Source organism: Ranitomeya imitator, chromosome 1, assembly GCF_032444005.1.
Source record: "Ranitomeya imitator isolate aRanImi1 chromosome 1, aRanImi1.pri, whole genome shotgun sequence".
Lineage (NCBI taxonomy): Eukaryota > Metazoa > Chordata > Amphibia > Anura > Dendrobatidae > Ranitomeya > Ranitomeya imitator.
The window spans coordinates 1,198,360,849-1,198,432,937 of NC_091282.1; the positions used below are offsets into that span (position 1 = coordinate 1,198,360,849).

General features: G+C 46.4%; 1 protein-coding gene across 1 annotated transcript; it reads left to right on the plus strand.

Annotated features, from left to right (window-relative positions):
- The first annotated feature begins 2,769 nt into the window (after positions 1–2,769).
- On the plus strand, positions 2,770–15,513 carry NELFA (negative elongation factor complex member A). The gene is made up of 11 exons (XM_069744885.1): positions 2,770–3,257; positions 9,448–9,619; positions 9,700–9,861; positions 9,943–10,032; positions 10,245–10,375; positions 10,477–10,546; positions 11,384–11,472; positions 12,549–12,660; positions 13,266–13,528; positions 13,708–13,807; positions 14,645–15,513. The coding sequence occupies exons 1-11, from the start codon at positions 3,048–3,050 to the stop codon at positions 14,827–14,829; spliced, it is 1,584 nt and encodes a 527-aa protein (XP_069600986.1). The 5' UTR covers positions 2,770–3,047; the 3' UTR covers positions 14,830–15,513.
- Positions 15,514–72,089: the final 56,576 nt, after the last annotated feature.

Consider the following 72,089-nt stretch of genomic DNA (forward strand, 5'->3'; position numbering starts at 1 on the left):
AATAACTTTCCATGGCTCCTGGGGTCAGGTTACCAATAACATGCCAAGGCAGCGGGGGTCAGGTTACCAATAACTTGCCATGGCAGCGGGGTAAGGTTACCAATAACTTGCCATGGCAGCGGGGGTCAGGTTACCAATAACTTGCCATGGCTGCCGGGGTCAGGTTACCAATAACTTACCATGGCAGGGGGGTCAGGTTACCAATAACTTTCCATGGCAGGGGGGTCAGGTTACCAATAACTTTCCATGGCTCCTGGGGTTAGGTTACCAATAATTTACCATGGCAGGGGGGTCAGGTTACCAATAACTTTCCATGGCTTCTGGGGTCAGGTTACCAATAACCATGGCTGCTCGGGTCAGGTTACCAATAACTTGCCATGGCTTCTGGGGTCAGGTTACCAATAACCATGGCTGCTCGGGTCAGGTTACCAATAACTTGCCATGGCTTCTGGGGTCAGGTTACCAATAACCATGGCTGCTCAGGTCAGGTTACCAATAACTTGTCATAGCAGCGGGGGTCAGATTACCAATAACCATGGCTGCTAGGGTCAGGTTACCAATAATTTACCATGGCTCCTGGGGTCAGGTTACCAATAACTTTCCGTGGCTCCTGGGGTCAGGTTACCAATAACTTACCATGGCTGCTCAGGTCAGGTTACCAATAACTTACCATGGCAGGGGGGTCAGGTTACTAATAACTTTCCGTGGCTCCTGGGGTCAGGTTACCAATAACTTACCATGGCTGCTCAGGTCAGGTTACCAATAACTTACCATGGCAGCGGGGGTCAGGTTACCAATAACTTACCATGGCAGCAGGGGTCAGGTTACCAATAACTTACCATGGCTCCCGGGGTCAGGTTACAAATAACTTGCCATTGCAGCGGGGGTCAGGTTACCAATAACTTACCATCACAGCGGGGGTCAGGTTACCAATAACTTACCATCACAGCTGGGGTCAGGTTACCAATAACTTACCGTGGCTCCCGGGGTCAGGTTACCGATAACTTACCATGGCAGCGGGGGTCAGGTTACCAATAATTTACCATGGCTGCTTGGGTCAGGTTACCAATAACTTACCATGGCAGCGGGGGTCAGGTTACCGATAACTTACCATGGCAGCGGTGGTCCAGTTACTAATAAGTAACCATGGCAGCCAAAGACAGGCTGCTGATAGGTTACCATGGCAGCCGGGGTCCCTTGAAGGCCCCAATTGCTGGCATTTTTTTTAACTTTTCCAAGGCCCTCATAGAAGACTATCATTTCACTTTATTCTGCAACACTGAAGTAATGCAGTGCAAAGTAAAAGCAAATAAGTCTAAGCCCCCTATGAGGACTAAAAAATATTGGGAAACAAAAGAAAAAATGTTTTAAAAAATATCAATATATATATATATATATATATGCAAATTGCCTCTTCTGAGAAAAAGAGGACTTAAAGGGAACCTGTCACCCCGTTTTTTCAGTTTGAGATAAAAATACCGTTAAGTAGGGCCTGTGCTGTACGTTACTATAGTGTATGTAGTGTACCCTGAATTCCCCACCTATGCTGCGAAATACATTACCAAAGTCGCCGTTTTCGCCTGTCAATCAGGCTGGTCTGGTCAGATGTCCGTGGTGACATCGCTGTTTCTTCCCCCAGATCTTGCTTAGCTTTCCGTTGGTGGCGTAGTGGTTTGCGCATGTTCAACTGCCGAATCCACTGCGCAGGTGAAGAAAAAGAGCGCGATCTGCGCTATTCCCCTGGTTATCGGTGGGCGCGGCCATCTTCCTGAGGCCGTGCGTGCGCAGATGGAGTGCTCTGCTTCCTGGGGCTTCAGGAAAATGGCCGCGGCGATCTCCATCTGCGCACGCGCGGCCTCAGGAAGATGGCCGCGCCCACCGATAACCAGGGGAATAGCGCAGATCGCGCTCTTTTTCTTCACCTGCGCAGTGGATTCTGCAGTTGGGCATGCGCAAACCACTACGCCACCAACGGAAAGCTAAGCAAGATCTGGGGGAAGAAACAGCGATGTCACCACGGACATCTGACCAGACCAGCCTGATTGACAGGCAAAAACGGCGACTTTGGTAAGGTATTTCGGCAGCTTAGGTGGGGAATCAGGGTACACAAAATACACTATTGTAACGCACAGCACAGGCCCTATTTAACGGTATTTTTATCTCAAACTGAAAAAACGGGGTGACAGGTTCCCTTTAAACTCTAGGACTTAAACAGCGCCACCTGTTGTAAAAACTTAAAATCACCCAACTTTTTTCCCATCTGGAAATAAATGTAAAAATATTTAAAAATTAAAGTGAAAAATAACGGTAGCTTCTCAATAACGACATAAACCAATTTTATTCATTTTATTTTTTTTTATTTTACAAAGTTCAGAATTTTTTTAGTAATATAAAATAACTATTTTGCCATAATTGTAAGGACCAGGACAATCATGGTCATTTTAGGACCTAATAAACATTTTAAAAACAAAACCCAGAAAACAATGGTGAGATTGTGGTTTTTGTTTACCATTTCGCCTCGTTTGCAATAATATTTCATTCAAAAGTAGAAGTCCTCTGGTAAAAAAAAATCATAAGTCCTCTTATGTCGATGTTAAACATGATGGAAGAAGAAGACAAATAAACGAAAATAATAAATGTATTACTACATATGAAACTTATTGGTTTTGCAATATTATGTAGTTTGGTCCCTGGGACGACCCGTACAAAAGTGTACCACCAGCGCTGTCAATCTGTTGACGACTTTTCCTTTTTAGGGAGGAGCCTGATGGTTATGTCGGCCATTTTTGTTGAGGGCATCTCGCCATGATGCCTGATTGTCAGTTGTGTGCCTGGTTCTAACTTATGTCTTTAGCAGTCTCCGGTTATTATAAGGCGCTGGCGCCTCCGCCACAGGTCAGTGAACGCAGCACAGCGGCTTCAGAGCGCGGCTGACCAGGTATCGCGAGAACTAGGGTCGTTCCGCTCCCGTCTCTTAGCGCCGGAGGGGGCCTTTTTTATAGGTGTCTTCATAAAATGCCTGCTCGCGATGGTTTTCTTTTTCCAAGATGGCGTCGATGAGGGAGAGCGACACCGGCCTGTGGCTTCACAATAAGCTGGGCTCCGCGGACGAGCTGTGGACGCCGCCCAGCATCGCCTCGCTGCTCACCGCCTCCGTCATCGACAACGTCCGCCTGTGTTTCCACAACCTGTCGTCCGCGGTGAAGCTGAAGCTGCTGCTGGGGATGCTGCACCTCCCGCGCCGCACCGTGGACGAGGTGAGTGTCCTCCCCCAGCGCCTGCCCGCCTCTGGGCGGGGAACTAGAAGTACCAGCAAGTCTCCTGCTGCTCCTCCTTATCCTCTGCCGCATCGGGGCGATCTCGTCAGCAGATTTATACACGATTTGGCGGAAATAATCCAAACTTTTAACATTTTTAAAACCTTTTTTAATTTGCACGTTTTTTTTCTTTCCATTACTCCCTCCTAAGGGGCCTGGGCCCTGTACACACTATCAGCGGCATTTAAAGGGGTGATGCCTTAGTGAGCGGCAGGACGTGGAGCTGGTGGCATTTAAAGGGGTGATTCCTTACTGAGCGGCAGGACGTGGAGCCAGTGGCATTTAAAGGGGTGATGCCTTACTGACCGGCAGGACGTGGTGCCAGTGGCATTTAAAGGGGTGATGCCTTACTGAGCGGCAGGACGTTGAGCGGGTATCCCTGGTGTGCGGAGCCATCCTCCCTCGCTGTTGGGGGGGGGGGGGGGGGGAGGGAATTGGCCCCTGATAATAAACTTCCCCCCCCATCTGCTGATCACTGTGGATCCGCAGCGATCAGGACGTTATTACAGCCAGCCCTGTTGATCCTGCTGTCGTGTCGTCCCCCAATCCTCAAAGGGGCTGTCCTCTACTTGGGACTTCGCTATCCCTACGTTTTTAATTTAATAACCCTTATATTTGGTGCCTTTCCAGCGGTTTCAACACTGTCGCTCCTGGTGGTCTCGTCACTGTCGCTCCCGGCAGTCTCTTTGTGTTACATTATCGTTGCCATTGCTCTTGGTGGTCTAATGACTGTCGCTCCCATCAGTCTCTTTAGTGATACGATATCGTCGCCGTTGCTTCTGGTGGTCTCGTCACTGTCGCTCCCGGCAGTCTCCTCAGTTACGTTATCGTTGCCGTTGCTCCTGATGGTCTTGTCACTGTCGCTCCCGGCAGTCTCATCAGTTACGTTATCGTCGCCGTTGCTTCTGGTGGTCTCATCACTGTTGCTGCCAGCAGTCTCATCAGTATGATGTCGCTCCTGGTGGTCTCGTCACTGTCGCTCCCTGCAGTATCATCAGTGTGATGTCTCTGTCGCTCCCGGCAGTCTCTTTGTGTTACATTATCGTTGCCATTGCTCCTGGTAGTCTAATGACTGTCGCTCCCATCAGTCTCTTTAGTGATACGATATCGTTGCCGTTGCTCCTGGTCTCGTCACTGTCGCTCCCGGCAGTCTCCTCAGTTAAGTTATCGTTGCTGTCGCTCCCGGCAGTCTCATCAGTTACGTTATCGTCGCCGTTGCTTCTGGTGGTCTCATCACTGTTGCTGCCAGCAGTCTCATCAGTATGATGTCGCTCCTGGTGGTCTCGTCACTGTCGCTCCCTGCAGTATCATCAGTGTGATGTCTCTGTCGCTCCCGGCAGTCTCTTTGTGTTACATTATCGTTGCCATTGCTCCTGGTAGTCTAATGACTGTCGCTCCCATCAGTCTCTTTAGTGATACGATATCGTTGCTGTTGCTCCTGGTCTCGTCACTGTCGCTCCCGGCAGTCTCCTCAGTTAAGTTATCGTTGCTGTCGCTCCCGGCAGTCTCATCAGTTACGTTATCGTTGCCGTTGCTCCTGGTGGTCTCGTCACTGTCGCTCCCGGCAGTCTTATCAGTTACGTTATCGTTGCCGTTGCTCCTGGTGGTCTCGTCACTGTCGCTCCCGGCAGTCTCATCAGTTACGTTATCGTTGCCGTTGCTCCTGGTGGTCTCGTCACTGTCGCTCCCGGCAGTCTTATCAGTTACGTTATCGTTGCCGTTGCTCCTGATGGTCTTGTCACTGTCGCTCCCGGCAGTCTCATCAGTATGTCGTCGCTCCTGGTGGTCTCGTCACTGTCGCTCCCATCAGTCTCTTTAGTGATACGATATCGTTGCCATCGCTCCTGGTGGTCTAATCACTGTCGCTCCCGGCAGTCTCATCAGTTACGTTATCGTCGCCGTCGCTCCTGGTGGTCTCATCACTGTTGCTCCTGGCAGTCTCATAAATGTGACGTCGCTTCTGGCGGTCTCGGCGGGTTGACGTCATGTGAACTCTGCAGCCAATCAGTGGCTGTTCCCCTCCCAGCCCCGCTTGGCATGTAGCGCATACATCCAGCAGAGGGGGGAGAGCAGCAGCGCTCACTTCCTCCAGATGTCAGCAATTCCTCCAAATGTAGGGGGTGAGGCAGCCGCTGATTGGCCACAGAGCTCACGTGACGTCACCCTGATGCAATTGCTGGGAGAAATGGTGACGACACTGCTGGAACGGCTCCTGGTCCGGAGGAAGGGGATAAGTGTTAATTTAAAATGGGGGAAACACAGGGGTGGGGAAGGGGCTGTCCTGAGTACTAGACAACCCCTCTAATAATACCGCTGACTGATCAAAAAACTTGGGGACCGATTAATCATCGTTTTTCAGCCTTTTTATTTTATGGAGCAAAATGATTTTTTATAACTGTGACCCCTTTTTACGTTTATTTTGGGGGAGATGTCTTAGCCGGATTCATCATCTGCAACTGTTACAAAAAGCTTTTTCAGAATTGTGCCCCGGAACAGAGGCAGAATGTGTCTGCTTTGATTTTTGCAATTGTAGCCAGATGTGACGTTATGGGGTTGGTGTCATATGATTTCTTTGTAATGTTACCATGGAGACACGTAGTTCTGCATGTTCGCTGCATGCCCAAAACTTTTAAGAAAGACTGTAAACTTGCCGCTCTTTTCTGGTGATCACACGTGCACCGCAGTGATTAGATATTGGTTGCAGAAGTTTACACGCCCTTCATCTAAGCAGAAACTTCCACATCACTCACACATCCCCCGTGTTGCATTACTGCTTCGTTTCCCCACATAGTAGTCGCAGGGTTGTCCAGATATCGGCGTCATTGAAATGTTACAAGGAGTTACCGTTTGTGATAAGTAGAAATGGAACATGTACTGCGCCTGATGTTGCCAGTCAGGACCGTAGAAAAGCGGAGTGTCATCTCTGTAGTCTTAGCACGGACCCTGGGTGAGGGAATCCGCAATCCTTGTACTGAAATAATCTTTCCCGTTATCATGTGCCCTTGGGGCGGACATGTTTGTGTTGGGAATGTTGTTTGCCAGCTCTTAGGTGATTTATTACTTGGCACCGATGCGCGCTGTCTACTTACATCTGTGTGTGTGTGTGGGGGCACTGACTGGTAAGGGGGTCCGGCTGCCGACTCTTCCCAGGGATCAGACATGGATGCAGCAGAAATGGTAGAAAAAAACCTCTTTGTGTGTATAGCAAAACCCCATAACATGGGTAGCAATAGGGGGCAGCTGGCCAATCCAAATGAGCCCCCCAGAAACTTTTCTAATGACCAATTTCTGTAACCTGTATGTAGGACATGGCGTATCCCCGATATCTGCAGAGGTAACATTTGGCCCTTAGGTTTCATCCCTCCTTTTTTTTTTTTTAGGGCAGCCCATTGGGCACGGACAGGTCCCCCTATACATTTGGGTTAAGGGGGATACATCACAGAGCTGCTTTCTTCTTTTGGGAGGTGAAAGAAAGTGCAATCTTGAGCTGTAAGGCGGGCGGAAGCCCTCTGCGGTGTCTGCCGGTAACAGCTGGGGGGTCACTTCTGCACGTTACATAGTGATCAGCCATGCGAGGAGGAGAGGAAGTCTCTGAGTTTCTATAGACTCTTCTCGTAGTGCGAGCGCGGATCCTAAATCTGCCCTGAGGGCGCAGACGTCGGCTTCTGATACCTCATTAATCATTTTCCTTTCGTCTGTCGGCCTAATGTGGTGGAAACTGAAAGGTTTTCAAGCACATTTCTTTGGCAAGCACCGGTATCTGCTCATACAGAGCTTCCTGGTCCTTCTGTATGTCCCTGGATATTTATTACAAGCTGAATAGAGACTGGATGGGGGAGATTCTTGCTTGCGCTGGTCAGCCATACGTTGCCCCCTCACTGCCGTGCCTCTGTCTTATACCGTAGACTGATGAGTGTAGTCAGACCTTATGGAGACCCCAGTAGCGGTAATTACACCTGACGCTCACATAAGGTGGATGGGGGTCTCCAGACTCTCCTCCAGACTGCCTGCATCTCAGATATTATAGAATGGTAGAATTGGAAGGGGCCTCCTGGGTCATCTGTCCTAACCCCCCATACTGTCTGATTTGGGGGTGTTGAGCCCCAACCAATTTCTCATTTATGACCTATTACAAATTTCTGGACAACCCCTTTAATTCTGGGATTTCTGTCTGATTATCCAGACATTTCGGTATTCCCATTCCTGGTTCTTGGAGAAATATACTGCCAGTCTCTGATACTCTGACTAAGGACGGGGGGAGGTAACTCCATTGTCACCTCTGCTGGTTTGGGGGCTACATGGAAACTTTTTATATACTTTTTGTTCAAATTCAAGAACTTAACTTGTTTTCCCTGGACAGCCCCTTCATCACCAATTAACAGGATAGATAATAACTTATAGATTGGGGGGGGGGTCCGAACGCACCGCTGGGCAGACCGGGCACGTTTATCCCCTTTATTAATGGAGGCAGTGCACCTTCCTCGATCGCTGCTGCACTCAGTCCATACGGGGCTGCCGAGTGCTGCGCTGGTCTTTTTCTAAGAATGTAGCGGTGGTACGGCATCCGATCTGCCACACCATTAATTTTCCAGTTCAGTCGGACCCCCACGATCAGTGAGTGATCCTCCATCTTGTGGTTAAGTGATGACTTTTCTTTTTTTTTTTCCACCGGAGAACCCCTTTAATGTCACATTGTTGGGACCTGATGCCTGGAACTCGGGAGCAAGGAGAGGAGTACAGAGATGGTAAGGTGTGATAGCTTATTGATCACTGGGGGTCTGACCGCTGGGACCCTCACTGACCAAAGGTCTGCAGAGCTCTATCTGAATGGAGTGATGGGCACATGGGGTATCCCGGGGCCGCCTACCCTGCAGCTTTGGGGAACTCCCGGGTGCTAGAATTGTCGCGTCTTGTTATACATGTCCCTGCTGGAATAACAGTCGGTGTGATGGAGTCACTGTCGCTCTGCTCTTCAGGGACTTGGGTTATTACTTCCCATTGCACCAGCACATGATGAAATGAGAAGAAACTTGAGTGAAAAAAAAAAAAGCCCACCCCAGGAAGCCTGCCGTGAATTCTTTTTTTTTTCCATTTACCTCTCCTTATTAATGCTCTTCGTTTTCAAGAATGGGGGGATTTTTAGTTCTGTTTACTGCTCGCTGTCAAGGTTACCGGCCACCTCTGCAGTCGTATCGGCACGTTGCTTGCTATGCTCGGTAGCCGGCCGATTCACTGTGTCCTAGTGCCGCTGCGCTCCTCCGATGCTGCAGAGGCAAAGCTTCTTCTGCTCGCAGCATGGAAAAGCGCACAGTTAAGGCCAGTGGCGCCACCATGTTGGCAGTCCGACCTGTCAGTCTTCAGGAACACAGCACCCCCCGGCAAGCAGAAGAGCGGTGCGCTCCTGAACACAGTAGATGACTACACCCGTTAAAGGAAGGATCTGTCCTGAAACTGCACCACTCTGGTCCTCAGGCTGTGTGTGGTATTGCAGCTCAGCTTCTTTTAGGTGAACTAAACAAAAAAAAAACCTTCAATGTCCTACTGGAGTACAACTAATCCTAATTTTACCAATCGAAAAAAGTCCCAATTGATTAATTTTCTGCAGGCATCTGGGGGAAAAAGACGACTTCTATGGGAGAGACTGGTCAATTTCCCAGTGCGGGGAGAAGCCGCATCCGATTCTTCTCATTATCTCGGCCGTTTCAGAGAATAATATACCTGGCTGCGATCGTACATCCCAGCTCTGATTCTTGCATCTGTGACAATCGTGGTGGCTTTCTTCCAGGAACAGCGCCACACCAGTCTATTGACAGTGTCTGGTATTGCCGCTCGGCACCATTGAAGTAGTAACATAGTAACATAGTTAGTAAGGCCGAAAAAAGACATTTGTCCATCCAGTTCAGCCTATATTCCATCATAATAAATAATTATGACAAGATTGATATGACAAGATAATTAGGACAAGATTGCAAATAACCTTTTGACAGATGTGAGAAAACTGCCATAGTTTGTAGTGCTAGGTAACCACTACAAGCAGCTGATGGCATAGTGTACAGGTAGGGGTGGGACGCCCCATGGCGCTCGCTCTAATGGTCGCCCCTTTACGAATATACCGTTTTCTGTTTTGCAGATGAAGATGGCATTAACAGAGATCATCCAGCTGGCCACGCTGGACTCTGACCCCTGGATCTTAATGGTGGCGGACATCCTAAAATCCTTTCCAGATACTGGTTCGTTAAACCTGGACTTGGAGGAACAGAACCCAAACGTGCAGGATATATTGGGGGAGCTCCGAGAGAAGGGTAAGACGGTCTTGGGTTGGCGAGAGCGGCCGTCGCTTTTACAGCCTTTAACGTTGACTTCTTCTTGTTTCCTAAACCAGTGGGTGAGTGCGAGGCGTCCGCCATGCTGCCCCTGGAGTGCCAGTATCTGAACAAGAATGCCCTCACCATGCTGGCAGGTCCGCTCACTCCGCCAGTCAAGCACTTCCAGCTAAAGCGGAAGCCAAAAAGTGCCACCCTGCGAGCCGAGCTCCTCCAGAAGTGTAAGTATGTGACACAGGACGCCCGCGCCGCTACATCTTGTTCTTACTGCTAATACCTAACATTCATGATTAACTTTACAGCCACGGAGACGGCGCAGCAGCTGAAGAAGACGGCCGGCGTGCCATTCCACGCCAAAGGGAGGGGGCTGGTTAAAAAGCTGGATACTACAAGTGAGTGCCACGTACTGATGAGCCCAGGGACTGAAGCGATCAGACATTTTGTCATTTATTTTTATTTTTTTTACTCGCCCATTCACTTGACTTTGTGAGTTCTGCCTGTTCTACACGGACCATCAGTCATCAAAATCACCTGCCATGTACACGGCCCTACACAATCAGCTGACATGTGGATAAATAATCGGCTTTCTCCTTTGCCTTAACAGCTCCCCTAAAGGGTATACCAAAGCAGGCGCCATTCAGGAGCCCCACAACCCCCAGCGTGTTTAGTCCAGCTCCCAACAGGACGCCCATTGCCCCCTCCAGGACACCGCTCCGTAGAGAGAGGGGAGTGAAGGTGCGTGTGTATAAAATCTAAGGCTTTTACCCAATGATTTCTGCTGTTTTCTATCCCCCTTGTTGGGGTGTACCCTGAGCATAAACTTCCTTTATCTTCAGTTTTTGGATATAAAGGAGTTGGACACGGTCGGCGCAGGGAGAGAAGCCAAGAGAAGAAGAAAGACTGTTGGTGAGTACAAAGATGTCGCCGCTTCGGATTGTCTCGCCGATCACTTGTTCAGTGTTTTATTTTCTCACTTCTTTGAGGATATACAGCGTGATAGTTAATCTGGGAGAGTCCAAAGTGCAGAGATTTCTCTCTAGTGCCCTCCCAGTCAGTGCAGGGAGCACAAATACTGAAATGCTGCATTCACATCTGATGGACCCTCTGTGGCGCTTGCTGCATTTTTAATTTCTCTAATATTTCAAATGTTGCTTGAACCATATAGTTTTTGTCTTGGTATCTGTGCATGTTTTCCGCCACTGCAAATATTGCTGCAAAAAAAAAAAATGCACAGCGTCCACAAGGAGTGAACACAGACTTAGGCTGTGTGCACACGCTGCGGATCCGCAGCAGTTTTCCCAAAGTTTACAGTACAATGTAAACCTATGGGGGAAAAAAAACGCAGTGCACATGCTGCGGAAAAAGCCGCGCGGAAACGCTGCGGATTATTTTCCGCAGCATGTCAATTGTTTGTGCGGATTCCACAGCGGGTTTCAACCAGCACCAATAGGAAAGTGCTGGTGAAAACCCGCAGAAGAATCCGCAGAACAAACCGCAAGAAAATCCGCAGTGAAAACCGCAGTGGTTTTGCACTGCGGATTTTCCAAATCCGCTGCGGAAAAATCCGCAGCGTGGGCACATACCCTTCATATTCACACACAGGGAAAATTGGCAGAGACGCAAGTCTGATGGAAGAATGCAGAATGTTATCCGTGGATTATATACCGACACTGTTCAGTCCATCTGAAGTGTTTGCAGGTGTCGCTCGCTCAGGTTCTTACTCATCTGTTCTTTTACTTCCAGAAACTGATGTTGCAGAGAAGCCACCAAAAGAAGAAACCATCGTGGAAAGTGCAACCCCCGACTATGCTGCAGGTCTGGTCTCCACACAGGTAATGAATGGCGACTACTGCGGAAACTCCTGCGCAGCCGGCCGAGGCGTCTCCATACTGCATGCAGTTAGCACTTTGCATCGGGTTTTTTTGTTTGTTTTTAACGGACGTCTTTAATTTAAAGGAATTGTCCAGTACTTTGTTGATGGCCTATCCTTTAGGTACACAGACCTCTCACCGATCAGCTGTTCCCGGTGCTGGCGGCAGACAGATATGATCTGTTGTGGAGCAGAACAAGTCTATCAGCTGTATGGTGACTGCGGATGATTGCTGCACATCCACCCTTATTGGGAAAAGCTGATCGGCAGGGGTGCCGGGTGCCGAACCCCCAATGGTCTGCTATTAATGATGTATCCTGAGGATAAGGAATATTCATCTCGCCACTCCATAGCTAATGAAATGCAAGGAGTCTGTTGGCCGGCAGGCAACTATAGAAAGTAATCCTTAGGATCCCATAAATAGAGAATATTATTACACTCGGTAATGCTGGATTCCGGCATCACAGATGAAGAGTACCAATACAAGTCTATGGGTCCATGAAAATCACAGACCGCACTCGGATGGCGTCAGTGCATGTGCTGTCTGTGATTAACATTTCAAATGATGCAAGAAGCTTAGTGACTTATCCCTATGTGAAAACCACTGACACTGGGACCGTTTAGGTTTTTGTTTTTTTTTGCATGATAAATCCGATGTTTGAATGAGGCCTAAAATATGCAGATGGCACAAGTACCAAAAAACCCGCATGTGTTAAAAATCCATTATGCAGATCCTCCATTGTACGTTGAGGCTCCGCTCTTGGCTCCTTCTCTCTCGCGTAGTTTTCACGTCGGAGGCTTTTGTCTTCTGGGCAGAGGTTTCATTTTAGCGACTGGGATTTGTGATTTGCTTATTGACTTACTGAAGTCACAAACTGCTCATTTATTGCTATCCTCATGTGTGATCGTAACCAGAGTCTTGTGGCCAAAGTGCCAATACAATGTGATGTATCTGATCCGAGCTGATCAATGTTTGGACATATGAAGCCTTTGTGGTTACTGAGTCCTGTATAATACGAATTGTGAAATAATTTGCAGAAACTCGGTACCCTGAACAATGAGAGCGCCCTTCCATCTACAAGCTACCTGCCGGCGACTCCCAGTGTGGTGCCGTCCTCCTCCTACATCCCCGCGTCTGAGGCTCAGCAAGGTACGTCCCGGCCCATTTACCCGAGCGCACGGACATGTAAGCAGAGCGCGTGGTTGGGTCAGATATAGATTTTATAATGCAGATACAGCTCATCCTTTAACCCCTTGGAGGCATATATGGAGATTGTTTTGTGTGTGTATATACTTTGCTAAAAAAAAATGACCAGATTGTACCGTTCGGTTTTGATGTTACCAAATGTATAGCTTCTATTTTATTACTTTTAAAAAGCTATATAGTCTTTGGTCTAGTGTTAGTTTTTGCAATGGTGTGGCATCTGGGCTTATTTTGCAGGGTGAGCCATAGTTTATATTGGTACCAGTGTGAGGACCATATGATTTTGACCATTAACGCCCTGTGATCACCAAAGCATTTCACGCTCCTCCCTTCCTGACCTCGGCAGAGATTGGTAGTCTGTAACTCGGCATGCCCCCGAAGGCTAGGTGCCACCATACATACTGGTGTTGGCCGAGCCCGTTGATGTCGGGGAGGAATTTTGCTGACATTCCTCTGTGTGTGGGGGCTGCTGCATGTCCAGGAGTTTGCGATCTTGCTCACTAGGTGACTTGTTTGTACTTATTGGCTTTCCGTTGTTCTCCTCTCCACAGCTGAGTCTGTCCGGGAAGCTTTGCAGACAACGAGACAGACTGAGGAACCCGCAACTCCTAATAACGCCCTGCCTAACCAGTTTAAGCAGCGGACACCAATGTATCACAGCAACCCCAACGCCCCTCCGACCACTCCCACGCCAGCAGCCACTCCTACCTCTCCGCTGACGCCGACCGCACCGCAGGTGGCCGCTCCTGCTGCTCAGGCGCCTCCGATCCCTACTCAGACACAACCTCAGCCCAAGAAGAACCTACTGCTCACAGTAAGTATTACAGAGGTGGGAGGCTTTCACAATCCGGCAGACATCGGAAAATTGTTTGCCGAGGTGAAGGAATTCTCCCGGCTGGGTTTGACATGTATAACTTGCACGGTGGTTCCAGCAGCCCTATATCATGCTAACGATGCACAGTTATATATATTTTACATCTTATTTCCTTACAGAGGGAACAAATGTTTGCTGCCCAAGAAATGTTCAAGACGGCAAACAAGGTTACCAGAATAGAGAAGGCGCTGATCCTAGGTTTTATGGCCGGATCAAGAGGTAAGGCCCTATCCTCAAGGTTATTCTTCTGAATACTTGTTTGTTGCACTTGATGATTTAAAGTCCAGAGGGTTTTTTTTGTCCTTTTTGTAAAAGTTTTTTTTTTTTTTTTAACATGCATTTTATGACACATGGGCATAAAGGGTATAAGAACCAAGTCCACTTCACGCAGGGCCGATGCTGACTGTGTAATGCAGCCGTAACCTGCTAACAGCAGCGACTGGAGCTGGCTCTGATTGCTGCTGTTTTCACAATTAAACAGCACTGATGGCAGCATTTAAGTGGCGCAGTCGTTCCTGCACCCATCAGACGCGATCACTGGGTGCTGATTGCTGAAGGCTTCCCATCCCTATTATTTTTTTTAATTTTTTTACTTCCGTGAAGCCCAGCACAGGAGATTATTATTTAGGCTAATGCTATACTGAAGTATTGCAGTAAAGGGGTCAAGTCCCCTAAAGGAAAAATGGAAAAGCCCCCTTCAGACAGTTTACGACCTCAGTAAGGGCTCCTACTCGCCTGCGTGAGACTCGGATGAGTCTCGCACGGCAATACCCGGCACTGCGCCTGGCACAGAGGAGCGGAGCGTGCGGCTGCATGTATTCCTATGCGGCCGCACGCTCCGATCTGAGTGCCACCAGCAGCGCCGGGTATTAACATGCGAGACTCATCCGAGTCTCACGCAAGCGAGTAGGAGCCCTTAGAGTGACTGTCCGGAGAAGAGAAGGTGAGCGCTGCCGTCCATCCCATGTCTGCCGTCAGTTTTGTGCTCACCGCTTTTGCCGTCTCTGCTCTTCTCTATTATTTGCTTTGTAATGTAAATATTTGCTTCTCGTGCAGAAAACCCGTGCCCAGAAAAGGGCGACGTCATCCAAATAAAGCTCAGCGAGTACACCGAGGTGATCCCGAAAGGGGACGGTACGGGCAGCACCACAATGATCGTCGACACGGTTTTTGAAATGAACTATTCCACCGGCAAGTGGACCAAGCTAAAAAAATACAAGCCCCTGAGCAACGTCTCGTAGGGGCGGATTCCAGGCAAGAAACTATGGACCAAAAAAAAAAAAATAAGACTTGTAAATGGGGTTCTTAATATAACAATCACTATCCAGAGACGAATGTTCTCCCTGGATGATCAGTCACAGAGGAGGGGAGTTCTCAATGGTTACCACCTCAACGAAAGACCTGAGAATGAGAGAAACAGGCGGCCAGTTTTGTATAATTAAAACCTATTTTAAAACAAAATCTACAATCACAATGCAGATTTTTTTTTTTTTTTTTTTTTAAATTGTACAGTACCCTGGATCACAATGTGTTTTTTTTTTTTTAAGGCAGAAGTGGTGATGTGCACCATTCAGCATTCGGGGAGGGCTGCCTTTCTCTATTTTTATCTGCAGTATTTCAAAATGTTAAATGCAAGTATTCGGACATGACAAGGTCTTGGGTCAATCTTACCGTAATTTCTTGGCTCTTCAGATTTTATTTTTTATCTACTAGTGTGTGGGCATCGCAGTGCTGGCCATTGGGTGCTGACACAACTGCTGTGCGCTTCTTTCTGCTTGGCAAAGATTTTTGGTTTTCCTAGTTTAGTACAATCACTGGGACTTTGGGGGGGATGTGGAAGGGGTCTAGTGCTATTGGAAAGATGGATATGGAGTCCAAGATGCATAAATAAAGTTGAGGCGTTGTCTGTTTTGCGAGAGAATTAATCTGACTTTTTCTTTTTTCGTTTGCAAACAATATTTATTTAAATGGCTCTTTATTTTCTGGAAACCATCCCGTATTGGATCTGATCAATCACGCGTCCGTCATTCACATCGCTGCTTAGTGCTGACTTTATTGTATTTCAACTTTGAACAACGTTTTAAAGGGGTTGTCCACTAAAAAGAATATATAACATAATTGTGTGTAGAGATGGAGCCATTGAAGTTTGCATGGAAACATTGCGGCAGCATCGAGTCCTTTATAGCCACTATAAATTAAGCCTAAAACCTACTGTAGTTTAACCCCTTAACCCCCCAAGGGTGGTTTACACATTAATGACCGGGCCAATTTTTTTTTTTACAATTCTGACCACTGTCCATTTGAGGTTATAACTCTGGAACGCTTTAACGGATCCTGGTGATTCTGACATTGTTTTTTCGTGACATATTGTACATCATGATAGTTGTAAAATTTCTTCAATATAACTTGCGTTTTATTTGTGTAAAAAAAAATGGAAATTTGGCGAAAATTTGGAAAATGTTGCAATTTTCAAACTTTGAAATTTTATGCCCTTAACCCGTTAATCCCATATGACTTACTATCCCGTCGAGGTGGGGTGGGCCTTAATTCCCACCGACGGGATAGTACGTCATAGCGATCGGCCGCGCTCACGGGGGGAGTGCGGCCGATCGAGGCCGGGTGTCAGCTGCCTATCGCAGCTGACATCCGGCACTATGTGCCAGGAGCAGTCACGGACCGCTCCCGGCACATTAACCCCCGGCACACCGCAATCATACATTATCGCGATGTGCCGGCGGTACAGGGAAGCATCGTGCAGGTAGGGGGCTTCCCTGAGACGATCGGTACAAGGCGATGTGCTCACCTTGTACCGAGCGTCTTCTCCCTGCAGTCCCCGGATCCGCGGGGCTGCATCCGGGTCCTGCAGGGAGCACTTCCGGGTCAGGAGCAGGCTGCAGCTGCAGCTCTAATCCTGCACGGCTCTTTGTCAGATCACCAATCTGACAGAGTGCTGTGCACACTGTCAGATCAGTAGTGTTGAGCATTCCGATACCGCAAGTATCGGAATTCCGATACCGAGATCCGATATTTTTGTGATATCGGGTATCGGTATCGGAAGTGTAAAATAAAGAATTAAAATAAAAAATATTGTTATATTCACCTCTCCGGCGGCCCCTGGACATCAGCGCGAGGAACCGGCGTCCGGCACGGCTTCTTTGTTCAAAATGAGCGCCTTTAGGACCTGCGGAATGACGTCGCGGCTTCTGATTGGTCGCGTGGCGGTCACATGGGCGGCACGCGACCAATCAGAAGCCGCGACGTCATTCCGCAGGTCCTAAAGGCGCTCATTTTGAACAAAGAAGCCGTGCCGGACGCCGGTTCCTCGCGCTGATGTCCAGGGGCTGCCGGAGAGGTGAATATAACAATATTTTTTATTTTAATTCTTTATTTTACACTTTAATATGGATCCCAGGGCCTGAAGGAGAGTTTCCTCTCCTTCAGACCCTGGGAACCATGAGAATAACTTCCGATACTTGGTGTCCCATTGACTTGTATTGGTATCGGATATCGGTATCGGCGATATCCGATACTTTTCGGGTATCGGCCAATACTATCCGATACCGATACTTTCAAGTATCGGACGGTATCGCTCAACACTACAGATCAGTGATCTGTGATGTTCCCCCCTGGGACAAAGTGAAAGAGTAAAAAAAAAAAAAATTTCCACATGTAAAAAAAAAAAAAAATTATTCCCAAAAATACATTTCTTTATCAAAAAAAACAAAACAATAAAAGTACACATTTAGTAGCGCCGCGTCCGTAACCCCTTCAGTGAACACCGTAAGAAAAAAAAAAAAAACACGGACAAAAAAACCGCTTTATTATCATACCGCCGAACAAAAAGTGGAATAACACACGATCAAAAAGACAGATATAAATAACCATGGTACCGCTGAAAACGTCATCTTGTCCCGCAAAAAACGAGCCGCCATATAGCATCATAACCAAAAAAATAAAAAGTTATAGTCCTCAGAATAAAGCAATGCCAAAATAATTATTTTTTTCTATAAAAGAGCTTTTATCGTATAAAAGCGCCAAAATATAAAAAAATGATATAAATGAGATATCGCTGTAATCGTACTGACCCGAAGAATAAAACTGCTTTATCAATTTTACCAAACGCCTCCCCCAAAAGAAATTCATGAATAGCTGGTTTTACTCTTCGTCACGACAGCACCCCACATGAGAGAGAGGGATCCGCCCATAGGAACAGGAAACCTACAGAATAAAAGGAGGCGGTCCCCTCTCCTCCTCAGTTTAGGTTTCCTGTTCCTATGGGAATCCCAGGACGTACCTACAGAAGATCCCTGGGCCATGCACCCGCCTGCGTCAGTCTCTGTAAGGAACGGCAGGGGCTGCGGTTCCAGTAGCAGCGGCGGGGGAGCCACTGTGTTCAGCCTCCCCCCTCGTCTGATCGATGGCCATGGTCCGGGTTCGGTGCCGCTGGTCCGCCCGGCTCCATGAGGACGCGCGCGCTCAAGCGGCCGGCTAAATGAAGGCAGCCGCCACATGGAGAGATGAGCCGCGCGTCTAACCCGGAAGTCGCTGGAGCACTTCCGGGTTCGGGCCGGGGAGGCAGGAGATTTGGCGCCAGATTCAAAAGCTGCAGCGCTACTGTCGGCCGGTGTGTGGATGTGAGTATGGCTTCACCGGCCGACGAAACGCACCTTGTGGTACCAGAGCGCTCTCCTAGTAAGGAGAAAAGCGCCAAGAGCAGCACTAAAGATGGTGGTCGACAGGAGCGATCTTACACCAAACAAAAAGATCCCTCAAAGAATCTGCCTCCAGATCCGGTACCTGTCAGCTTCTCTGGGTGAGTTTAAAGACTTCTCTACCTATATGCTGATGTATGTTCCTCCTATGTCCCCTTCCTTTAGTCCAGGAAAAAGGCACACAAATCCAAGCACAAAGAATGTGCTTTATGTATACAGCCCCTACCAGATTCCTATATGAAGAAGTTATGCTCAGATTGCATCATACTGACCTTACGTCAAGAAAACATTATGACTCCATCTGACGTTAGAGCCATGATTCGGGAAGAGATGCAGGGACTGACGCAGGCTAGTAGCACCAGTTCCCGCCAACCTAGCAAGTCCCCATCTCCGGAAAATCCAGAATCAGAGGAGGTGCATAAGTCCTCAGATGAGTCAGAATCTCGGCCAAGTTCATCCGAAGATGAAGGAGGGTTATGTCTGCCTAACAGCAGCGTGGACAACTTGGTGAAAGCAGTCAGAAACACGATGGGGTGTCCAGATGAAAAAGGGAAAAAGTCAGCTCAGGACATTATGTTCACGGGGTTAGGACAAAGGAAACGTAGGTCCTTCCCCGTTGTTACCACTGTAAAAGAGTTAATTAAAAAGGAGTGGGACAAACAGAGCGCAAGAGGATTTTTACCATCATCCTCTAAAAGGCGATATCCCTTTAGTGATGAGGAGCTGAATACTTGGTCAAAAGTGCCAAAAGTAGATGCAGCCGTAGCCTCAACGTCAAAGCAATCGGTCTTGCCTGTGGAGGATTCAGGGATGCTAACTGACCCATTGGACCGTAAAGCAGAGGCCTTGCTTAAAAGATCTTGGGAGGCCAATACAGGGGCATTCCGACCAGCCATCTCTGCTACCTGTACGGCGAGATCGCTGCTGGTTTGGATGGAACAACTGGAGGAGCAGATCAAAGGTAGAACTGCAAGAGACTCCATTCTACCAAAGATCCCTCTAATGAAGGAGGCTGTAGCATTCCTGGCAGACGCCTCAGTAGATTCGCTACGCCTAGCAGCCAGGTCAGCCGGCCTAATAAATACAGCCCGGCGAGCACTCTGGTTGAAGAACTGGAAAGGGGACGCACAAGCAAAGGCAAAGCTTTGTGCGCTCCCCTGCCTGGGTGAGTTCCTTTTTGGAAAGACTCTGGATGAGCTCTTAAATAAAGCAGGAGAACGGAAGAAGGGTTTTCCTAATCAATATCTTCCGTCTTACAGGAGAGCATTCAAGAGACAACCCTTTTCCAGGAAACCGTTTGAGCAAAGGGATCGCTGGGAAGCGAAAGACCCTAAGCAAAAAGGAGCTCTGTTTACCGGATCTTACAACTCAAAACGTGGCAAGTACCGCTAACCTTGAAGTGGGCGGCAGGTTAAAATTTTTTCTATCCAAGTGGGAACATATAACATCCAGCCGTTGGATTCTGGACATTATAAGAGATGGTCTAAAATTAGAATTTTTTAGAATCCCTTGGGATTCTTTTATAATAACATCACCAAAGGGACGAGAACAACAAGAGGCTCTAGAGTCCGAGATCATATCTCTTCTATCTAAAAAAGTGTTGGTGGAGGTTCCCCAAGATCAAAAAGGAAAGGGATTCTACTCCCCTTTGTTTTTGATCAAAAAACCAGATGGTTCATTCAGAACCATCATAAATCTCAAAAAATTAAATTCCTTTTTATATAATCGAACTTTTAAAATGGAATCCATTAGTTCTGCCATCAAGCTCTTGTTTCCTAGGTGTGTCATGGCCGGAATAGACCTAAAAGATGCCTACTATCATCTTCCCATACAGGCCGAACACCAGCAGTACCTAAGGGTAGTGGTCATCCTGGCAGGACAGGTTCGTCACTTTCAGTATGTAGCAATGCCCTTTGGGCTTTCTATGGCTCCCCGCATCTTTACAAAGGTGATCCTGGAAGTGATGGCTCACTTACGCCAGCAGAACACTCTAATAATACCCTACTTGGATGATTTTCTTGTTATCGGAAATTCCATATCCCAATGTGAAATGCGGTTATCTAATGCGATCTCATCCTTGCAGGATCTAGGTTGGATCGTGAATTACGAAAAATCCAGGTTGAATCCAGACACCATCCAGATATTTCTGGGAATACAACTAGATTCAGTAAGTCAGAGAAGTTTTCTGCCACAGTCAAAGAGAATAATTATACAATCAAAGGCGTCAGAGGCAATGTCAAAACCCTGCATGACCCTGAGAAAGGCCATGTCCTTACTAGGATCACTGTCCTCATGTATACCAGCTGTGCTGTGGGCTCAATATCATACCCGTCAATTGCAGTATGAAATATTGTCTATCCAAAAGGAAGTACGACATTTAGAGAGTAAAATTACTCTTTCCAGTGACGTGATTGAATCCCTAAGCTGGTGGTTAGACATGGATCACCTTTCAGGGGGTGTACCATGGATGATAAATCCCTCTAAAACAATTATCACTGACGCCAGCCCTGTGAGTTGGGGCGCACATATGGAAGATAGTCTGATCCAAAACACCTGGAATCAGGCAGAGCTGGTATGTTCTTCAAATTGGAAAGAGTTAAAAGCAGTAGAATATGCCCTAAGTCATTTTCTTCCACAGGTTCAGGGAATGCATGTGAGAGTTTTGTCGGACAATTCCACCACAGTGGCACATAAACCGTCAGGGAGGTACGCGATCAGGAACCCTGATGAACGTAGCAGCAAACATCCTCCAGTTGGCAGAATTTCATCTTCCATCCTTAACAGCCCTGCACATCAAGGGGGCAGAAAACACCAAGGCGGACTACCTCAGTCGAAACAGGCTACGACAAGGGGAATGGTCATTAAACAAGGACATATTCAACATGATAACAAAAGCATGGGGCGTACCCCAAATAGATCTGTTCGCCACAAGAGACAACAGACAGGTAAAGAGATTTGCTTCCCTGAACCTCATGGATCACTCAGACATGTTGGACTCTCTTCACCATCCTTGGAGCTTCAAGCTAGCGTACGCCTTCCCTCCAATGTCTCTGATACCTCTAGTGGTCAGGAAGATCAGGAGGGACCAAGCCAGAGTAATCCTGATTGCGCCCTTCTGGCCAAAAAGACCATGGTTCTCATGTCTCCAGAGCATGTCTATGCGATCCATGGATCCTTCCTTTACACAAAGAACTGCTGTCTCAGGGCCCTTTTTTCCACCCGCAAGTGAAAGGTCTTCACTTGACGGCGTGGAATTTGAAAGGCAGTTATTAAAGTCAAGAGGGTTCTCAGAACAACTGATTAACACCCTGATGTTGAGTAGGAAAAGATCTACCACCCTATTATACAGTAGGGTATGGAAAAAGTTCTTACATTTTCATACAAGACCATTCTCTAGGCAAATTCCGATAGTTCCGATTCTAGAGTTCCTACAAAAAGGTAGAGAATTAGGTTTATCGGTAAACACCCAAAAGGTTCAAGTCTCAGCTTTAGGAGCCTTGTATGGAGACAACATAGCAGCTAACAAGTGGGTCTCCAGGTTTATCAAATCCTGTGAACGTTCCAATCCGGTCCATATTCCCCGTCTACCTCCGTGGGATTTGAATTTAGTCTTAGAAGCCTTAACTGACTCCCCATTTGAGCCACTAGATGCCATACCTCTAAAGGTCCTAACATACAAAGTCGCCTTATTGGTAGCCCTAACCTCAGCTAGAAGGGTTAGTGACATCCAGGCCCTATCGGTAGACCCACCTTTCTTAATGGTATTTCAGGATAGAATTGTCCTAAAACCTGATCCCTCATACCTCCCTAAGGTAGCATCCATCTACCACAGATCTCAGGAAATAATTCTGCCTTCCTTTTTTAATACACCTGTAACCCCAGAACAACATAAGTTGCACACCTTAGATGTCAGAAGAGCCATCCTGACGTATTTAGAGAGGTCTCAGACATGGAGGCAGAGTAGGGCTCTGCTTGTCTCCTTTCAGGGCCGCAAGAAAGGACATGGGGTCACAAAGGCTACCATTTCTCGATGGATCAGAGAAGCTATCTGTCTGGCCTACACATCGAGAGGTGAAATCCCGCCAGTGGGGATAAAAGCGCATTCCATGGCTTCCTCTTGGGCAGAACATGCGGATGTACCGATCCATATGATATGTAAGGCCGCAACCTGGTCCACACCTTCTACCTTTTACAACCATTACAGACTTGACCTTTCTGCTTCCTCTGATTTGACCTTTGGTAGAGCTGTTCTTAGTACAATAATCCCACCCAAATAATGAATCTCTGAAAATCTCTCATGTGGGGTGCTGTCGTGACGAAGAGTAAAAAGCCGGATTACGTACCGGTAATGCTCTTTTAATGAGTCCACGACAGCACTCATGTATTACCCTCCCTAAATTCTGTGCAGTTCTTTCCTTTAAGTTCAAAAAAGTAATGGTTGTATAGGGTTAAGAATTTTATGTTACTGAATAAGAATGAATACTAACACTTTTGCTGTTCCCTTTTTATACTCTGTAAACTAAACTGAGGAGGAGAGGGGACCGCCTCCTTTTATTCTGTAGGTTTCCTGTTCCTGTGGGCGGATCCCTCTCTCTCATGTGGGGTGCTGTCGTGGACTCATTAAAAGAGCATTACCGGTACGTAATCCGGCTTTTTTGGTCATTCTGCGTCACAAAAAATCGGAATAAAAAGCGATCAAAAACTGTCACGTGTCCAAAAATGTTACCAATAATAACGTCAACTCGTCCCACAAAAAACAAGACCTCAGATGACTCTGTGGACCAAAATATGGAAAAATTATAGGTCTAAAAATGTGTAGACGCAAAAACTTTTTTGCTATAAAAAGCGTCTTTTAGTGTGTGACGGCTGCCAATCATAAAAATCCGATATAAAAAAAACGCTATAAAAGTAAATCAAACCCCCCTTCATCACCCCCTTAGTTAGGCTAGGTTCACATTGCGTTAATGGGTTAACGCTAACAGACATCGTTGCACGGCGAAAATGTCGCAATTAACGCCGTGCAACGGGTCCGTTAGCACACCCATTGACAGCAATGTGACTTCCGGGTGTAGCGCATCGCTAGCGCGTGCCGTTTTCGGCTCGCGCTAGCAAGGTGCCATTCTTTTGTGGCGCGCCTTGGACGCTGCTTGCAGCGTCCGCGGCGCGCCCGAGGTCCGATCCCCGATCTTCCAGAGCAGGGACGTTAACGCGACCACTAAACGTGACACCTAAAAAGACATTGCGTTAGCGCAATCCGCTAGCGCTAAACGGATTGCCCTAACGCAATGTGAACCTAGCCTTAGGGAAAAATAATAATAAAAAAAAAAAAATGTATTTATTTCCATTTTCCCACTAGGGTTAGGGCTAGGGCTAGGGTTACATTTACGGTTGGGATTAAGGTTGGGATTAGAATTAGGGGTGTGTCAGGGTTAGGTGTGTGGTTATGGTTACGGTTGGGTTTCAGTTAGAATTAGGGGGTTTCCACTGTTTAGGCACATCAGGGGCTCTCCAAACGCGACATGGCGTCCGATCTCAATTCCAGCCAATTCTGCATTGAAAAAGTAAAACAGTGCTCCTTCAGTTCCGAGCTCTCCCGTGCGCCCTAACAGGGGTTTACCCCAACATATGGGGTATCAGCGTACTCAAGACAAATTGGACAACAACTTTTTGGGTCCAAGTTCTCTTGTTGTTCTTGGGAAAATAAAAATTTGGGGGGCTAAAAATCATTTTGGTGGGGGAAAAAAAGGATTTTTTATTTTCACGGCTCTGCGTTATAAACTGTAGTGAAACACTTGGGGGTTTAAAGTTCTCACAACACACCTAGATAAGTTCCTTGGGAGGTCTAGTTTCCAATATGGGGTCACTTGTGGGGGGTTTCTACTGTTTGGGTACATCAGGGGCTCTGCAAATGCAACGTGACGGGAAAGAGAAGGAGATCCAGCTCAACGAAATAGTGAAAAATCCATAGTTTATTTCACTTAAAATATAGTGAAAGGACAAAACATCAGCATACAAAAAAATATTTTAAAACCAAGGTCAACGCGTTTCCGGTGACTAAGCACCCTTAATCATGCACGCCTGCAGACCAATCCATCTAAGTCTGCTTTCCAAATGGCGCTCCTTCCCTTCCGAGCTCTGCCATGCGCCCAAACAGTGGTTCCCCCCCACATATGGGGTATCAGCGTACTCAGGACAAATTGGACAACAACTTTTGGTGTCCAATTTATCATGTTACCCTTGTAAAAATACAAAACTGGGGGCTAAAAAATAATTTTTGCGAAAAAAAAATATATATATTTTCACGGCTCTGCGTTATAAACTGTAGTGAAACACTTGGGGGTTCAAAGCTCTCAAAACACATCTAGATAAGTTCCTTAGGGGGTCTAGTTTCCAAAATGGTGTCACTTGTGGGGGGTTTTAATGTTTAGGCACATCAGGGGCTCTCCAAACGCAACATGGCGTCCCATCTCAATTCCAGTCAATTTTGCATTGAAAAGTCAAATGGCGCTCCTTTCCTTCCGACCTCTGCCATGCGCCCAAACAGTGGTTTACCCCCACATATGGGGTATCAGCATACTCAGGACAGATTGTACAACAACTTTTGGCATCCATTTTATCCTGTTACCCTTGGTAAAATAAAACAAATTGGAGCTGAAATAAATTTTGTGTGAAAAAAAGTTAAATATTAATTTTTATTTAAACATTCCAAAAATTCCTGTGAAACACCTGAAGGGTTAATAAACTTCTTGAATGTGGTTTTGAGCACCTTGAGGGGTGCAGTTTTTAGAGTGGTGTCACACTTGGGTATTTTCTATCATATAGACCCCTCAAAATGACTTCAAATGAGATGTGGGCCCTAAAAAAAAAAAATGGTGTTGTAAAAATGAGAAATTGCTGGTCAATTTTTAACCCTTATAACTCCCTAACAAAAAAAAATTTTGGTTCCAAAATTGTGCTGATGTAAAGTAGACATGTGGGAAATGTTACTTAAGTATTTTGCGTGAAATATCTCTGTGATTTAAGGGCATAAAAATTCAAAGTTGGAAAATTGCGAAATTTTCAAAATGTTCGCCAAACTTCCGTTTTTTTCACAAATAAACGCAAGTTATATCAAATAAATTTTACCACTAACATGAAGTACAATATGTCATGAGAAAACAATGTCAGAATCACCAAGATCCGTTAAAGCGTTCCAGAGTTATAACCTCATAAAGGGACAGTGGTCAGAATTGTAAAAATTGGCCCGGTCATTAATGTGCAAACCACCCTCGGGGCTTAAGGGGTTAAAACAGAGAAATATGTTGCACAAAATAGTTAATAAATAACATTTCTCCTACACCTCATTGGGGGACACAGGACCATGGGTGTTATGCTGCTTGCCACTAGGAGGACACTAAGTAAACACATAAAGAATTAACTCCTCTGCAGTATACACCCCCTGTCTGGCCAATAATGACCCAGTTCTTGCTTAGTATCTGTAGGAGGCACTTGGGTGTGTTTTCAGACCCCAACGTTTTTTATTTTCTGTAGATTTTTATTTTTTAATTAACGGAGTGAAGGGGGCGACGGATTCCTTTCTAGGGTCCGCTCTCCCCCGAACCATCAACAGGCGAGCACGCCGAGTGTACCTCCCCGTACCTCTCTTGCAACGACTGGGGCACGCCTAATCTACGCTAGGGTGACGGTTCCTATACAGCCCCTATCTCCCACCGTGTAAGATAGCGAGCACATAGAGTATTGACTCATGTACATCTCCCAGGCTCCACAATAAAGCCCTCACCTGATGGCGTCATGTAGTCCCCACAGTAGCCGTAAGTCCCCTGCAGGAGGCACATATGAAAATGGACGGAGGCTCTCCATCCCCCGGCAAAGGGAGGATCGATTGAGCTTAGTCCCTCACAATGGAGGCTGCATCTCTGCTCGGTGGCGGTGAGTAGTTTCCTTCCTCACGCTGCCTGCGTGGGAAGGTGCGGTCCTGGTCCCCGGCGATCATTCAGCGCTACGTCACGGCCCGCCGGCAGGCTCCATAAATTTAGTACACGGCTTTTTTCAGCCGGACTAGGCCTCAGTTGCAATCCCCACCCACCGCCGGAGCCCTGCCCACTACTCATGCGCTTCTCGCTCTGAACGAGAAGCGCCCTGCAAATCTCGGGCGCCATCTTGGGACTCCACTTCTGCAGGGAAATCGGCCGAAAACACTAGCCTAACTACTCGGAAGGCGCAGTCTTCTCGCTTCCTCCCTGGGGACACAAGCACAGGACCATGGGTAAGCTGCTTCACTCTATAGGAAAACGCTTAACCCCTTCTCTGCACCCATAGCCCTGCTATCGCAGTTTATTGGAGAGAATAGACATACACTATGTCTCAATCTAGGGAGGCAAAAAGGAGCAATAAAAAGCACAGTTTTTTACTTCATGTGCCACTTGCAATTCTGCTTTGCCACGTGCCCACAATACTCCTTTGTGCCCGAACTGTGACCCGGCCTGTGTGCAGCCGCCTTCTGCCTCCACCTCCAATGTCCCCACCGACCCCGCCGAGCCTAACCTTCCTGAGTGGGCCGCTTCCTTGTCGCGATCCATGGATGCTTTGGCCAAGGCATTGGACTTTTTCCGGGGATTATCCCTAAGTCAGAACCCCCCCCCCCCCATCGACCGCGGCGGAATCTGGCGCCGGTACGGAGCCGTCCGACCACAGGGGGCGTACTCCGTTACGGGAATCTCGGGGTTCCAGGAAAAGAACCCATGCCTCGCCTCCCGTACACGGTCGAGCTTCAGCATCTGCGAGCTCAACTTCTCGCTCCCCGTCCCCCGAGCGTCGCAGCACACATGACTCGGAATACGAGTCGGAGGAATCTTTAACCCAAGACTCCTCGATCGGTCAGGAGACACTTGACTCCCTTATTGAAACAGTCAACAAAACGCTAATGGTGGACGAGGAGCCTGTATCCACTCAGGAACACGTCGTGTCTTTTGAAAAGATCCAAAAGATATTCGTTAATCACCCTGAGTTTAAGGACATTGTCCAAAAACACAGGGAACACCCGGATAAGCTATTTACGGCTCAAAAGGCCACGGAAGCAAAGTATCCTTTCGCCAAGGACCTAATGAAAGAGTTGCTGCACTCTCCTTCTGTGGATCCTGCCGTATCGTGACTCGCATCTAAAACAATCCTATCTCTGTCCAACGGTTCATCAGACAAAAACCCTACTGACTGTCAAATTGACTACCTGGCTCGCTCAGTTTTTGAGGCCTCAGGAGCAGCACTCCTTCCATCTTTCGCTGCTACCTGGGTGGCTAAGGCAATGGTCGCCTGGGCAGAGATGTTAACCTTTACTGTTCATGACAGTAATCTTCCCCCAGAAGCAGCTAGACTCGCTAACCAGATAGCTCAGGCCGGAGACTTCGTAGTTAATGCTTCCATAGATGCGGCTAATTGCGCAGTGCAAGCGACTGCAAACGCAGTCTCCATCAGGAGGGCCTTGTGGCTCCGGGATTGGCGAGCAGATTCTGCTTCTAAAAAGTCGCTGACTTCTTTACCTTACCAAGCTGGTTCTTTATTTGGAGATAAACTGGACCAAATCATTTCTGATGCTACCGGAGGGAAGAGTAAATTTCTTCCTCAGCAAAAACCTACCCGGCCCTTTCGGAGTCAACAACCGTTTCGATTCCTGTCCTTTCGTAACAACTCCAATTAGTCATCCACTTCCTTTGCTCCCGGTTCGGGACAGCGGGGAGACAGAAATTCCCAGGTCTCATACAGACCTAACCGTTCCTGGAAACCCAGACCGAGACCTCTAACCCTAAGGCATCCGCACCCCTTAAACCTTCTACACAATGACTCGTCACGTGTCCGGCGGACACTGACAAAGTAGGCGGACGTCTTTTTTTTTTTTTGTTCCGTCAAGCTTGGCTCTCGGTTGTTCACTACGAGTGGGTCAGAGAGCTCGTGTCCTCCGGATACAAGATCGAGTTTTCTTCCATTCCCCCCTCATGCTTCTTCCAGTCCTTCCCCCCCCCCCCCCCCCCAAATCAAGAGCATCAGATCTTCAGGCCATACAGGCCCTTCGAAGGGACGGTGTCATCATTCTGGTCCCTCGAGACCAAAGGTTCAGGGGGTTTTACTCAAACCTATTCGTGGTCCCAAAGAAAGACGGGACCTTACGGCCCATACTGGACCTCAAGCTGTTAAACAAGTTCGTACGGGTTCGACACTTCAGGATGGACTCGCTCCGTTCCATTGTCACGTCCCTGGAGAAAGGAGAGTTCCTAGCATCCATAGACATCAAGGATGCTTATCTCCACATCCCGATTTTTTTATTTTTTTTTATTTTTTTTTTCCTCTCAGCAGTTCCTGCGCTTCACAGTCCAGGACGAACACTTCCAGTTTGTGGCCTTGCCCTTCGGCCTCGCCACCGCCCCCAGAGTTTTCACGAAGGTCATGGCCATTCTTCACGCTCGGAGAGTGGTAGTTCTTCCATATCTGGACGACCTATTAATCAAGGGTCCGTCCCATTCTGCCTGCGAGGAGTCTGTAAGTATCACCGTGGATTCTCTTTCTTGCCTGGGCTGGAAAATCAACTTGGAGAAATCATCTCCAGTGCCGGCTCAGCAAATCTTCCTGGGCATGATCCTGGACTCTTCCCGCAGGTTAGTCATTCTCCCTCCAGAGACGGTCTTGTCTTTACAACAGGGAGCGCACAAGCTCTCCCGCCCAGTCCCTCACTCCATTCGCTTTAGTATGCGCATCCTCGGGAAGATGGTTGCGGCGATGGAAGCCGTTCCGTTTGCGCAGTTCCATCTCCGTCCCCTGCAACAAGCTCTGCTGTTAGCCTGGGACAGGAGTCCGTTCTCCCATGACTGTCGTTTTCACCTGTCCCCACAGGTCAGGCAGACCCTCAGGTGGTGGACGAAAGCTTCTCTGAACCATGAAAAATCCTTCCTCCCGGTGCGCTGGTTAGTGGTGACCACCGATGCCAGCCTTTTGGACTGGGGCGCAGTTTTCAATCACCACACGGCACAGGGTCGTTGGTCCACACGAGTCGCGTCTCCCAATCAATGTCTTGGAAATTCGAGCGATCACACTTGCCTTATGCAATTTTAACCACCTTCTCGCAGGCCATCCCATCAGGATCCAATCCGACAACGCCACAGCGGTGGCGTATATATCAACCGGCAAGGGGGAACCCACAGCAAGGCGGCCATGTGCGAAGTCACTCACATTCTACGATTGGCTGAGACCAATCATTCGCTCATCTCGGCGATCCACATACCGGGTGTGGAGAATTGGGCGGCGGACTTCCTCAGTCACCAAGGTCTTGCCTCGGGCGAGTGGTCCCTCCACCCGGAAGTCTTCCAGCAGATTTGTCTTTGCTGGGGGACGCCGGATGTGGATCTCATGGCCTCAAGACTAAACAACCAGGTTCCCCAGTTCATTGCTCGATCCCACGATCCTTGCGCCATCGGAGCAGATGCTCTGGTTCTGTTGTGGCATCGGTTCCAACTGCCGTACATCTTTCCTCCTCTTCCCCTGCTCCCGAGGGTCATCAAGAAGATCAGGGCAGAGGGGAGACCAGTGATCCTTGTCGCGCCGGACTGGCCGCGCCGAGCATGGTACGTGGAACTCGTCCTAATGGTCGCCGACATCCCCTGGCGGCTTCCAGATCGCATTGATCTTCTCTCACAGGGCCTGATTTGCCACCAGAACTCTGGGGCCCTATCTTTGACGGCGTGGCCATTGAATCCTGGATTTTAGCCTAAGCCGGATTCTCTCCAGGGGTGTCTTCTACCATGATTAGTGCTAGGAAACCCGAATCCATGTGCATTTATCATCTCACCTGACGGACTTTCTTCTCATGGTGCAAAGCGCATGGACGTTCCCCCTCTGGTGTTTTCCATTCCCTCCATTCTGGAGTTCCTCCAAACAGGTTTGGAGTCAGGCCTTGCCCTAGGCTCGCTCAAGGGTCAAGTGTCCGCATTGTCAGTTCTATTCCAACGAAAGATCGCTTCCAGACTGCAGGTTAAGACGTTCATCCAAGGAGTCACCCGGGTGGCAACTCCCCATAGAATGCCATTGGCTGTGGCCCCTCCCTATAGAATGCCATTGGCATCGTGGGATCTGAACTTGGTTTTCGGAGTTCTTCAGGAGCCCCCTTTTGAACCATTGCAGGACATCTCTCTGACCTTCCTTTCATGGAAGGTGTTCTTTCTAGTGGCGATTACGTCAATCAGGCGAGTCTCTGAGTTGGCGGCTCTCTCCTGCCAACCCCCTTTTCTGATTTTTCACCCAGACAAGGCAGTTTTGAGGATTTCTCCCTCTTTCCTGCCAAAAGTCATCATCTCCTTTCACCTAAATGAGGACATTGTCTTGCCGTCATTCTGTCCGGCACCAACCCATCGTATTGAGAAAGCTCTCCATACTCTTGATGTAGTTAGGGCTCTTCGGCGGTACATATCTTGGATGGCTCCCTTCCGTAAGTCGGACGTCCTGTTCGTGCTTCCGGAGGGACATACGAAAGGTCTAGCCACCTCGAAGGCCACTCTAGCCAAGTGGATTCGCTCAACTATCCAGGAATCCTACCGTGTCAGGAACACTTCTGTTCCAGCAGGGATTAAGATGCATTCGACTCAGTCGGTCGGTGCCTCTTGGGCTATTCGGCACCAGGCGTCAGCACAACAGCTTTGCAAAGCTGCGACTTGGTCCAGTTTGCATATTTTTACAAAGTACTATCACGTGCATACCCAGTCTTCAGCAGACGCTGCCCTTGGCAGGCGCATTCTGCAGACAGCGGTACCTCAGTAAGCCAGTGGTACATGGGGTTTTAGCAGTGCAATTGCTCCCCACCCAGGGACTACTTTAGGAAGTCCCATGGTCCTGTGTCCCTCAATGAGGCGTAGGAGAAAAGGAGATTTTTGTGAACTCATCGTTAAATCTTTTTCTCCGAGCCAATCATTGGGGGACACAGCACCCACCCTGTTAGCCTATTGACTTGTTGTTTGTTCCTCGATTTTGACCTAGTTTACTTGTCTTGGTTTTTTTTATACTCCTACTGCTTTACTGCCGAACTGGGTCATTACTGGCAAAACAGGGGGTGTATACTGCAGAGGAGGAGTTAATTCTTTATGTGTTTACTTAGTGTCCTCCTAGTGGCAAGCAGCATAACACCCATGGTCCTGTTGTCGGGGTCGTCACGACAATACCCTTCATCCACCAGTCATTCCAAATCAGATTAAGAGCATTTGGTACCGGATAAGAATGAGTCAGACAAAATGCTGGTTCAAACTCATTGCATGCTCGAGCATCCACACGTAGTGGGAACGTCACAGCAACTGAACTTTATTTCCTGATACACAACATTACATGATCTATTGGGGGAAGGTGTGCAGAGGGTGGGGTTAGGCAGGGGTTAAGCAATGTATCTAGTATTCAGTCTTTCTGGTTGGCTCTGACATCATCTGATGAATCTTCCTTTGTCCACATCTTGTCCACATCGCTTTAAGTATCATTTCCAGAGAAATGATACTTGTCCTTCTGGAATCTGTAACTTGCTTCTTCAGCAGAGGGAATCTGGGGCAAAGGTGAATACTGGCAGCCATCTTAAACACAGTTAAATTTGCATTAGCAAACATAACGGGAAAAACTTATTGTTTCACACCATAAGAATATAAAAGTACAAAAGAGTATAGAGAAAATATATTTTCACCTTGACAATCCCCCCTAAACACTAAGTTTTTCCCTAAAAAGAAAGATCCTTTGAGACTGTCCATGTGATGGGGAAAGGGGAGGTGGATTTCTTCATCCAGACACCTCAGAAGCTCTCCCCTTGCGAGAGGCCTCCAGGCAGCTGAACCCTTCACTAGCTTCACATGGAGTTCTCCTACTGTCCCTAAACTAAATCTCTTAGTATCATCTGAGAGTAAGGGGTATTGTCTATCTTCTTGAGGGGGACATACTTAGGGATCTCCCCTGGATCAGTACCATCATACCCTGGTGAGTCTACTACTTGGTTGAGGAAGGTGCCAGTCGGAGTTGCCTCAGCAATAACCTTTTTATACAGGGGAATAACACAACAGAGAATTATCGATCCAACTACAAGGAGAGCAATCAGTACTAAACAAGCTTGTTGAAGAAATCCTTTGAGCCCACCCAACCAACCGGAAAAGAAAGATGTGTCTACTCCTGCATTAGGTTTTAATTCTGCTGCTAACCCATTTATCTTTTTAAGAGCTGTCATGGTCTTTCCATTTACCCCAGAGTTCTGAGGGATATAGGTACAACACTCCTCCTTTCTCAGCTAAGATCATATCAAGGGCTAGTCGGTTTTGGAGGGTCATTCTAGTGTTAGGGCCCAATTCCTCAACTATACCCTGGAAAGCATCACAGGTAAAATTGACAAACCTTTGTTCACTGTAATATATATAATTGATCCAATCAACATTTTTATTAATTTGCACTTGTGGATTAAAGAAGCAAAGCTAGCATAGATCTGGTTCTGGGCTTTAAATTGGTCTGGCAGCCCCCTTGGCACTCCAATGCCATCGACATATACCAATGGATCTTCTTCATAACTCATATGGAGCTGATCGAGACTTCTCCTCTTTCTGGTATATTCATCAGGTGTCTCTGGATCCCAAGGTAAAATCCTGAACTGCATAGCTAGTTTAACAAGGGTGCATTGACCTGTCCAGGCATTAGGCAACCTAGGATGGAGCTTACCATCTCCACATAACCAATAAATATCGTACATATACTGTGTATGTTTAGCTAGCAAGTCAGTATCTAGGGAACTGTTCCCTTTACAGAAATCTGTCTCGAAGATCCCTACTGGTGTACCTGTAGTGTCGTGGGAATTATAGCAAGTATAATTATCAGCTAACACAGTTATCCCTCCTGGGACCTTTAAGGTACCGTCACACTAAGCGACGCTGCAGCGATACCGACAACAATCCGGATCGCTGCAGCGTCGCTGTTTGGTCGCTGGAGAGCTGTCACACAGACCGCTCTCCAGCGACCAACGATGCCGGGCAGCCGGAAAGCAGAGCGGTGACGTCACCGCTCTGCTTTCCGGCCGCTGCGCTCACAGCCAGAGCAGAGAAGCAGAGCGCCGGGGACAGACAGCGGTAGGTAAGTATGTAGTGGTTGTTTTTTTTACTTTAACGATGGTAACCAGGGTAAACATCGGGTTACTAAGCGCGGCCCTGCGCTTAGTAACCCGATGTTTACCCTGGTTACCAGCAAAGACATCGCTGAATCGGTGTCACACACGCCGATTCAGCGATGTCAGCGGGACGTCCAGCGACGAAACAAAGTTCTGGCCTTTCTTCCCCGACCAGCAATATCACAGCAGGATCCTGATCGCTGCTGCGTGTCACACTGAACGATATCGCTAGCCAGGACGCTGCAACGTCACGGATCGCTAGCGATATCGTCTAGTGTGACGGTACCTTTAGTTTAGGTGCTTCATGAATTAGTGGGACATAGTCTGAGCAATCAGTGGACTTTAGACCCATCAACAGATTCATAACACAGGCAGTGGTATTGTCATCAGGAAAAAACAATGGATGTGTGTATAGATGTGCATTTGCTGCAGCACAAGCAATACATCCTACAGAGATATTCTGAACTCTTACATTGTATCTTACCCATTCTAACCATAAATTTTTCCTTGGGGCTGTTTGTGTTTCTATGGAGAAAACTTCTTGCCAACTGAGACCTGGAATGGGGATTACTTCGTTAACTATATTTTGCAAACGTTCACCTGGGCCTGTCTTAGCTGTACTGGTAATGGGGGCCTTGGTTGGTCTGAAGCTAATATCCTGGAGCTGTATACGGCCTAAATTCCCATAGTATCCACCGTTACACACATTATGAAAATACCTCCCCAGTACAATTGTTATCACTAGTAACACATATATAATACTGGATGATTCCCTCTACCACCCGTTGAGTCTCGGGGCACTTGACTACATCGCAGAAATCAAATCGCCAGATTTTTACCGGGGTCGTTAGATTTATCCAGAGAATAGTGGCACCGGAATTCTTATTTACAATAGGGGCCGAGGAGGTAGGGGCGAGCATGGCCCCTGGCCCTAGGACCAAAAACAACAACATTTTTCTTTAATCACTGCTGCAACTAGGCGCTGGTCCGGTCTCTTTTACAGTGTGAAGCGTGGATCCAGGTGCTCTTTCCTTCAAGTTTTACTGACATAGCTTTTCACGACCATAAGACCACCAGGCTTCAAGTTGTGACAAGTATCGGTTTCTGCTGAATCTGGAAGGGAAGAAGAAACTAAAACATGGGTGTTAGCAACATTTTTTACTAAGCTGAATAACATATTGAACAGCACGGTCAGTTTCTTCTGACAACTACTGAGACTGGAAATTTGCAACTGAGAACCTAGCACCAAACAATATCTCATATGGGGACAGGTCATGTTTTGCAATAGGGGTAGTACGAATGTGTAAGAGCCCTGGCCATGGAGCCGTAGTCTCCTGCATCATTTTGGTCAATTGTCCCTTCAGTGTGCCGTTCAGCCTCTTAATTTTCCTACTGGATTGTGGAGAGTATGGAGGGCAGCAGTGGATCTAAGCATTGTCAGAACCTCCTGATACACATGAGAAGGAAAGGCCGGGTCTTGGTCACTTTTGACAACTTCTGGAACACCATATCTGCATATGACTTCCATCACCAGTTTCTTTGCTGTGGTCTTTGCAGTCACGTTGGTAACGGGGAATACTTCTGGCCAACTGGAGAACATATCGACAACCACCAGACAATATTCATACCTTCCAGACTTAGGCAACGTGAGGTGGTCCACCTGAAGCCTTTGGAAAGGATAGTCAGGCTTAGCAAGGTGCTTCGGGGGTACACGTTGAAGTTGACCGGGATTGCAGGTCTGACAAATATTACATGCACGGTTGAGTGCTGTCAGGACTGTAGAAATACCTGGAGTCCAGTAGAATTTTTGTACCAGGGCAAGGGCCTGTTCTTTCCTCGATGTGTGGGCCCATGTGCCCACATGGCAATAGCAGGGTACATCCGCTTAGGGAGACACACAAGTTGGTCCTTTTTCCAGAGACCATTGTCCATACGTGCTCCATCAGTCTTCCACTGCTTCACTTCTTCCTTTGGAGACATTCTCTGCATCGTTATTAAGCGGTCTCGCGGGGTCCGACAGAAAACCTCAGTCTGGCATAGATCATCAGGTTCCTGTAGAGTCAGTGTTTCTTGTAACTGTTTACGCTGAGAGCGTGTGGTCACCATAGCTGGTATGGTCTGTTCAACGGGTAGGAGAGCAGCAGCTTTTGCTTGCATATCCGCACAGGCGTTACCAACAGTCTGTGGACTGTTCCATAGTACCGTGCTCCTTAACTTTGATAATGGCCACCTGGGTAGATAATTTGATTGAGTCCATGAGGGTTTTAACAGCTTCAGCATTCTTCACTGAGTCCCGGCAGTAGTAACAAACCCTCGATTGGCTCATAGAGCTCCGAAATCATGAGTAATACCAAATGCATACTGTGAGTCCGTGTATATATTAGCCCGCTTGTCTTTGGCCAGAACACATGCAGTAGACAGATCCTGAAATTCTGCTTCTTGTCCTGACAAGGTGGGAGGGAGTGAGTGCAGCTCCGTGCACTACAGTGTCTTCCAAAATCATCATCATATCTTGAACCGTCTTTCAGGGCCTTGTAGAGAAATTGCATTATGCGGGATGCGTCCGGTATCCACTGACAACAATAAGTACATAGTCCAAGGAAACGCTGGAGTTCAGTCTCATCTTTTGGAAAAGGACGGGAGCTGACGGCTATATTTTTTCTTTCTTCTGTGAGGTGTCTGGCACCCTGAAGGAGACAGTGACCCAAAAATATCACTTGACCAAGGCAGAACCGAAGTTTCGAGGCCGAAACCCAACAGTTCAGATCTGCCAGATACTTGAGAAGACTAACAGTGGCAACAATGGCTTCCTGCTCTGTCTGTGCACACAAGAAAAAAAATTACCCACATACTGAAGCATAGTGACATAGGGATATTGTAACTGCCAGGGTTAAAGACACTGACACTCGCCCATTTTTTTTTTTTTTCTCAAACTGATTGGGAAAGGACATGTAAGATACACATCTCATTATATTCATCTGCATAGGGGTTATATAACATAAATACCATCTGACCATCATCTTGGCTCACCAACTCTCTAGGTCTGCTCAGGTGCACTTATACGTCCATCATATTATCTTTGTCTGTAAAATGGGAAAGGTTTGTTCTCAGGGTCAGCCAATTATTTTAGCGTAGCTAGCTAGTCAGAGGGCTTCCAGGGATAATACTCCTGTATCTGTCTTACACTACCTGATATGGTTGGTTCTCTGGTGGTGGGGGTGACATGATGACCGGTTGGGGGTGACATGACATGCTGGTCTACAGCTCCTTCCCAAAAGGATTACTGTCAGCTTACTCCCAAAAGTTAATGTCCCCACTACCCACTAACCACAATCCTGTGTCAGCTTCTTATGTCACTACATGTGATCTTGTCTGGACAGGATTCAGCGTAATTCACTTAGGTTGGGTTGCAGCACAGATTATACAAGTATTTCTCCAGTCTGGGTTTGTCTGTGCGCAATATTTACAAGTCCATCTGTCTTGTCTTGGTCTGAGAATTAACATGGCGAGAGAGATTTCCAGACACAGGGTTAAAATGGATATTGGAACGTAAGACTGGATTTGTGTAAGGGAGGGGGGCTGGAGCTGGAGTCTGTCTCCTGGGCCACTGATAAGGAACCGAGCTGCGTCCTTGAAGCTGCACGCTGCGGTGGTGGGGGCTGAGAGCAGTGAGGCTAGAGAGCGAGTGAGGATTGCTGCAGCTGCTGATACAGAATGGGTTAAGTTCTTCTGGAAACTTTGTACTACTTTTAATGCATTGTCCGGACACCATATTTCACTTTAAACTTACAATAACTCTTTCTAATTCAATACAACATTGTACTATAGCGCATACTACGCAAGGATAGAAAATTCCGAGAGGACGCAGCGACTCGCCCCCTCCATACCAGAAACACGGAAATAAGAATTTACAGCATTCCTCAACACAAAAGAAAGCAAGGCACAGCGCAGCTGTTTGACCCCTCCCATCGGGTGTCTCGAAAAACCACACAGAGTAGCGGATTACAGCAGTTCTCAGACTCAATTAATTTCTACAAAACCTTCACACAATTCATATACCAAAACACCTTAGAAAAACCAATGATTGAGGTATTTTATAGCCAAACACGGGCTCTGCATCCTCTCATCCTCCCTCTCCATCAACCTCTTTCCATCCTTCGTTCTTTAAGCCTCGCGGAACTCGCAGATGAGCTTGCGCTTGTTCCTTTATCTTTCAACATGCCCTTTTTGTTCTCTATGAGATTGTGCCATGTAGACGGCTGCAATCTCCCTGACGAGGGCAATCCTACATGCTCGTACACGCTCTCGACATTCTTGACTGCCTTCTTCCCCTCCCGTGACTCTACTATTATCTTGACTTCCACAGCATCCTCACTTAACTCGTGGGGCACGGACTTCTTCTGCTATAAGAGACGCAACATGACTCACAGAATACTACGCCCTTCTGCAGTAGGCCGCTGACAGCGACAACAACACTTGTGTCCTAGCACGGAGCCTCACGTTCGACGTGCTATGAATAAAGAGCCTCACGCTCAATATCCTGTCCCTAACCTGAACACCAGTTGGGAGGCTGTCTCCTAGTGAGACCCCTCCACTGTGTTTCTGGTGGTCCCCCTCTTGGGACGTCTTAATTACCAATGTGATTCTGGTGGTCCCCCCACTTGGGACGTCTTAATTACCAATGTGATTCTGGTGGTCCCCCCACTTGGGACGTCTTAATTACCAATGTGATTCTGGTGGTCCCCCCACTTGGGACGTCTTAATTACCAATGTGTGCAAGTAAGTGATTCTGGTGGTCCCCCTCTTGGGATGTCTTAATTACCAATGTGATTCTGGTGGTCCCCCCACTTGGGACGTCTTAATTACCAATATGTGCAATATCACAGAGGCTGCGTCTCCTATCCCTTTCTCTCAGCCGCCCCCAATCCACAACTTCTTCAATCTTTCACTCTATCACTACTAGGCAACAGTCACGGGTAGGGTGGTTGAATGGAGTACAATGACCGGTGGAGGAGGTGTGGTGTACAGGAGGACGCGCAGAGTGCGACGTCTCTCAGTTGCTGGTTCGAAGCGTGGCACGGGATCGCGCTCGGTCTCACCACTCGACCGGTCACTCCCCAGACCCAAGGAGACCACAGACTAACCAATAACGGCTGAAACACTAGCAAGTGTGACACAGACATAGTATGTGATCTCCACTTACCGTGTTTGGAGGTTGATCAGTCCTCGAGGTCAGCCACTATGGGTGTCTCCACGGACGTCCAGGCATGGGTCCAGGGGGTCTCGGATCGCGGGCCACGCCCCACGTTGGTTGCGCCAAATTGTCAGGGTCGTCACGACAATACCCTTCATCCACCAGTCATTCCAAATCAGATTAAGAGCATTTGGTACCGGATAAGAATGAGTCAGACAAAATGCTGGTTCAAACTCATTGCATGCTCGAGCATCCACACGTAGTGGGAACGTCACAGCAACTGAACTTTATTTCCTGATACACAACATTACATGATCTATTGGGGGAAGGTGTGCAGAGGGCGGGGTTAGGCAGGGGTTAAGCAATGTATCTAGTTTTCAGTCTTTCTGGTTGGCTCTGACATCATCTGATGAATCTTCCTTTGTCCACATCTTGTCCACATCGCTTTAAGTATCATTTCCAGAGAAATGATACTTGTCCTTCTGGAATGTGTAACTTGCTTCTTCAGCAGAGGGAATCTGGGGCAAAGGTGAATACTGGCAGCCATCTTAAACACAGTTAAATTTGCATTAGCAAGCATAACGAGAAAAACTTATTGTTTCACAGCATAAGAATATAAAAGTACAAAAGAGTATAGAGAAAATATATTTTCACCTTGACACTGTGTCCCCCAATGATTGGCTCGGAGAAAAAGATTTTACGGTGAGTACACAAAAATCTCCTTTTTCCACAAGTCTACTTTACATCAGAACAATTTTGGAAACAAAAATTTCTCTAGTCGCCTTCCATGACAGCCACTTCGGAGGTAGTCTTACCCGCCCTAATAGGGGACAGGAACACGAAGAGGTTAAATACCCCTCCCCTTCCTGCAACCACCAGTGTTTTCCTGTCCCCTATGGGGCATGAAGAGGATCTGAAGGGGCTGCCGTGGCCGGGGGCGGCGATCGGAGCTCCACACACCTGAATAAGCCGGGCAGCTGAGGTCGGACTCCCCTTGTATGCTGTTCCCGTCTCCTCGCTTCGGCGGGACTCGAGACCTTCCCACCCCTCCTGCGCCCCCACTGGGGGTAATGCGGGATAGTGACGTGCATACCGGGGGCCTCCTGCAGCCCCCCGGTTTCCTCCTCCCCTGCTGCACGCCGGAGGTGGCGCGTCTCGGCTGTGGCATCTGCGTCAACATCACTTTCGGGTGAACAAGCATCACTTCCGGGTTGTCCAATGCGTTCCACAGTGGAGCGCGCCGGCCGGCGTTCTCTTGTGTCGCGTCGGCCGGCCCGCTAAGGCAGCAATACCGGGACGTTCCGGATAGGATCCCCCCAATCGGGCGAGGTGGGGAGGAGGAGCACAATTTCGCTGGCCCGCGATCCTATTTAAAAGATCCGGGTGACAAGGTAAGCCTGTCTGACATTAATGTGACGGACATGGACTGTGACAAACCCCCTTGCTCTGCAACTGCAGAACTCAGCGTACCCCCTTCTACTGTAACTAGCAGGTGTTGCGCCCAGCTATCGTGTGTGTGTGTGTGTGTATGTCTTAAACCCTTTCTCTCTCTTATAGGGAGACAAGGTCTCTGATCCTAGAAGGACAAGCCGCAAATGTAAAGTGTGTGCAGCCAGATTCCCATCTACATATGGGTAGAAACTCTGCCAATCCTGTACAGATGAGATTCTACACGCTGAGCAGCCCTCTCTTATGGACAGCATCAGATCCCTCATTAAAGAAGAGGTCCACTCTTCCATGGCTACCTTCTCCCAGATCCCGGTGCCTCAACCACATCCTCCTAAAAAGAGGAAAAAGGCCCCGGTAGAATCAGACTCAGGAGAGATTCAATATTCTGGTTCGGAGAATGCTTGGGAAAATGAGGGCTCCACTTCCTCCTCCACCTTTAAATGAGAGAACAAAAAATATTATTTTAATTCTAAGGATATGGGTGGCCTAATCAGTATAGTATGAGGCACCATGGGGGTGGAGGATGAGGAAATTAAACTCACGGTACAGGATGAAATGTTTTAAGGTCTAAAGCCCAAAGATCAAAAGGACTTTCCTGTGCATAAAAATATCCAAAATTTGATTCTACATGAATGGGGCCTCCCTGAAAAGGGTCTTACTATTCCCTCAGAGCTAAAGAACCGGTTCCGGTTAGACGGAGATAACTCCTTATGGGAGACCCCAAAAGTGGATGTGCAGGTGTCCAGGCTAACTAAGAAAACAGCCTGGACACCTGCTGTGTATCTAACATAGCCTCCACTTGCGTGGCCCAATCCCTGTTTGGTTACGCAAGCTTGAGGATCATTTGACACAGGGCACCCCAACAGAGGAAATTGTAGCCTCACTACCCCTGCTACAGCAAGCAACTGGGTTCCTAGCCGACGCCTCGGCTGAGTCTGTCCGAATAGCCGCAAAAGCTGCCGTCCTCTCCATCTCATCCAGGAGAGCACTTTGGATAAAATCTTGGGGTGATAACTCTGGTACACTCGGCTCAAGGGTAGGGAAAGTATGGACTATAGGCTCGTACTTAGTGATAGATAAGAACATTAGGGCAGATAGGCAATGGTGGGCCTAATAGTGTATAAGATATAGGAATAGTGTAGGATACAGTTAAATGTTTGGGGCCAGACCAGGATTGGAGGGGTCAAGTAAAAAAGAGAATCATTTCCAGCTTTAGTGGGTTAGGCTGGGGTCACACTTAATGTATTAAAAATCATTCCGAGTCTACCTGCCGAGAGTCGCACAAGTGATCTCCGTATGGGCATCCGTGTGTAATGCATTTGCAATGCGATGATGCGATTTTCTCGCGCCTATGTATCAGTATGACATGCGTATGGCTTTACATTTCTCACTGCTTTTCCCCATTGAATTTAATGGCTCAATGGGCGGAAATGAGAAAAATGTGTGCGTATTTGTCGCAAGCTAGACGAATGGTCTGTGTGGTGTCCGAGTTTTTCTCGCGCCCATAGGCTTGCATTGTTGAGTCTCGGATGATATACCCGTACAATCGCAGCATGCTGCGATTTTACACGCACGTAGAATACGCCTGAGAACAAATGCAGTGATGTGAGCTGCCCTATAGATTAACACTGGTCCGCGTGCTTTGCGATGTTTCTCGCATAGCACTCACCCGTATTCTACGGTAGTGTGACGCCGGTCTTAGAGTGAGTGTTAGGTTTGTGTCAAGATCAAGTTCAAGCTGCAGTCGGCTGGAGGCATGAGGAGTACATATCGTTTTGAGAGCATGAGGTCACACCAAATTTCCTGCGGACATTTTTGTAACCTCCATGGTTTACTGCTCGAACTAGGCACTGGGAAGTGTGCCTTAATCCCTTCCAGACACAGGAAGCCAGGTTGGGAACCGCCTGAGAGGAAACGTAGCGCATCTCGGGAGTGCTGTGGTGCCTGACGGGAAATCCTTGGGGCTGACCGGAGGATCAAGCGTAGGGATAGTACGAGCTGAACGTAAGCAAATGCTTGAAATGTACTGTGTTGATGGTACAAGAACCAGAGGATCCTGTGCCCGATACTGCTTGTTAAAGACTGATGTGCTTGAATTGTCCAGTAAAGTTTAACTTGTTAAAACGAACCATGTGTCCCCTGATGTGTGTGCGCCTAGGTCCTGAAACCATGGACGTGGAGGCAGCGAAGGCTTCTGGCCTCCAAGTGAGTGTAATGCACCTTACACAAGATAGCACACTGGGACACGATTTATTTGTATGGTGCCAAGGCACTGGAAAGAAGCCCCTCGACCATGACTACCACCCTGTGCACATTACACTCTCACCTGGTGCAGTAGAGCGTGAGACCCCACAGTGAGTGCTGGAAGACGAAGCCAGGGATCGTCGGGAGACCTCCATATGGACTACGGCAGACTGATGTGTGGGGTTTATTTTTTCATAACTTGATGAAAAAGGGAAATTGTTTGATTTAAAAAAAAAAAAAAGAAAAAGATTTTTTGGGGTAAGCACAGACAGCTGGTGACTGATATTAATAAGTTCCATGGATTCTGTCCCCCTTCTCAGCATAATAAGACCAGCCGTCTGCTTTCTCTTGGCTGGTTAAAAATAAAGGGGACTCCACGTTGTTTTTTTCAATTATTTATTTTACACTGTCCCTCACTCGAGCAGAATCGCCACCCATTAACAGGCCGCGTCACGGGTGGTGCCGGCCAATCATAGCCATGCCAATGATTAGCATGGCTATGATGGCTCCAGAAGTACCCACAGCTTCAAAGCTTGTTGATTGCCTGTGCTGCAGCCTTTCAATGAGCTTTAATAAGCATATGAACTCTGAACAGTTACACAGACTTCTGGGAGAAGTCAGTGTTCGGAGTTTAGCACCGGACACTAGGGGTCTAGTACTAGCACAGTTTGGGTTCGCTTATCATACTAATTATACTTAAAAGCTTAAATCACCTCCCTCCTTTCCCATTACATAAAAGAAGAAAAAAAAAAGAAAGTCTTTAAATTACCTAAATTTTTTAAATCCAACATTTTTCCTGTACAGGTTGAATGCCAGTAGAGAAAAAAAACTGTTTTTTTAATCATTTTACCTGCTAAAAACAAAAAAAATAAAGTTCCAAATTCCCCAGATGTTGGCAAGAAGAGCTACAGATCGCTGTCCTTCATTTAAGAAAATACAAGAAAAATTAAAATCTTCCACAAATTGATGGGAAAACAAGGTTCTGGTTCTCAGAATCTGGTAATGTGGTAGCAAAATATGAACGAAGTTAACATGTAATTACAAAGCCATACAACCAGAACCTGAGGAACAGTGGTGACATTGTGTGAGATTCCCCCTTCCCAATTGTACCCCACTAAATATTTTTTTTTACGGGAACCTGTCCTCTGACTGCCCCAACCTGCTGCTAGAGCCATGGGTATGGATGCAGATTTCTTTAATGAGAACTTATCACCAGATTTTCCCAATATAAGCTAAGGCCATCACCTTTACCTCTTTTTTTTATATAGCAACCTGTGTATGGGCCCCCAACCCCATATTAAAAAAAAATTGTATAATCTCCTTCCTCCCCACCCGTACGTGGCGGTGGATGACGCCTCCTACATTATCCATGCATCCCCCAGTCTTGCTCCTATGCAGCCGCACTTCTCTCTGCCCTGCCGAGGGCAAAGTTCTGCGATGTGCATTCACCATCTTTTCTTCTGTGTCGTTGGGGCTCTTTTGTCATTGCTCGGTGCATGCGCATTACAATACTTTGCCCTCAGCAGGAGAGAGCGAAGTGCACCTGCACAGAAGCAAGGTTGGGGACACTGTAGGACGGGTCATCCACATGAAGTGGTGCAGGAGGACGGGTTATCCACGTGAAGCAGGGTAGGAGAACGGGTCATCCACATGAAGCGGGGCAGGAGGACAGGTCACCCATGTGAAAAGGGGAGCAGATGACAGGTCATCCACGTGAAACGGTGCAGGAGAATGGGTTATCCACGTGAAGCGGGGTAGGAGAGCCGGTTATCCACGTGAAGCGGGGTAGGAGAGCGTGTCATGCACGTGAAGTGGGGCAGGAGGACGGGTCATCCACGTGAAGCGGGGCAAGAGGATGGGTCATCTACATGAAGCTGGGTAGGTGGACGGGTCATCCACGTGAAGCAGGGCAGGAGGATGGGTCATCCACATGAAAAGGGGAGCAGGTGACGGGTCATCCACGTGAAAAGGGGAGCAGGAGGATGGGTCATCCACGTGAATCAGGGCAGGAGGACAGGTCATCCGTGTGAAGCGGGGCAGGGGGATGGGTATTCCACATGGAGCAAGGCAGGAGGATGGGTCATCCACATGGAACATGGCAGGAGGATGGGTCATCCACATGAAGCAGAGCAGGAGGATGGGTCATCCACATGGAGCAGGGCAGGAGGATGGGTCATCCACATGAAGCAGAGCAGGAGGATGGGTCATCCACATGAAGCAGAGCAGGAGGATGGGTCATCCACATGGAGCAGGGCAGGAGGATAGGTCATCTACGTGAAGCAGAGCAGGAGGCTGGGTCATCCACAAGGAGCATGGCAGGAGGATGGGTCATCCACATGGAGCAGGGCAGGAGGATGGGTCATCCACGTGGAGCATGGCAGGAGGATGGGTCATCCACATGGAGCAGGGCAGGAGGATGGGTCATCCACATGGAGCATTTCAAAAACCTGACCTGCACATCCAAACATAGACTGAGTGTGAACAGGTGCTGAACCCAGAGTCGCCAACTCGTATATAGTTAAATAAATAGGGCAGCACACTGCAGCGCCAAAACATGCAAACTTGAAAAAACGAAATTTGAACTGCATTACTGCACTAGAAATATGAAAAATGAGAGCTTTTAGCGCACAAAAATGGCCAATTTTATGTGTACCTCGTAGCCACGTTAAGGCATCTCTCTTATACGAGGTCCTACGTTTGACCTACCTCACTGAGAATAAACGTCTCCATCTGAATGGGTACATGTAAAAACCTCTTCTTGGACTCAAATTCTCTCTCTATGTGGAGGGGTATTGGACCTACTATAATTAAAACACCTGAAGCTAGGAGGCGGGGAGTGCACGATCAGAAGGCTAGAGAATACATTTCAAAAACCTGACCTGCACATCCAAACATAGACTGAGTGTGAACAGGTGCTGAACCCAGAGTCGCCAACTCGTATATAGTTAAATAAATAGGGCAGCACACTGCAGCGCCAAAACATGCAAACTTGAAAAAACGAAATTTGAACTGCATTACTGCATTAGAAATATGAAAAATGAGAGCTTTTAGCGCACAAAAATGGCCAATTTTATGTGTACCTCGTAGCCACGTTAAGGCATCTCTCTTATACGAGGTCCTACGTTTGACCTACCTCACTGAGAATAAACGTCTCCATCTGAATGGGTACATGTAAAAACCTCTTCTTGGACTCAAATTCTCTCTCTATGTGGAGGGGTATTGGACCTACTATAATTAAAACACCTGAAGCTAGGAGGCGGGGAGTGCACGATCAGAAGGCTAGAGAATACATTTCAAAAACCTGACCTGCACATCCAAACATAGACTGAGTGTGAACAGGTGCTGAACCCAGAGTCGCCAACTCGTATATAGTTAAATAAATAGGGCAGCACACTGCAGCGCCAAAACATGCAAACTTGAAAAAACGAAATTTGAACTGCATTACTGCACTAGAAATATGAAAAATGAGAGCTTTTAGCGCACAAAAATGGCCAATTTTATGTGTACCTCGTAGCCACGTTAAGGCATCTCTCTTATACGAGGTCCTACGTTTGACCTACCTCACTGAGAATAAACGTCTCCATCTGAATGGGTACATGTAAAAACCTCTTCTTGGACTCAAATTCTCTCTCTATGTGGAGGGGTATTGGACCTACTATAATTAAAACACCTGAAGCTAGGAGGCGGGGAGTGCACGATCAGAAGGCTAGAGAATACATTTCAAAAACCTGACCTGCACATCCAAACATAGACTGAGTGTGAACAGGTGCTGAACCCAGAGTCGCCAACTCGTATATAGTTAAATAAATAGGGCAGCACACTGCAGCGCCAAAACATGCAAACTTGAAAAAACGAAATTTGAACTGCATTACTGCACTAGAAATATGAAAAATGAGAGCTTTTAGCGCACAAAAATGGCCAATTTTATGTGTACCTCGTAGCCACGTTAAGGCATCTCTCTTATACGAGGTCCTACGTTTGACCTACCTCACTGAGAATAAACGTCTCCATCTGAATGGGTACATGTAAAAACCTCTTCTTGGACTCAAATTCTCTCTCTATGTGGAGGGGTATTGGACCTACTATAATTAAAACACCTGAAGCTAGGAGGCGGGGAGTGCACGATCAGAAGGCTAGAGAATACATTTCAAAAACCTGACCTGCACATCCAAACATAGACTGAGTGTGAACAGGTGCTGAACCCAGAGTCGCCAACTCGTATATAGTTAAATAAATAGGGCAGCACACTGCAGCGCCAAAACATGCAAACTTGAAAACACGAAATTTGAACTGCATTACTGCACTAGAAATATGAAAAATGAGAGCTTTTAGCGCACAAAAATGGCCAATTTTATGTGTACCTCGTAGCCACGTTAAGGCATCTCTCTTATACGAGGTCCTACGTTTGACCTACCTCACTGAGAATAAACGTCTCCATCTGAATGGGTACATGTAAAAACCTCTTCTTGGACTCAAATTCTCTCTCTATGTGGAGGGGTATTGGACCTACTATAATTAAAACACCTGAAGCTAGGAGGCGGGGAGTGCACGATCAGAAGGCTAGAGAATACATTTCAAAAACCTGACCTGCACATCCAAACATAGACTGAGTGTGAACAGGTGCTGAACCCAGAGTCGCCAACTCGTATATAGTTAAATAAATAGGGCAGCACACTGCAGCGCCAAAACATGCAAACTTGAAAAAACGAAATTTGAACTGCATTACTGCACTAGAAATATGAAAAATGAGAGCTTTTAGCGCACAAAAATGGCCAATTTTATGTGTACCTCGTAGCCACGTTAAGGCATCTCTCTTATACGAGGTCCTACGCTTGACCTACCTCACTGAGAATAAACGTCTCCATCTGAATGGGTACATGTAAAAACCTCTTCTTGGACTCAAATTCTCCCTCTATGTGGAGGGGTATTGGACCTACTATAATTAAAACACCTGAAGCTAGGAGGCGGGGAGTGCACGATCAGAAGGCTAGAGAATACATTTCAAAAACCTGACCTGCACATCCAAACATAGACTGAGTGTGAACAGGTGCTGAACCCAGAGTCGCCAACTCGTATAGAGTTAAATAAATAGGGCAGCACACTGCAGCGCCAAAACATGCAAACTTGAAAACACGAAATTTGAACTGCATTACTGCACTAGAAATATGAAAAATGAGAGCTTTTAGCGCACAAAAATGGCCAATTTTATGTGTACCTCGTAGCCACGTTAAGGCATCTCTCTTATACGAGGTCCTACGTTTGACCTACCTCACTGAGAATAAACGTCTCCATCTGAATGGGTACATGTAAAAACCTCTTCTTGGACTCAAATTCTCTCTCTATGTGGAGGGGTATTGGACCTACTATAATTAAAACACCTGAAGCTAGGAGGCGGGGAGTGCACGATCAGAAGGCTAGAGAATACATTTCAAAAACCTGACCTGCACATCCAAACATAGACTGAGTGTGAACAGGTGCAAAACCCAGAGTCGCCAACTCGTATATAGTTAAATAAATAGGGCAGCACACTGCAGCGCCAAAACATGCAAACTTGCAAAAACGAAATTTGAACTGCATTACTGCACTAGAAATATGAAAAATGAGAGCTTTTAGCGCACAAAAATGGCCAATTTTATGTGTACCTCGTAGCCACGTTAAGGCATCTCTCTTATACGAGGTCCTACGTTTGACCTACCTCACTGAGAATAAACATCTCCATCTGAATGGGTACATGTAAAAACCTCTTCTTGGACTCAAATTCTCTCTCTATGTGGAGGGGTATTGGACCTACTATAATTAAAACACCTGAAGCTAGGAGGCGGGGAGTGCACGATCAGAAGGCTAAAGAATACATTTCAAAAACCTGACCTGCACATCCAAACATAGACTGAGTGTGAACAGGTGCTGAACCCAGAGTCGCCAACTCGTATATAGTTAAATAAATAGGGCAGCACACTGCAGCGCCAAAACATGCAAACTTGAAAAAACGAAATTTGAACTGCATTACTGCACTAGAAATATGAAAAATGAGAGCTTTTAGCGCACAAAAATGGCCAATTTTATGTGTACCTCGTAGCCACGTTAAGGCATCTCTCTTATACGAGGTCCTACGTTTGACCTACCTCACTGAGAATAAACGTCTCCATCTGAATGGGTACATGTAAAAACCTCTTCTTGGACTCAAATTCTCTCTCTATGTGGAGGGGTATTGGACCTACTATAATTAAAACACCTGAAGCTAGGAGGCGGGGAGTGCACGATCAGAAGGCTAGAGAATACATTTCAAAAACCTGACCTGCACATCCAAACATAGACTGAGTGTGAACAGGTGCTGAACCCAGAGTCGCCAACTCGTATATAGTTGAATAAATAGGGCAGCACACTGCAGCGCCAAAACATGCAAACTTGAAAAAACGAAATTTGAACTGCATTACTGCACTAGAAATATGAAAAATGAGAGCTTTTAGCGCACAAAAATGGCCAATTTTATGTGTACCTCGTAGCCACGTTAAGGCATCTCTCTTATACGAGGTCCTACGTTTGACCTACCTCACTGAGAATAAACGTCTCCATCTGAATGGGTACATGTAAAAACCTCTTCTTGGACTCAAATTCTCTCTCTATGTGGAGGGGTATTGGACCTACTATAATTAAAACACCTGAAGCTAGGAGGCGGGGAGTGCACGATCAGAAGGCTAGAGAATACATTTCAAAAACCTGACCTGCACATCCAAACATAGACTGAGTGTGAACAGGTGCTGAACCCAGAGTCGCCAACTCGTATATAGTTAAATAAATAGGGCAGCACACTGCAGCGCCAAAACATGCAAACTTGAAAAAACGAAATTTGAACTGCATTACTGCACTAGAAATATGAAAAATGAGAGCTTTTAGCGCACAAAAATGGCCAATTTTATGTGTACCTCGTAGCCACGTTAAGGCATCTCTCTTATACGAGGTCCTACGTTTGACCTACCTCACTGAGAATAAACGTCTCCATCTGAATGGGTACATGTAAAAACCTCTTCTTGGACTCAAATTCTCTCTCTATGTGGAGGGGTATTGGACCTACTATAATTAAAACACTCATTTTTCATATTTCTAGTGCAGTAATGCAGTTCAAATTTCGTTTTTTCAAGTTTGCATGTTTTGGCGCTGCAGTGTGCTGCCCTATTTATTTAACTATATACGAGTTGGCGACTCTGGGTTCAGCACCTGTTCACACTCAGTCTATGTTTGGATGTGCAGGTCAGGTTTTTGAAATGTATTCTCTAGCCTTCTGATCGTGCACTCCCCGCCTCCTAGCTTCAGGTGTTTTAATTATAGTAGGTCCAATACCCCTCCACATAGAGAGAGAATTTGAGTCCAAGAAGAGGTTTTTACATGTACCCATTCAGATGGAGACGTTTATTCTCAGTGAGGTAGGTCAAACGTAGGACCTCGTATAAGAGAGATGCCTTAACGTGGCTACGAGGTACACATAAAATTGGCCATTTTTGTGCGCTAAAAGCTCTCATTTTTCATATTTCTAGTGCAGTAATGCAGTTCAAATTTCGTGTTTTCAAGTTTGCATGTTTTGGCGCTGCAGTGTGCTGCCCTATTTATTTAACTATATACGAGTTGGCGACTCTGGGTTCAGCACCTGTTCACACTCAGTCTATGTTTGGATGTGCAGGTCAGGTTTTTGAAATGTATTCTCTAGCCTTCTGATCGTGCACTCCCCGCCTCCTAGCTTCAGGTGTTTTAATTATAGTAGGTCCAATACCCCTCCACATAGAGAGAGAATTTGAGTCCAAGAAGAGGTTTTTACATGTACACATTCAGATGGAGACGTTTATTCTCAGTGAGGTAGGTCAAACGTAGGACCTCGTATAAGAGAGATGCCTTAACGTGGCTACGAGGTACACATAAAATTGGCCATTTTTGTGCGCTAAAAGCTCTCATTTTTCATATTTCTAGTGCAGTAATGCAGTTCAAATTTCGTTTTTTCAAGTTTGCATGTTTTGGCGCTGCAGTGTGCTGCCCTATTTATTTAACTATATACGAGTTGGCGACTCTGGGTTCAGCACCTGTTCACACTCAGTCTATGTTTGGATGTGCAGGTCAGGTTTTTGAAATGTATTCTCTAGCCTTCTGATCGTGCACTCCCCGCCTCCTAGCCACAGTTGTTTTAATTATAGTAGGTCCAATACCCCTCCACAGAAAGAGAGAATTTGAGTCCAAGAAGAGGTTTCACATGTACCCATTCAGATGGAGACGTTTATTCTCAGTGAGGTAGGTCAAACGTAGGACCTCGTATAAGAGAGATGCCTTAACGTGGCTACGAGGTACACATAAAATTGGCCATTTTTGTGCGCTAAAAGCTCTCATTTTTCATATTTCTAGTGCAGTAATGCAGTTCAAATTTCGTTTTTTCAAGTTTGCATGTTTTGGCGCTGCAGTGTGCTGCCCTATTTATTTAACTATATACGAGTTGGCGACTCTGGGTTCAGCACCTGTTCACACTCAGTCTATGTTTGGATGTGCAGGTCAGGTTTTTGAAATGTATTCTCTAGCCTTCTGATCGTGCACTCCCCGCCTCCTAGCTTCAGGTGTTTTAATTATAGTAGGTCCAATACCCCTCCACATAGAGAGAGAATTTGAGTCCAAGAAGAGGTTTTTACATGTACCCATTCAGATGGAGACGTTTATTCTCAGTGAGGTAGGTCAAACGTAGGACCTCGTATAAGAGAGATGCCTTAACGTGGCTACGAGGTACACATAAAATTGGCCATTTTTGTGCGCTAAAAGCTCTCATTTTTCATATTTCTAGTGCAGTAATGCAGTTCAAATTTCGTTTTTTCAAGTTTGCATGTTTTGGCGCTGCAGTGTGCTGCCCTATTTATTTAATTATCCACATGGAGCATGGCAGGAGGATGGGTCATCCACATGGAGCAGGGCAGGAGGATGGGTCATCCACGTGAAGCAGAGCAGGAGGATGGGTCATCCACATGGAGCAGGGTAGGAGGATGGGTCATCCACATGGAGCAGGGTAGGAGGATGGGTCATCCACATGGAGCAGGGCAGGAGGATGGGTCATCCACGTGAAGCAGAGCAGGAGGATGGGTCATCCACATGAAGCAGAGCAGGAGGATGGGTCATCCACATGGAGCAGGGCAGGAGGATGGGTCATCCACGTGAAGCAGAGCAGGAGGATGGGTCATCCACATGAAGCAGAGCAGGAGGATGGGTCATCCACATGGAGCAGGGCAGGAGGATGGGTCATCCACATGAAGCAGAGCAGGAGGATGGGTCATCCACATGGAGCAGGGCAGGAGGATGGGTCATTCACATGAAGCAGAGCAGGAGGATGGGTCATCCACGTGAAGCAGAGCAGGAGGATGGGTCATCCACGTGAACTTATCTGTGGGTCTCCTCTGTAGGACCGGAATGTGTTTTATAAACACCTTACTAGTCCAGAGTTGCATTCACAATTCTGCCCATCTTTGGAAACAACATTTGCTCACAGGAGGAACTCTAAGGATAGGTGCACATGCTTTGTTGTTGTTTTTTTGTAGACTCAATTTGCTAAACTAAAAACATTTAAGCTGCGCTCCTATAATACAAGACGACCATTAGATTTTTTTCCTTCCCCTCCTGTATAGTATTCTATTGTGAAGTATCTGTGCTTGGTTTATACAGTGTTGTGCTCACAGACTGAATAATGACCTCATTGGTGCCGGACTGATGGGGACCACCTGAATGGAGGTAGTGGATTTAATTTTTTTTTTGTTTTGTTTTTTATTTTGTCCCTCTTTTCATAAAATGTAGGACATCCCCGTTAAAGTTGCGGCAGACGTTACTGCTTGGGGCAGGACCATGGTTACAAGGGTTATTAGGCACAGTGAATGGTGCCGACTGGTGATGTTCTCTATTAAGGGTAAATCACAGTCACATTGATGTGGCTACAGCCAGTCTTATGATCGCAGTTCTGGTTTCTATGAATGTGTCCTGTGTCCGTTTCTCCGCAGTGTTGCTTGTATGTAACGCACAGCAGGACAGACATTATTATAGTAATGGGAAGCAGTCCTCGCTCTGCTGAATATGACATGACGGCTATTTTTAGACTTATAATGGGACATACAATCTTGGCCGAAAGTCTTGGCATCCTTGAAATTGTTCCAGAAAATGAAATATTTCTCCCATAAAATTATTGCAATTACACACGTTTTGCTATACACATGTTTATTTCCTTTGTGCATACTGGAACAACACAAAACCACAGAGAGAAAAAGGCAAATTGGACAGAATTTCACACACAACCCCAAGCATGGGCTGGAACAATTTCAAGGGTGCCAACACTTTCGGTCTCATAACTGTAAATGATAACTGTTATCAATATGCTTCTTTCTCCTCCTGGACTGGTTATTCTTAATTCACAGGTAAAATCTGTCTTCAATTAACACACAGATTTTTCAATTACAGAGATGACCGTTTATGCTCATAAAGTTCTATGGAGAGGGGAGGAGCCTGAGATAGGAGATGACAGTTGGTGCTCATAAAGTTCTATAGAGGGGGAGGAGCCTGAGATAGGAGATGACAGTTGATGCTCATAAAGTTCTATGGAGAGGGGAAAAGCCTGAGATAGTAGATTAAAATTGGTGCTCATAAAGTTCTATGGAGAGGGGAGGAGCCTGAGATAGGAGATTAAAGTTTGTTTTCATAAAGTTTTATGGAGAGGGGAGGAGCCTGAGATAGGAGATTAAAATTGGTGCTCAAAAAGTTCTATGGAGAGGGGAAAAGCCTGAGATAGTAGATTAAAATTGGTGCTCATAAAGTTCTCTGGAGAGGGGAGGAGCCTGAGATAGGAGGTGACAGTTGGTGCTAATAAAGTTCTATGGAGAGGGGAGGAGCCTGGGAAAGGAGATGACAGTTGGTGCTCATAAAGTTCTATGGAGAGGGGAGGAGCCTGAGATAGGAGATTAAAGTTGGTGCTCATAAAGTTCTATGGAGAGGGGAGGAGCCTGAGATAGGAGATTAAAGTTGGTTTTCATAAAGTTCTATGGAGAGGGGAGGAGCCTGAGATAGGAGATTAAAGTTGGTTTTCATAAAGTTTTATAGAGAGGGGAGGAGCCTGAGATAGGAGATTAAAGTTGGTGCTCATAAAGTTCTATGGAGAACTGTAGCTGTCATTTCAGGAGAACTTGTAATGGAATGTCTGTGTGTTCCTCTAGCCCCTCCCCCCTCCATAGAATTTTAAAGTCACCAACTGTCATCTCCTATCGCAGTAATGGAACATCTGTCTCCACTGAATACAGATTTTACCTCTGAATTGAGAATGAATGATCAGTCCAGGAGGGGAAAGAAGCAGATTTCTCTAATAAGATATATTAAAATGTTTCTTCATTTCATGTGCACTGTTTATTTATGAAATAAAATTAAAAAAAATAGTTACTCTTTAATCTACAGGGTGGTCACAAACTTAAGTTACCAGGACAGCAGTGCTCCCCCTTCCCCCTCAGCAGGGGAGTCCGATGAACCTTCAGCGAATACACACCCCTGAGGCTGACCCTAAATGTACCCTGTGTCCGCTCTCTATCCTTTGACCCAAAGTAATTGCAATCCTTGACAGAAATCTTTAAGTAAGACGTGATCTCATGGATGGACCCAATCTACCACTGGGTAATTAAATCACAGAATCCTGCTTCAATCTGCTTTTATAATTACATCTAACTTCCTTACAGGGGTCATGGAGTGTGGATGATATCATGACACCAGCTCACACGTGGTAGGTTGTATTACTGGAGTACTAAAGCCTCTTTCACAACTTTTCTCAGAATGTCGTCTTTCTATCTCTTGGCTGAGAGTCCTTTTCTTTATTAATGAGCTAGTTCTATACTTCCTATATGAATGAGGCCACAGTCTTTGAGCCAATTGTAATGCTTTACAGGAGGGGTACACATTTTTATCAACAGGATTCTTACTCAGTTGACAAAAATATACGTACAAAGTGCCTTGGTACAAATAATTTCTCCTGCTTCTATAACCAAATTAAAATATTCCAAATCTATGTACATTCTCTGCAGGCTAGAATATGATCAAATTTGGCACAATATGAATACATACGTACCTACCCACACTAGTACACCTATCCTTTACGTATAGACCTAAAATACAAGAATATAGCATCAGAACCAAGCTCATTCCATATATATATATATATGCCAAAGAACAAAAGAAGTAATGGAGCGCACTCGCTGAAGGTCCGGTGCAGGTAACTTTATTCACACAAGGTAAAAATCATCTTCACGACCGGGGGTGCCGAACAAAGAAAGGTAGCGAGGCTGGACCAAGCCTCGCTACCTTTCTTTGTTCGGCACCCCCGGTCGTGAAGATGATTTTTACCTTGTGTGAATAAAGTTACCTGCACCGGACCTTCAGCGAGTGCGCTCCATTACTTCTTTTGTTCTTTGGCATCTACACGTGGATTGTTTCCAGCGGAGCTTCGCACCCAGGACCGGACATAGTGGCCCGTCACATACAGGTGAGCGGTTTCCACCATATGCCTTGGTTGTAGTGCTGTCCGGCTGTCTCTCTTGTCTTTTGCATATATATATATATATATATATATACACCAGAACCAAGATCAGTACAGAAATACAACACTAGTAAAACATTAATAACATAAATACAGTACCTTAACCAATCTAATATCATAAATACAGCACCAGGATCAAGTACAATACCAGAACTAGGCTCTTGACATAAATGCATCACCAAAACCAAGCACAGTACATAAATAAATACACAACCAAAACTAAGCTTAGTACGGAAATACAACCCCAGAACCAAGCTCATGACATATATACAGTGCTGCCAGAAGCAAACTAGTAACATATATATACAGTACCAGAACAAAGCTCATTACATAAATAAAGGTCTAACATACCAGCTCATGCTTGCCAAGGTAAGTAGGCTTGTTTGCTGTGCAATGCTCCTCTGGGAAATTTAATATGCAAATTGCCTCTTCAGAGAGGAAGAGGACTTGAACTCTATAGTGCCACCTATGGATACCTAAGGTCCTGCAATGTGAGCACATGAGGAAAGAGATATAGCAAATCACAAAAACTAATACGTTTCTAATTGGAGACATTTGCTAATATTATTATTATTATTATTATTATTATTATTATTATTATAACTACTACTTATTGGAATAGGATCTTAGAGATGGTAATACCCCTTTAATACTTCAACCAGATTGATAAGCATAAAATTCTGGTGACAGATTCCTTTTAACTCTGCTTAATAAAGGATCAAGTAAATGTATCTACATTGATTTCTCTTTCTCTTGTGACATAAACACAGAAGAACCAGAACTAAGTTCAGCATAAATACTGCATCGTAACCAAGTACATAACATAAATACAGAACCAGAACTAACATCAGAACATGAATTCAACACTGAAGTCAAGCTGAAAACATAAATCCAGAACTTGAACTGAGCTGCTTTAATTCATTTTACTCTCGCACTCCAGACCCGGTAATCTCTGCTAATGGATCCACACTTTTCTCTGTCTTACAGGCCAATTAAAAATCTCTCAAATCTTCTTTTTCCTCAGCTTTGAGTTGGCAAAAATATCTTCATCATCATCTTCTGCATAGACAACTGCAATATCCTTTTTCTTTGCCTCCAATCCACCCTGAACTCTGATGCACATTGCTCTCTACTAGAGTTGAGCGACCTTGACCTTTTTAGAGTCGAGCCGGGTTTCGCGAAACCCGACTATCTCAAAAGTCGGGTCGAGTGAAATCGGCCGATTATGACGTAAAGTCGGGATCGACCGAAACACGAAACCCAATGCAAGTCAATGGGGCAGCATAGTCGGCAGTGAGTGGGGGCCAGGAAAACACCTAGAGTGCCCATTTTAATGTCAAAACCATCCATTCTTCTTAATGAAGCTTGTCAAGCGTAATTTACCTTATAATAATTGGAAGGCATTTGAAATTGGGGTTCATTTGGCTAAAGTTGTGGTGGGTAGGGCTGGTTCAAGTAATTAGTGGGCCCAGGAAATCTGGACCACATCACGGCAGTGGAGCAGGGAGAGGTAAGTATTTCAACTTTGCAAGTGCTGTGAACCTGAGCAAGCAGGGGGGGCCCACTCGTTGGCATTGGCACTGGCACAGGGCCCCTCAAAGTACAGCGGTGTGTTTGCACGGCGGGGGCGCCTCCCACCGGCAGCAACACTTTTGCGTACTATGAGAGGCCCTGTGCCAGTGACGTCGCCAACTAGTATTCCTCCCCCTACCTGATGAAGGAACCTGCACTTTCATCTGCACCTTCCTGTTTGTCCCCGTGTAAGGTGGTATGGTATGCGGGAAGGGGGACCTGACTTTCAGCAGGGTCACAATCTTGCAGTGTAGCGTGCACGGGAAATGTTGCGTTATGGGTCAATGTACCAGCAGACTCATCTATCACTGGCTGGGCAATGGGCAGGATGAGGAGGAAACACAGATATAGGCCCAAAGAATAAAGTGGGCTAAATGCAGTTCAAAATTGGTAACACAGGACTAATCAGGGGGCATTGCAGTGGAGGACAACTGGAATGAGAGGCTGACACAGAGAGTAGGCCCAAATCAGTAAGTAGTCGAAATGCAGTTCAAAATTGGCAACCGTAGTAAACAGGCGGCACAGCTTTGTTCAGTGGAGGAGAACAGCAAGGAGTGGCAGACACCGATAGTAGGCCCCAACCCAACTAGTAGGCCAAATGCAGTCTAACATTAACAACTACTTAACGAGCGCCTGAAAACGGAATTTCAGGACAGGAAACCAGCAGAACAGCAAGGAGTGGCAGACACCGATAGTAGGCCCCAAACCAACTAGTACGCCAAATGCAGTTGTTCCGTTTAACCACAATTTAATGAGAGCCTGAAGATAGAAGTTCAGGAAAGGCAACCTGGAGAACACCTTGGAGTGGAACACACCATCTCTCTACACCCCATACCCAATTTGTAGGTCTAATGCAGCGTAGTTTCCAACAACTACTAAACGAGAGCATGATGATCGAAGCATTGGCGAGGAAACCTGGGGAACACCTTGGAGTGGAACACACCATCTCTCTACACCCCATACCCAATTTGTAGGCCTAATGCAGCGTAGTTTCCAACAACTACTAAACGAGAGCATGATGATCGAAGCATTGGCGAGGAAACCTGGGGAACAGCTTGGAGTGGAACACACCATCTCTCTACAGTGGAACACACCATCTCTCTACACCCCATACCCAATTTGTAGGCCTAATGCAGCGTAGTTTCCAACAACTACTAAACGAGAGCCGGAAGATCGAAGCTCAGGAAAGGCAACCTGGAGAACACCTTGGAGTGGAACACACCATCTCTCTACACCCCATAGCCAATTTGTAGGCCTAATGCAGCGTAGTTTCCAACAACTACTAAACGAGAGCCGGAAGATCGAAGCTCAGGAAAGGCAACCTGGGGAACACCTTAGAGTGTAACAAACCCTCTCTCTACACCACGGAAGGGCTGATTCTTAGGAAGGAAGGCTGTCGGAAAGAAGCAGGGCGCGTCCGAGGGTGATTATATTCTTATTAGGTATATACTCACCCTCGGACGCGCCCTGCTTCTTTATTTGTAATGAATGTTTATTTGCAATGTGGTTTTGACTTACTCTATTTTTTTGGTAAATAATGATTTTATTATTTTCATTGTTTTGCATCTTCTTGGCAATAATATAATGAAGACGCGACAGGACAACACTCGGTGGATGCCATATCTGTGTTTAAAATTGAAAAAACCTTTCAGTTAACTACTTGCAGGAGAAAGTTATTGTAGCTGGTGGCCATTTTTAGTACTGTACCAGATTTTTGTTGTATGTGTTTGTTTTTAATGTTAAAATGTCTGCATTTGATATCTCTCCAGTATTTTCTTTTTTATAAGCAAAATACTTATTTTTATATTTTCTGATGTTGGTTCCAGGGGTACACGGGCAGCAGTGGTGTGGTCAGTGGAGGCCTAGTGGAAGGAGTGACCGCAGACAGGCATCGAAGGCCTAAAATAATAACACATGGCTGTAGGCAATTTTAAATTGGTTCCAGGGGTACACGGGCAGCAGTGGTGTGGTCAGTGGAGGCCTAGTGGAAGGAGTGACCGCAGACAGGCATCGAAGGCCTAAAATAATAACACATGGCTGTAGGCAATTTTAAATTGGTTCCAGGGGTACACGGGCAGCAGTGGTGTGGTCAGTGGAGGCCTAGTGGAAGGAGTGACCGCAGACAGGCATCGAAGGCCTAAAATAATAACACATGGCTGTAGGCAATTTTAAATTGGTTCCAGGGGTACACGGGCAGCAGTGGTGTGGTCAGTGGAGGCCTAGTGGAAGGAGTGACCGCAGACAGGCATCGAAGGCCTAAAATAATAACACATGGCTGTAGGCAATTTTAAATTGGTTCCAGGGGTACACGGGCAGCAGTGGTGTGGTCAGTGGAGGCCTAGTGGAAGGAGTGACCGCAGACAGGCATCGAAGGCCTAAAATAATAACACATGGCTGTAGGCAATTTTAAATTGGTTCCAGGGGTACACGGGCAGCAGTGGTGTGGTCAGTGGAGGCCTAGTGGAAGGAGTGACCGCAGACAGGCATCGAAGGTCTAAAATAATAACACATGGCTGTAGGCAATTTTAAATTGGTTCCAGGGGTACACGGGCAGCAGTGGTGTGGTCAGTGGAGGCCTAGTGGAAGGAGTGACCGCAGACAGGCATCGAAGGCCTAAAATAATAACACATGGCTGTAGGCAATTTTAAATTGGTTCCAGGGGTACACGGGCAGCAGTGGTGTGGTCAGTGGAGGCCTAGTGGAAGGAGTGACCGCAGACAGGCATCGAAGGCCTAAAATAATAACACATGGCTGTAGGCAATTTTAAATTGGTTCCAGGGGTACACGGGCAGCAGTGGTGTGGTCAGTGGAGGCCTAGTGGAAGGAGTGACCGCAGACAGGCATCGAAGGCCTAAAATAATAACACATGGCTGTAGGCAATTTTAAATTGGTTCCAGGGGTACACGGGCAGCAGTGGTGTGGTCAGTGGAGGCCTAGTGGAAGGAGTGACCGCAGACAGGCATCGAAGGCCTAAAATAATAACACATGGCTGTAGGCAATTTTAAATTGGTTCCAGGGGTACACGGGCAGCAGTGGTGTGGTCAGTGGAGGCCTAGTGGAAGGAGTGACCGCAGACAGGCATCGAAGGCCTAAAATAATAACACATGGCTGTAGGCAATTTTAAATTGGTTCCAGGGGTACACGGGCAGCAGTGGTGTGGTCAGTGGAGGCCTAGTGGAAGGAGTGACCGCAGACAGGCATCGAAGGCCTAAAATAATAACACATGGCTGTAGGCAATTTTAAATTGGTTCCAGGGGTACACGGGCAGCAGTGGTGTGGTCAGTGGAGGCCTAGTGGAAGGAGTGACCGCAGACAGGCATCGAAGGCCTAAAATAATAACACATGGCTGTAGGCAATTTTAAATTGGTTCCAGGGGTACACGGGCAGCAGTGGTGTGGTCAGTGGAGGCCTAGTGGAAGGAGTGACCGCAGACAGGCATCGAAGGCCTAAAATAATAACACATGGCTGTAGGCAATTTTAAATTGGTTCCAGGGGTACACGGGCAGCAGTGGTGTGGTCAGTGGAGGCCTAGTGGAAGGAGTGACCGCAGACAGGCATCGAAGGCCTAAAATAATAACACATGGCTGTAGGCAATTTTAAATTGGTTCCAGGGGTACACGGGCAGCAGTGGTGTGGTCAGTGGAGGCCTAGTGGAAGGAGTGACCGCAGACAGGCATCGAAGGCCTAAAATAATAACACATGGCTGTAGGCAATTTTAAATTGGTTACAGGGGTACACGGGCAGCAGTGGTGTGGTCAGTGGAGGCCTAGTGGAAGGAGTGACCACAGACAGGCATCGAAGGCCTAACATAACAAAAATGTCAATACAATGGTATTGTCAGTGGCAGGCATTGAAGGATGTCAGCGCATAGACTAAACATTGGTGGAGCTGTGAGATAATTTTGCAAGTGGTAGAGCACTGTTTGAGCTGGGGGGGGAACTGTCTTGTGGCCGGCGGTAGAAGCCCAGGGCCCCTCATATTACAACGGTGTGTCTGACGTTGGGTGCGCACCACCACCGCCAGAGACACTTTATTGTACTAGGAGGGACCCAGTGGCAGTGCCGTCGACCAAAAGCGGGCACACCCACCTCTTCAGACAACCTGCACTCTCACGGGTGCTGTCGCCAAGTGTCGATACCACGGCCCCGTGTGGGGAGTTTGGCCATTTAGTGAGGTGTAAACATGTCGTATGCTGGACAATCAGGTGCAGAAAATTACGAGATTGGAAAAGGCATTCAGAATAGTCCACAGGCAAGACCTTTTCATAGGAAAGCTAGGTGTCAGCCGGGCAAGGTGGGGCAAAAGATTTCGAAATCCAGTTGTGGTTCATTTTAATGAAGGTTAGATCATCTACATTTTGGGTAGCCAGACGAGTCCTTTTTTGTGTTAGTATTGAACCTGCAGCACTGAATACTCTTTCTGATAGGACACTAGCTGCCGGGCAAGCAAGCTCCTGCAATGCATATTCTGCCAATTCTGGCCAGGTGTCTAATTTTGATGACCAGTAATCAAATGGGAATGACGGTTGAGGGAGAACATCGATAAGGGATGAAAAATAGTTTGTAACCATACTTGACAAATGTTGTCTCCTGTCACTTTGAATTGATGCTGCAGTACCTGTCCTGTCTGCGGTCATAGCAAAATCACTCCACAACCTGGTCAGAAAACCCCTCTGGCCAACGCCACTTCTGATTTCTGCCCCTCTAACTCCTCTGGTCTGCTGGCCCCTGCAGCTCGTGTGAGAACGATCACGGGCGCTGTGTGCAGGGAATGCCAGAAGCAAACGGTCAACAAGAGTTGATTGTTTGGTTGCTAATATTAGTTCCAAGTTCTCATGTGGCATTATATTTTGCAATTTGCCTTTATAGCAAGGATCAAGGAGGCAGGCCAACCAGTAATCGTCATCATTCATCATTTTAGTTATGCGTGTGTCCCTTTTGAGGATACGTAAGGCATAATCCGCCATGTGGGCCAAAGTTCCAGTTCTCAAATCTGCGGTTGTGCTTGGTTGAGGGGCAGTTTCAGGCAAATCCATGTCACTTGTGTCCCTCCAAAAACCAGAACCCGGCCTTGCCGCGCCACCAATTTCCAGTGGCCCCGGAAAAGCTTCCTCATTAAAAATATAATCATCCCCATCATCCTCCTCGTCCTCCTCCTCCTCTTCGCCCGCTAACTCGTCCTGTACACTGCCCTGGCCAGACAATGGCTGACTGTCATCAAGGCTTTCCTCTTCCTCAGCTGCAGACGCCTGATCCTTTATGTGCGTCAAACTTTGCATCAGCAGACGCATTAGGGGGATGCTCATGCTTATTATGGCGTTGTCTGCACTAACCAGCCGTGTGCATTCCTCAAAACACTGGAGGACTTGACACATGTCTTGAATCTTCGACCACTGCACACCTGACAACTCCATGTCTGCCATCCTACTGCCTGCCCGTGTATGTGTATCCTCCCACAAAAACATAACAGCCCGCCTCTGTTCGCACAGTCTCTGAAGCATGTGCAGTGTTGAGTTCCACCTTGTTGCAACGTCTATGATTAGGCGATGCTGGGGAAGGTTAAAAAAACGCTGATAGGTCTGCATACGGCTGGAGTGTACGGGCAAACGGCGGATATGTGAGCAAAGTCCACGCACTTTGAGGAGCAGGTCGGATAACCCCGGATAACTTTTCAGGAAGCACTGCACCACCAGGTTTAAGGTGTGAGCCAGGCAAGGAATGTGTTTCAGTTGGGAAAGGGAGATGGCAGCCATGAAATTCCTTCCGTTATCACTCACTACCTTGCCTGCCTCAAGATCTACAGTGCCCAGCCACGACTGCGTTTCTTTCTGCAAGAACTCGGACAGAACTTCCGCGGTGTGTCTGTTGTCGCCCAAACACTTCATAGCCAATACAGCCTGCTGACGTTTGCCAGTAGCTGCCCCATAATGGGAGACCTGGTGTGCAACAGTGGCAGCTGCGGATGGAGTGGTTGTGCGACTGCGGTCTGTGGACGAGCTCTCGGTTCTGCAGGAGGACGAAGAGGAGGAGGAGGGGGTGCGAACGGCTACAGCCAATTGTTTCCTAGACCGTGGGCTAGGCAGAACTGTCCCAAACTTGCTGTCCCCTGTGGACCCTGCATCCACCACATTTACCCAGTGTGCCGTGATGGACACGTAACGTCCCTGGCCATGCCTACTGGTCCATGCATCTATTGTCAGGTGCACCTTTGTGCTCACAGATTGCCTGAGTGCATGGACGATGCGCTCTTTAACATGCTGGTGGAGGGCTGGGATGGCTTTTCTGGAAAAAAAGTGTCGACTGGGTAGCTCGTAGCGTGGTACAGCGTAGTCCATCAGGGCTTTGAAAGCTTCGCTTTCAACTAACCGGTAGGGCATCATCTCTAACGAGATTAGTCTAGCTATGTGTGCGTTCAAACCCTGTGTACGCGGATGCGAGGCTAAGTACTTCCTTTTTCTAACCATAATCTCATGTAGGGTGAGCTGGACTGGAGAGCTGGAGATCGTGGAACTAGCGGGGGTGCCGGTGGACATGGCAGACTGAGAGACGGTGGGAGATGGTATTCTTGCCGCCGGTGCCCTAGATGCAGGTTTTCCTACTACGAAACTGGTGATTCCCTGACCCTGACTGCTTTGGCCTGGCAAAGAAACCTGCACAGATACTGCAGGTGGTGCGGAAAATGGTGGCCCTACACTGCCGGAAGGGATGTTGCGTTGCTGACTAGCTTCATTGGCCGAGGGTGCTACAACCTTAAGGGACGTTTGGTAGTTAGTCCAGGCTTGCAAATGCATGGTGGTTAAATGTCTATGCATGCAACTTGTATTGAGACTTTTCAGATTCTGTCCTCTGCTTAAGGTAGTTGAACATTTTTGGCAGATGACTTTGCGCTGATCAATTGGATGTTGTTTAAAAAAATGCCAGACTGCACTCTTTCTAGCATCGGATACCTTTTCAGGCATTGCAGACTGAGCTTTAACCGGATGGCCACGCTGTCCTCCAACAGGTTTTGGCTTTGCCACGCGTTTTGGGCAAGATACGGGCCCGGCAGATGGAACCTGTTGCGATGTTGATGCCTGCTGCGGCCCCTCCTCCTCCGCTTCAGAACTGCTGCCGCCTGCACCCTGTTCCCCCAATGGCTGCCAATCGGGGTCAAGAACTGGGTCATCTATTACCTCTTCTTGTAGCTCGTGTGCAACTTCGTCTGTGTCACCGTGTCAGTCGGTGGTATAGCGTTCGTGATGGGGCAACATAGTCTCATCAGGGTCTGATTCTTGATCATTACCCTGCGAGGGCAATGTTGTGGTCTGAGTCAAAGGACCAGCATAGTAGTCTGGCTGTGGCTGTGCATCAGTGCACTCCATGTCAGATTCAACTTGTAATGGGCATGGACTGTTAACTGCTTCACTTTCTAAGCCAGGGACGGTATGTGTAAAGAGCTCCATGGAGTAACCCGTTGTGTCGCCTGCTGCATTCTTCTCTGTTGTTGTTTTTGCTGAAGAGGACAAGGAAGCGACTTGTCCCTGACCGTGAACATCCACTAACGACGCGCTGCTTTGACATTTACCAGTTTCACGAGAGGAGGCAAAAGAGCTAGAGGCTGAGTCAGCAAGATAAGCCAAAACTTGCTCTTGCTGCTCCGGCTTTAAAAGCGGTTTTCCTACTCCCAGAAAAGGGAGCGTTCGAGGCCTTGTGTAGCCTGACGACGAACCTGGCTCCACAGCTCCAGACTTAGGTGCAATATTTTTTTTCCCACGACCAGCTGATGCTCCACCACTACCACTACCCTCATTACCAGCTGACAATGAACGCCCCCGGCCACGACCTCTTCCACCATACTTCCTCATTGTTTTAAAAACGTAAACAAACTAACGGTATTTGTTGCTGTCACACAAATTACACGGTGAGCTATAACTTCAGTATGATTTAGCTACCCCTTTACAGGTGAGTGAGACCACAACGAAAATCAGGCACAATGTTACACACTCTGTTGTTGGTGGCAACAAATGAGAGAGATGCCACACACGCAGGACTGTCACTGAAGCACAAATGTAAATATTAATCTCCCACTGATTTGATTTTTTTTTTTTTTTCAGGGAGACTTTAGGAAAAAAAAATAATAGAATAAAATGATTTTTTCAGGAAGAATTTAGAAACCAAATAAAATAAAATGATTTTTTCAGGGAGAATTTAGAAAACAAATAAAACAAAAAAAGGCTTTCTATGGCCCACTGAGTGAGAGATGACGCACACAGGAGTCAGGAGTGGCACACAAGCCCAGAGGCCAATATTTATCTCCCACTGATTGATGTAGTGATTTTTTCAGGTAGATTTTGGAACCCAAATCAAGCTAAAAAAATAATAGGCTTTCTATGGCCCACAATTGGAGAGAGAGAGAGAGATGGCACACCCAGGAGTCAAGACTGGCACACAAGCAGAAAGGGCAATATTAATCTCCCACTGATTTTTTTTTTTTTTTCAGGGAGACTTTAGGAAAAAAAAATAATAGAATAAAATGATTTTTTCAGGAAGAATTTAGAAACCAGATAAAATAAAATGATTTTTTTCAGGGAGAATTTAGAAAACAAATAAAACAAAAAAAGGCTTTCTATGGCCCACTGAGTGAGAGATGACGCACACAGGAGTCAGGAGTGGCACACAAGCCCAGAGGCCAATATTTATCTCCCACTGATTGATGTAGTGATTTTTTCAGGTAGATTTTGGAACCCAAATCAAGCTAAAAAAATAATAGGCTTTCTATGGCCCACAATTGGAGAGAGAGAGAGAGAGATGGCACACCCAGGAGTCAAGACTGGCACACAAGCAGAAAGGGCAATATTAATCTCCCACTGATTTTTTTTTTTTTTTTTTTCAGGGAGACTTTAGGAAAAAAAAATAATAGAATAAAATGATTTTTTCAGGAAGAATTTAGAAACCAAATAAAATAAAATGATTTTTTCAGGGAGAATTTAGAAAACAAATAAAACAAAAAAAGGCTTTCTATGGCCCACTGAGTGAGAGATGACGCACACAGGAGTCAGGAGTGGCACACAAGCCCAGAGGCCAATATTTATCTCCCACTTTTTTTTTTTTGTTCCAGGGAAAATTTATAAACCCAATAAAAAAAATAATAAATAGGCTTTCTATGGCCCACTATCTGAGAGACAGAGAGAGATGGCACGCTTAGGACTGGCACACAAGCCCAAAGGCCAATATTAATCTCCCTTTTTTTTTTAAGGGAGAATTTATAAAACCAAAAAAAAAAAAAAAAAATAGGCTTTCTATGGCCCACTATTTGTGAGAGAGATGGCACGCTTAGGACTGGCACACAAGCCCAAAGGCCAATATTAATCTCCCACTGATTGATTTATTGATTTTTTCAGGTAGAATTTAGAACCCAAATAAAGCAAAAAAAAAAAAATGGGCTTTCTATGGCCCACTGAGTGAGTGATGATGCACACAGGAGTCAGGAGTGGCACACAAGCCCTGAGGCCAATATTTTTCTCCCACTGATTGATGTAGTGATTTTTTCAGGTACATTTTAGAACCCAAATCAAGCAAAAAAATAAATAGGCTTTCTATGGCCCACTATTTGTGAGAGAGATGGCACGCTCAGGACTGGCACACAAGCCCAGAGGCCAATATTAATCTCCCACTTTTTTTTTTTTTTTCCAGGGAAAATTTATAAACCCAATAAAAAAAAAATAAATAAATAGGCTTTCTATGGCCCACTATCTGAGAGAGAGAGATGGCACGCTTAGGACTGGCACACAAGCCCAAAGGCCAATATTAATCTCCCACTGATTGATTTATTGATTTTTTCAGGTAGAATTTAGAACCCAAATAAAGCAAAAAAAAAATAAATGGGCTTTCTATGGCCCACTGAGTGAGTGATGATGCACACAGGAGTCAGGAGTGGCACACAAGCCCTGAGGCCAATATTTTTCTCCCACTGATTGATGTAGTGATTTTTTCAGGTACATTTTAGAACCCAAATCAAGCAAAAAAATAAATAGGCTTTCTATGGCCCACTATTTGTGAGAGAGATGGCACGCTCAGGACTGGCACACAAGCCCAGAGGCCAATATTAATCTCCCACTTTTTTTTTTTTTTCCAGGGAAAATTTATAAACCCAATAAAAAAAATTAAAAATAAATAGGCTTTCTATGGCCCACTATCTGAGAGAGAGAGATGGCACGCTTAGGACTGGCACACAAGCCCAAAGGCCAATATTAATCTCCCACTGATTGATTTATTGATTTTTTCAGGTAGAATTTAGAACCCAAATAAAGCAAAAAAAAAAAAAAGGGCTTTCTATGGCCCACTGAGTGAGTGATGATGCACACAGGAGTCAGGAGTGGCACACAAGCCCTGAGGCCAATATTTATCTCCCACTGATTGATGTAGTGATTTTTTCAGGTACATTTTAGAACCCAAATCAAGCAAAAAAATAAATAGGCTTTCTATGGCCCACTATTTGTGAGAGAGATGGCACGCTCAGGACTGGCACACAAGCCCAGAGGCCAATATTAATCTCCCACTTTTTTTTTTTTGGTTCCAGGGAAAATTTATAAACCCAATAAAAAAAAAAATAAATAGGCTTTCTATGGCCCACTATCTGAGAGAGAGAGATGGCACGCTTAGGACTGGCACACAAGCCCAAAGGCCAATATTAATCTCCCACTGATTGATTTATTGATTTTTTTCAGGTAGAATTTAGAACCCAAATAAAGCAAAAAAAAAAAAAAAAAGGGCTTTCTATGGCCCACTGAGTGAGTGATGATGCACACAGGAGTCAGGAGTGGCACACAAGCCCTGAGGCCAATATTTTTCTCCCACTGATTGATGTAGTGATTTTTTCAGGTAGATTTTAGAACCCAAATCAAGCAAAAAAATAAATAGGCATTCTATGGCCCACTGAGTGAGAGATGACACACACAGGGATGGCACTCTAGCAGAAATGTCAATCTTAATCTCCCACAAAAAAAAAAAAAAAAACAGGGGGTGTCCTTCAATTACTATCTCCCTGCAGTAATCTCAGCCAGGTATGGCAGGCAGCAATAAGGAGTGGACTGATGCACAAATTAAATAAAAAGTGTGTACAAACAAAAAAGATAGCTGTGCAGAAAGGAAGGAACAAGAGGATTTGTGCTTTGAAAAAAGCAGTTGGTTTGCACAGCGGCGTACACACAGCAATGCAGCTATCAGGGAGCCTTCTAGGGCAGCCCAATGAGCTACAGCTCTGAGGGGGAAAAAAAAAAAATGTAGCTTCCACTGTCCCTGCACACCGAAGGTGGTGTTGGGCAGTGGAAATCGCTACAGCACAAGCGGTTTGGTGGTTAATGGACCCTGCCTAACGCTATCCCTGCTTCTGACGAAGCGGCAGCAACCTCTCCCTAAGCTCAGATCAGCAGCAGTAACATGGCGGTCGGCGGGAACTCCCCTTTATAGCCCCTGTGACGCCGCAGACAGCAAGCCAATCACTGCAATGCCCTTCTCTAAGATGGTGGGGACCAGGACCTATGTCATCACGCTGCCCACACTCTGCGTTTACCTTCATTGGCTGAGAAATGGCGCTTTTCGCGTCATTGAAACGCGACTTTGGCGCGAAAGTCGCGTACCGCATGGCCGACCCCGCACAGGGGTCGGATCGGGTTTCATGAAACCCGACTTTGCCAAAAGTCGGCGACTTTTGAAAATGAACGACCCGTTTCGCTCAACCCTACTCTCTACCAATACCTTCACTGGTTTCCCATTGCTCAGGGAAATCAGTTCCAAATATTAAAGGGGTCTTCCAGTTTCTAAAAACCTTTCTCCCCTGGCTGCAGTTTATTTTGAAAGCCACAAACTCTGCTTTACTCGCACTCCCTGGATCCAGCACTGAGTCTCCGCCGCTGCTCCAGGTGTCTATTATTGTCTGCCGCGCTGACGTTGATAACGTTGCAGCCAATAATTCAGCTCGGCGGCTTTGCTATGTACACATCACAATGTCGCCCGGAGCTGCTCAGTTATTGGCTGAAGTGCTGTAGATGTCAATGCAACGCTGCAGACAATTAAATTAACTGGGAGCAGAGGCGAAAACTCAGAGCAACTACATATGATTTAGAGTTCTTTCCCATATGTGTGCATCGGGAGAGACCTGTCAATCATCTGGAGCAGGGAGGAGCCAAACATAGGTGGACTAGTCTCATGTCTAGTTATGGTCCTCAGCCAGATTTTCTCTGAAGCCACAGTAGCTTTTCAGAAAAGAACATACAAGCCTACAAAAAATGCAGGCAAGTTCCAATTCATGCTGCCCATGGTTTGGAAATCATGAATCGCCTGACGGGTTCCCTTTAAAGCCATGTAACCCCGGTAGTGTGTATGTTATGTGACCTTTCTGTAAAAGGAAAGCCCACAAAATGCATAGATATTACATGAAGATTTGTCATTGTCCCATAGATCAGTGACAGTAGACGTCCAGAGTAGTCGTATTTGGAACTAGTTCCCAATTCCTTCACGTTCCTCAACCCGTAAAACTCTCATATGTAGAAAATTACACTTTATGAAATCATTTCAATTATCGTGAGAACTTTGACATATATTTTATTAGGCGAAGGTCACTTTTTTTTTCGCTCCAGTAGCCTGGTTATAAATGCTCAGGATTGTGCTCAGCCAGGAAGAAACCAGTCTACACTTATACAGTAAATAGGAGACAGGGAGGAGGGGGATGCAGCTGCAGTTTCCCTCTGTGTCTGTGAGACTGGAGGGGACATAGAATTCAAGAGATCTGAGAGAAAATGACACATGAATAAAAAAAAAAAAAACATAATACACTATAAATCCTTGGATAAACTGTTATCCATAGTAAATAGCAACTCGCAGAAATATGTGTAAAAAATCTGAAGGAGTTCAGGTATAGGACTGCCTGGTCCTATAATGAGTCTTCGGCTGCTTCTACTCAACCCAAGATATTGTATCACTGAGATTAGCCTTATGGTTTATTTTTTTTGCTCTCCAGTCTTGATGACGGATGCCCTGGAGTAAGATGTGAGAAATTCATTAAATGAAAACAAATATTAACATAGTTAAATTATTATGAATTTGTTGGTCGTGCTTGACCACATACCCTTTCGCTCTACTGCACTCATTTTTCAGAGTTGTCAGAGCTGGAGTAAAAATGGCACAAAAAAAAAATCACATTTTATGACATTACAAAGAGTTTGGGCCTGAGTTCTTCAGTACTTGGAATTTGTGTATTTTTCATCAAGAGGGACCTTGGTGGCTTTGAACAGTCATCCAATTTTGAATCTGTATAAAACCTGATTACCTGACTGTATTTTATGGGATAAAAGTGCGACTTTTATCAGGCCAAATCAAAAGCCTTAGGGTACCGTCACACTATACAATTTACGTACGATCACGACCAGCGATACGACCTGGCCGTGATCGTAGGTAAATCGTAGGGTGGTCGCTGGGGAGCTGTCACACAGACAGCTCTCCAGCGACCAACGATGCCGAGGTCCCTGGGTAACCAGGGTAAACATCGGGTAACTAAGCGCAGGACCGCGCTTAGTAACCCGATGTTTACCCTGGTTACAAGCGTAAAACTAAAAAAAAACAAACAGCACATACTTACATTCTGGTGTCCGTCAGGTCCCTTGCCGTCTCTGCTTCCCGCACTGTGACTGCCGGCCGTAAAGTGAAAGTGAAAGCACAGCCGCTGTGCTCTGCTTTCACTTTACGGCCAGCAGTCACAGTGCGGGAAGCAGACGGCAAGGGACCTGACGGACACCAGAATGTAAGTATGTGCTGTTTGTTTTTTTTTAGTTTTACGCTTGTAACCAGGGTAAACATCGGGTTACTAAGCGCGGTCCTGCGCTTAGTTACCCGATGTTTACCCTGGTTACAAGCGAACGCATCGTTGGATCGCATCGCTAGATCGCTAGATCGGTGTCACACACACCGATCTAGCGATGACAGCGGGAGATCCAGCGATGAAAGAAAGTTCTAAACAATCTGCTACGACGTACGATTCTCAGCAGGATCCCTGATCGCTGCTGCGTGTCAGACACAGCGATATCGTAACGATATCGCTGGAACGTCACGAATCGTACCGTCGTAGCGATCGAAATGGTATAGTGTGACGGTACCCTTAGTGTATGTGCCCACCTGTGTTTTTCAAGTGGCTTTTGTCTGAAGAAATGCTAAAAAATGACAAAAAGAATGAATATTTGCAGAGTGTTCAACTTGCTATGCAGATGTCCTGTCTTTTATCACTACTAGAGATGAGCAAGCATTAAAATGCTCGGATGCTCGTTATTCGAACCAAGCAATTCCTAATGCTCGGCTGCTTCGAGTAACGATTATAATGACTTGTATATAAGGCAAACTATAAAAAGGATTTAAAATATATATATAATTTAGGTATATCAAAATTGAATTTTGTATTAAAAAAAAAGATTAGAAATTTCAGTGTAATTTATGATGGAAGCAAGAACTGCCAAACATTAGGGACTCGGAGAGACTCAGATACACCCTATATTATACAAAAAGGAGGGCCTCATACACGTTCGGTTCAAATTGTCATGTAGTGGTACTTCTAGACTCATAAAGGCTATGCACTAAGTGCAAATCCTTCCAAAAGTTACAAGCAGGGTCATCCATACACCTTTGAAGGCATCAACTATAGTGCCTCATTCAAATTTTGTGAACAAAGCATAGTTGTGGTACTGCTACACTCATAAAAGCTCTGCACATAGTCCATTAATTACAAGCAAGGTCATCCATACATCCCTGAAGGCATAGAAGGCATAAACTGACCAACTGCAAAGCCTCATAAAAAAATTAAGAAAGTGCAGTTGTGGTACTCCTACACTGATCATAGCTTTGCATAAAGAGCAAAACTAAGAAAAAAATATAAGGAGGGTCATCCATAGACCCTAGAAAACAACACATAGGAGCTTCATTCAAATATAGAACATTAAAAACACTTAATGTGCTGCTGTTAACTGGTGGTGTGGAAAAGTCAGGACTAATCCGGTCTTTGTCCATTTTTCTCAGTGAGCCTGTGAGCGCTTTCTATGGTCCTCGAAAAGCCCCCCCCCCTTTGGTGGCGCTAAAAACCCGCTTAGAAAAGTCGCTAGCAGGGCAGCAGAACACCTCCGAGGCATAGAGTGACTGCTTATGCCAGGTGTCCAGCTTTGAGACCCAATAGCTAAAGGTTGAATTAGGGAGTACGCTAGTTTTGTTGGCCATGTATTGCTTGAAGATGTTTTAAAAACATTTCTCTCCCTGTCAATAATACACGGTCATCAGGCCATGGACGCTGGACTGGTGTCATAAAATTGGCCCCGGCCTTAGTGTACCCCTGCGTCTGCTGTGTGTCTCCCTTGCCTCTCCTCCTTGGTTGGGCAAAGAAGCTTGCCACATGACACTAACATTGTCTGATGGGAATTTTTTCAGCATATTTTTCAAAATGGCCTTCTGCTATAGCACCATTTTACAAGACTTCTCCTCTGCAGGAAGAAGAGATGCAAGATTCTCCTTGTAGCATGGGTCTAGCAGGGTGAAAAACCAGTACTCTTTTTTGACCAAGATGAATGTAACGTGAGAAGCACACGA

Excerpts from the sequence above, each read along its gene's own strand:
- NELFA (XM_069744885.1), top strand. The coding sequence starts at position 3,048 with ATGGCGTCGATGAGGGAGAGCGACACCGGCCTGTGGCTTCACAATAAG. Across the intron at positions 9,862-9,942 it reads AGCCGAGCTCCTCCAGAAGT|CCACGGAGACGGCGCAGCAG; the intron begins GTAAGTATGTGA and ends TTAACTTTACAG. Across the intron at positions 10,376-10,476 it reads GTAGAGAGAGGGGAGTGAAG|TTTTTGGATATAAAGGAGTT; the intron begins GTGCGTGTGTAT and ends CTTTATCTTCAG.